This window comes from Tauraco erythrolophus, unplaced genomic scaffold (assembly GCF_009769465.1).
Source record: "Tauraco erythrolophus isolate bTauEry1 unplaced genomic scaffold, bTauEry1.pri scaffold_47_arrow_ctg1, whole genome shotgun sequence".
In the NCBI taxonomy this organism is placed as follows: domain Eukaryota; kingdom Metazoa; phylum Chordata; class Aves; order Musophagiformes; family Musophagidae; genus Tauraco; species Tauraco erythrolophus.
This window is the reverse complement of record NW_028238616.1, coordinates 386427-458515: the sequence shown is the minus strand read 5'-3', so window position 1 is coordinate 458515 and position 72089 is coordinate 386427. Positions and strand designations below refer to the sequence as shown.

Sequence of the window (72089 nt, the reverse complement as noted above, 5' to 3'; positions counted from 1 at the left end):
TGTGCCTATATTCCACAGGGACTTTATTTCCTTCTACAGTACGTAGAAGTTCTGATTGGGCAGGACCAGCTCGATTGGCAGATCCTCTAGTGTTGACTAACCAGGTGGCTTTTGCTAAATGCAAATATCCCAATGTTTGAAGGTTCCACCACCCATTGCTTTCAGTGTGGTTTTTAGCAATCCATTATATCGTTCAATCTTCCCAGAAGCTGGTGCATGATAGGGGATGTGATATACCCACTCGATGCCATGCTCTTTGGCCCAGGTGTCTATAAGATTGTTACGGAAATGAGTCCCGTTGTCCGACTCAATTCTTTCTGGGGTGCCATGCCGCCACAAGACTTGCTTTTCAAGGCCCAAGATCGTGTTCCGGGCGGTGGCATGGGGCACAGCACAGGTTTCCAGACATCCAGTGGTTGCTTCCACCATTGTGAGCACGTAACGCTTGCCACTGCGAGTTTGTGGAAGTGTGACATAGTGAATTTGCCAAGCCTCCCCATACATATATTTCAACCAACGCCCTTCATACCAAAGAGGTTTTAACCTCTTGGCTTGCTTGATTGCAGCACACGTTTCACATTCATGGATCACCTCTGCAATAGTGTCCGTAGTTAGGTCCACCCCTCGATCACGAGCCCATTTGTATGTGGCGTCCCTTCCTTGATGGCCTGAGGCATCATGGGCCCAACGAGCTAGAAATTTTTCACCTTTATGTTGCCAGTCCAGATCCACCTGAGCCACTTTAAACTTGGCGGCCCGATCCACCTGTTGATTGTTTTGATGTTCTTCCGTGGCCCGACTCTTGGGTACGTGGGCATCTACATGACGTACTTTAACAACCAGCTTCTCCACTCGAGCAGCAATGTCTTTCCACAACGGGGCAGCCCAGATGGGTTTACCTCTGCGTTGCCAGCTGCTCTGCTTCCATTGCCGTAGCCATCCCCACAGGGCATTGCTACCATCCAAGAGTCGGTATAGAGATAGAGCATTGGCCACTTTTCTCGTTCAGCGATGTCTAAAGCCAGTTGGATGGCTTTCACCTCTGCGAACTGACTTGATTCGCCTTCTCCTTCGGTAGCTTCTGCGACCCGTCGAGTAGGGCTCCATACAGCAGCTTTCCATTTTCGATGTTTTCCTACAAGGCGACAGGATCTGTCGGTAAACAGAGCGTATTTCTTCTCATTGTCTGATAGTTCATTATAAGGTGGAGCCTCCTCAGCACGGGTCACCTCCTCCTCCTCTGGTGACATTCCAAAGTCTTTACCTTCAGCCCAGTTAGTGATCACTTCCAAAATTCCTGGGCGATTGAGGTTTCCTGTCCGAGCTCTTTGTGTGATCAGTGCGATCCACTTGCTCCATGTGGCATCAGTTGCGTGGTGTGTAGACGGGACGCTCCCTTTGACCATCCAGCCGAGCACTGGCAATCGGGGTGCCAGGAGCAACTGTGCTTCTGTACCAATCACTTCAGAAGCAGCTCGGACTCCTTCATATGCTGCCAGTATCTCTTTTTCAGTTGGAGTATAGTTGGCTTCGGATCCTTTGTATCCTCGACTCCAAAACCCAAGAGGTCGACCTCGCGTCTCCCCTGGCGCTTTTTGCCAGAGACTCCAGGTAGGACCATTCTCCCCGGCTGCAGTGTAGAGCACGTTTTTGACATCTTGTCCTGTCCGGGCTGGTCCCAGGGCTACTGCATGGACTATTTCTTGTTTAATTTGTTCAAAGGCTTGTTTTTGCTCTGGGCCCCATTCAAAACTGTTCTTCTTTCGGGTTATTTGGTAGAGGGGTTTTACAATCTGGCTGTAGTCGGGAATATGCATTCGCCAGAAACCCACAATGCCTAAGAAAGTTTGAGCTTCCTTGTTGTTGGTTGGTGGGGACATAGCTGTTATTTTATTAATCACGTCCATCGGAATCTGACGATGCCCATCTTGCCATTTTATTCCCAAAAACTGAATCTCCTGGGCAGGTCCCTTGACTTTACTCTGTTTTATGGCAAAGCCTGCTTTCAGAAGGATTTGGATTATCTTTTCACCTTTCTCAAAAACTTCTTCTGCTGTGTTGCCCCATACAATGATGTCATCAATGTATTGCAAATGTTCTGGGGCATCACCCTGTTCCAGTGTGGTCTGGATCAGTCCATGGCGAATAGTGGGGCTGTGTTTCCACCCCTGGGGCAGTCGATTCCAGGTATACTGGATGCCCCTCCAAGTGAAAGCAAACTGTGGCCTGCATTCCGGTGCCAAAGGAATGGAGAAAAACGCATTAGCGATATCAATTGTAGCGTACCACCTGGCTGCCTTTGACTCCAGTTCATACTGAAGTTCCAGCATATCTGGCACGGCAGCACTCAATGGTGGTGTAACTTCATTCAAGCCACGATAGCCTAACCGTCAGCCTCCACTCGCCATTGGACTTACGTACAGGCCATATGGGGCTGTTAAAAGGTGAGCGGGTCTTTGTGATGACTCCTTGACTCTCCAGTTGACGAATCAGCTTATGGATAGGAATTACAGCATGTCGGTTGGTACGATATTGCCGTCGGTGCACTGTTGTAGTAGCAATTGGCACCTGTTGTTCTTCGACCCTCAGTAACTCCACAGCAGAAGGGCCCGTTGAGAGACCAGGCAAAGCAGACAGCTGTCTGCCTTCTTCTGTCTCTATTGCAGCTATGCCAAAAGCCCACCGATACCCTTTTGGGTCCTTAACATACCCTCTCTTAAGATAATCTATGCCAAGGATGCACGGTGCTTCTGGGCCAGTTACAATAGGGTGTTTTTGCTACCGCTCTCCAGTTAGACTCACTTCAGCCTCTAACACAGTCAGCTGTTGAGACCCCCCCTGTCACTCCAGAAATACAGATGGATTCTGCCCCTCTAAAGTTCGACGGTATCAAGGTCCATTGGGCACCAGTATCCACTAGAGCCTTATACTTTCTGGGGTATGATGTGCCAGGCCACCGAATCCATACAGTCCAGTAAACTCGATTATCCCTGTCCTCCACCTGGCTGGAGGCAGGGCCCCTCTAATGCCTGTTATCATATTCATCAGAGGAATCAGCAGGATTAGAGTCAGGGTGGCTAGGAGGATCAGCCCTCCCATTTTGACTAGTGGACTGCTCACTGTAGACTGGGGCAACAGCTGTCCTGGAGGAACTGGAGAAAATTCTATTTCTGTTGGTTCTTCCTCCCAACTGGCGTACCCTGGCCTCTAAAGCAGACGTGGGTTTTCCATCCCACCTTCTCATGTCTTCTCCATGATCAGGGAGGTAGAACCACAGCTCACCCCGTGATCTGTACCGTCTCTCTTGTCTCTCTCGAGGAGGGTAACGCCTGGTTCTAACAGCTGAAATTCTAGAACGTTCAGATGATGGGAAATCTACTTTTTCTCTTAATTCTCGGACCTCCTCAGACAGCTTTTCCACAGGTGCAACATGGGTTCTTATAGAAGTAGTATCATCATATCGTCGGAGGTAGGTGACCAGATTACCTACGGATAGTGGTGCTTCATCACCTCCGAAGTCCATTATTGCCAATGAGGTGGAATATGCTGCTGGCGCACTCCATATAATCTTCTCCACACTGGTCGTGTGCACCGGACATCATCTGGATCTTCGAGTCTTGGTCCGCTTCTCGAGTCAAGATAAATCAACTCTCGCACAGCCAGTTCTCTCAGATACTGAATAGCTTTTTCTATGTTGGTCCACTTGCTTACATTACATGGCACCTCGCCCTTGTAGGGGTACCTTTCCTTTATAGCTGCCAGGAGCCGTCTCCAGAGGCTGCGAACTTGTGTCTGTCTTCCAGTTGCTTTATCAATGCCTCCATCCATGGCAAGGGCTCCCAGCTGCCTGGCTTCATTACCATCTAACTCCAGACTATTGGCTCCCATGTCCCAGCATCTGAGCAACCAAGTGACAATGGGCTCACCTCTAAGACGGCCATAATCTTTTTGAATATCTCACAGCTCGCTCATTTTTAGAGATCTGGTGGTTATCGTCTCATCTATGATGTCATTCCTCCTCCATTGAGATTTTCTCTGGGGCGAAACAGAACGCTCCCGCTTTATTTCTCGTGATGGCCCTGGTTGCTCTTCATCATCATCATCCTCTCCTCTGCATTCTGACTTTCGCACACATTTCCTCGTTTGCTCTTCCTCCAATTGTTGTGATGGCCCTGGTTGCTCTTCTTTGTCTGGTTGTTCTGATGGCCCTGATTGCTCTTCTTCATCTTCTAACTTTTGTATACATTTTCTTTTCCTTACGGGGGCAACTGATACCATTGTAGTCTGAGTAGCTATAGTGCTTGTCATGGGAGTCGAGATGGCAAGCACAATAACCCAAGAAATAAATTGATATACACCCCTAAATGGCCGATTGACTTTGAATATATGTATAATTAAACATATATTCAGGAGACCTTGCAGGACAATCAAACCCGTTAAATTATTCCAACGATGTTCGGCGTTATCAAAATCAATGTAAGCTTTTGTGAATGAAAAGTCACCGGTATAATTGGCGATGATATCCGCCAGGCGATGCTCAAAATTAATAAACGAGCTCCACATCACCATCCCCCTCTGCACTGCCGAATACAAAGACTGAGCCGGTCCCAGCACCGATGATCTTATCAGAGTTACACCGTACAGTATAGCAAGACCCTTCATTACCGATAACGTACTTTTCATGCCGGTCCAACACCCAGAGCCAGAAAACTGCATAAACATTCCGCCTAACATCATATAGGGTAAATAAGGCAATAAATTATGAATGTCCGGTAACATGTATGCCAGCATAACAAACAGCGTTCCAGCCAGCAACATCGTTATCTCAACGCCTTCGGGCCCCACGTTGGGCGCCAGTTAAGACTGTTGTGGGTTAGGCTGAACCCCCACACACAGCCAGTCACTCACCCTCCCCCAGGCCCAGGGATGAGAGAGAGAATTAAAGGAGAAAGGGGAAACCCGTGGGTTGAGATGAGAACAATTTAATACAGATGATTTAATACACAGGGTAGGTGCTCACCACCCCCTCTTATTCGCAGCCCGTCTCGTCCTGAAGCTGCAATCCCGGACGAACGCGAGGCCCCGAAATAGAGAGGGGCAGAGAGAGAGAGAGAGTACTCCGAGAGTGGGAGTGCTGGGAGAGAAAAAAAAACACAATAGAGCAAAAGCGCAGCAAGCGCAAAAGAGCAAAAGCGGCGAAAGAGCCAAAGTGCCAAAGCCCTTCTGTCCGGCTGCCCCTCACTTTTATACTGGGCATGGCGCTGCATGATATGGAATACTGATTGGCCAGTTTGGCCTCAATCTTAAGTTCCACCACAAATCACAAGGGGAATCGTGTCCCCCTTGTCCCATCTATGCCCCCCCCTTATCCCGCCGTGCTTCTGCATTCCGGCACACTGAAAAGTCCTTGGAGTCTCACGTCCAACCACAAACATCAACTTGCTATCAGCATTCTTCTCAGAGCGAGCCTCTGAGTAAAACCAAAACACGGACCTCTTCCAGCTGCTAAAAAGAAGAGCTGACTCTGTCCCAGCTAAAACCAGGACAATGATTCTGTGACATGATCTAAAGGTTATACTAGTTCAAAACTCTTCTCTTCAGCTCCTTTTCAGAGGCCTTAAATATCCTGCAGGAACCTGGAAGCTCTGAGATCCCTCCATCTCCCTCTCTTTTAACAATTAAGCTGATTGTGCCCAAGTCAGTTTCTTTCAATTCTCCGTACGGGCTAAAGCACCCCATGGTCTGGAGATTTGCCAGGGAACGTGCAAACAACCCACTCTTCTGCAGAAGAAGGTGGATGGTCCCAGGACTCTCAGGAGGAATGGTGTGCCGATGGCTCTGTTTATGCAGCTGGTCAAATGCCTGGTCTGTAATGGTGGCCTACATGCCTGGTTCAGGTGTAAACTCTCTCTGTGGATGCTGACATCTACTGAATCACCTGGTCTGACCTCAGATCTGGCCCTGCGTGGAGCTGGGCAGTGGACTTCAGGCCACCTGAGCTCTATTCCCCCCTGAATTTTCCTATGAGCATATGATGTAGAGACCCTCACCTCCATCTTTTTGTCTTCTTGTACTGCTTGTGGCAAGGCACAGGTTCCTAGAAGGGCTGGTGGGAAAGAGACTGTTGGGAGTGGGGAGGGGTGAGAGAATGCCCAGAGGAAGTCTGCAGATGTCCTGTACTTCAGGCCTCAAACCCCATCTTTGCCAAACTCTTCCATTCCAACACAATCCCAGGAACTTCCTGACCCTGGAGAACAAAATTGCCCTCCAGACAGCTCCAGATTCCCCTCCCAGAGGATAGGTGTCTTCAGTGTCACCTGTGTGAAAGCCCTGGGAGTGTCCCACAGTTTAGCTTTTTAGCTGTGACCAGACACCAACTGGTGACTCCTAAATCCAGTCCAATGTCTCTAAAAGGGCACAAAGGACAGTTTAGTCCTGAACACATAAAGGAAGAGGAACTTCAGGGGTGCAGTTCCTCAGGGGTCTTTGGAGAAAGTGCCCAGCATGAAATCACTGCACTGAGAAAATCCCATTCTATTATGGATATGCCATGAAAGAGCCCAGTTGTGAGCCAGTGTTAGACACACTTTCATAAGGGAACCAGGTGGCACAAAGTAGGTACATGTCCAAGGTGTAGTGAAAGGAATGCAAACATTTGTTTAGGAATATAACAATGAACGACAATAACAACAGCAATAATGACAAATATAATGACTAAAACTATTTAAAAAAAAAGAAAAACACTGAATCGGATACTGTGAGAGTCATCTAAGGAGAGAGGTGGTAAATTTCTCACTCTTGAAAAATGTCCAATGTTTCCTAATGGCACCCTTGAGCTCCTGGTTCCTCATGCTGTAGATGAGGGGGGGTTCACTGCTGGAGGCACCACCGAGTGCAGCACAGTAACCACTGAATCTACAGCTGAGGAGGAGACGGAGCAGGGTTTCAGGTGGGCAAACAAAGCAGTGTTGAGAAACAGGGAGACCACAGCCAGGTGAGGGAGGCACGTGGAAAAGGCTTTGTGCCGTCCCTGCTCAGAGAGGATCCTCAGCACGGCCCTGAAGATCTGCACATAGGACACCACAATGAACACAAAACACCCCAAATCTAAACACGCACCAACCACAATAAGCCCAACTCTTCTCAGAAGTTCAGCCCTGTACATCTGTGGCTGCACACCCGCCTTCACACCCCAGTAGCCAGCTGGGGAGATTGCAGCCATCATGTCTTGTCCTTTTGATGATGTGGTAGGGCTTCCCTGCTCTGGAGCACATCTTTATAGACATCAAAGGATCCTTGAGATCCTTCCTGACAGACCATATTAGACATGGGCTGTGCCAGCTTCAGGAGGCTGCTCCTGGAGACACATGCACTCAGACACATCATGCCCTGTTGCTCTGATGGTGCAGCAGGGAAGCCCTGCTTCACAAGTTGTCCTTCTCCTCTACGCTAGAGAAACTGTGAGAGCTGTACTTACAGATCTCGCAGGCTGTGAGTTGCGCCAGCTTTTGGAGATCCCTCCAGCACCTGCATATTCAATGTCCTGCAACCACAGAATTATCGTGTCAACGGCTGTTAAGATTTCCCACAGTCAGAACTCAGCATCCTCCACTCACGACTAATATTAACATCTCACTTCTCTTGCAAGCCCTTGGCTCCTGCAAGGCAGTGCCTTGCCTCTCACTTGCTATGAGCTCCCTCAATCCCAGGTGCCCAGCCCACGTCAGTAGCAGAGGACCAGCCCAAGGGCGGCACTTTGTTTCTCCACTCTGGGCTCCCTCCTGGTGTCCCTGAGGCCACAGCTGGAGTGCTTCAGCCCAAATGTGCTGCAATACTCCCAGGCACAGGCAGAGAGAAAGAGCTGTAGCTCTTATTGTTGGAGACAGAGCTGTGACACTGGTGGAATGAACTGCCAATGCGAGGTGGAAGTGCTCAGTACAGCTGCTGTTCAAGGACGGCATCCTCCAAGCACACCAATACTCCAGACTGAAAGTCAGTTGAAACTTGAAAGGCAATTCAAGGACACCATAGTGCGTACTTCCTACTTTGGGAACAGTTCAAGAAGACACAAAGACAATGTGTGGCCACTGCTGAATTTGAGAGCAGGTATAGATAGATCTGGGGAGGAGAACAACCAGTGGTGAACGGGGATCAAGTCAGGGGTCACTTGAGCAAATACAATCCTTTACCAGTCTGTGGGATAGGAGGGGCAACATCCAAGGAGCTGAGAGAGCAGCCTGATGTCACAGTGAGGCCACTCTCCATCATCTTGGAGAGGTTATGGAGACAAAAGGTTCTCCCTCATTACTGGCAGCACCCACATGTTCAATGCAACTTTAAATAACAACCAACAGATGAGCAGGGGAATGAAAGGCTGTGCCCCAGAGCGTGTCCACTCACATCCCATTTCTGGGTGTCTGAAAGAGCAGGTGACTGGATTTACCCAGGGTACATTGTGGCCATCCTCTTTGCTTTCTGTGCTGGACTCAGGAGAGCAGTGGTGGTCTTCTATCTGAAAGTCATCAAGGCTTTAGAAATCATCCGCTCAAATTTTCTAGTGTCCAAGCTAGGACACTAGATGGATGGACATTATGGTCTTCATTGGTGGTAACTGGATAGTTAAAAACCAAGTGGATTCTCAAGATCAGAGGGATGTAGTTAATCGTAGAATCATAGGCTGGTTTGGGTTGGAAAAGACCTTAAAGATCATCTAGTTCCAAACCCCTGCCATGGGCAGGGACACTTTCCACTAGACCAAGTTGCTCAAAGTGTCATCCAATCTGGCCTTGAACACTTCCAGGGATGAGGCATACAGAACGTCTCTGGGCAACCTGTGCCAGTGTCTCACAATCCTCAGAGTGGAGAATTTCTTCCTTATATGTAATCGGAATCTCCCCTCTTTCAGTTTAAAGTCGTTATCCTTTGTACTCTCACTACATGCCCTTGAAAAAAGTCCCTCTCCAGCTTTCCTGTAGGCCCCCTTTAGGTACTTGGAGGCTGCTGGAAGGTTTCCCCGGAGCCTACTCTTCTCCAGGCTGAACTCTCTCAGCCTGTCTTCATAGGAGAGGTGCTCCAGCTCTCTGATCATCTTTGTGCCTCTCCTCTGGACTCGCTCCAACTTGTCCACCAGCCAACATTGTTCTTGTTTCAATTGCAAGTGCAGCGGGCCAGGACCATGTGGCACTTTCTAGTCTCATTTACTGGAGCAGTGAGTTGAAACAGTCTGGTACCTGTCTGTCCCAGGTACGAGTACAGTGAGTTGGGATAGCTAGACACTCCCTAACTGCAACTGTTTCCCTGTAGCGTGGCAAACATACCTGGAACCCCTTATATCTGGACTGCAGCCCATCCTGGAAGTTGTCAAGGATTACCTAACATGAATTGTGACTGAAATGGGAAAGTACCTGACAAAAGTCAGTTATCTCAGACCCTGTAAATAGTCATTCTAAGCAAGACCTTTTGAGCTCTCCTAGATCACAGCAGCATCTCCCTTAGGCTGGGATGCCTCTTACGTGCTGTGATAGTTTGATGTGGGGGGGGGTGTTCTGGTGGCAGGGGAGGGGATTTGCTCCCTGTGCCACCAGAACACCCCCCCCACATCAAACTATCACACGTGATAACTCCATGGATCATCTGCTGACAAAAACGCTGGAAGGGCGAGGTGAAGTATCCTCAAGTCTCCATAATCGCCGTTGAGGAATGCCAATGCTTTGTGAGTATTTACTCTAAACTCGAGAGGGAAACTTACCTATAGGCCAGCCTCCTCCATCCACCTCTCTGCCTACTTGTGTGTTTGAATATGCACATTTGCCTTCATGAGTGTGCATGTCTATATTTCACTGGGTGCAAATATTTCTGTCCGTGTGCTTTATGTTTTATACATACGTACATACATATATTTTGGTTTAGGATACCTTGTAGTAAGTTAGTGTGAATGTTGTCATTTCAAATCTGTAATTAAGTTGCAGTTTTAATTATAACACATCCTACTGTCTTGTTAATCTCTAGATTGGTTAATCATCAAGTGTTGCTAAAGTTTAACCTCATGAGGTTGATTTACTTCATACCATTGACAAATCTTGAATTGTTGCTAAATCATAACTGTGTTAAAATGTTCAATGCACAACAAATTGGTGCAGTTGGCACGACGACAAGCAATATCACTGAATATTTATAAAAACACAGTATCCAACCAAATCCCAGCTTGCCAGAATGTTTGGGAAGTGGTAGAAAAAGTTAACTGATGCTGAAGGTACAAATAAAGACGGAAATGATATAGGAACAATTTGTAAAACGAAGGAAGTTAACCCCATCCCAGCCAAACCCAGCGCACTTGAACAGAGTACAGGTGTTACGATCAGTGAGACGATTGTCTGTCTCCCTCACTCTTTTGCTGAGGCTTCTCTTTATACTCTCCAGGACACTGCTGGTTGCCTTTGCTACCAAGTCACATGGCGGGATCATGTTTTGGCTTCAGGCTCCCAGTACCACCAGGACCGCTTTTGTAGAGCTGCTCCCCAGGACCTGCAAATGCAGGGTGTCAGCCTATCCCAGTTGAACAATCGTGCCTTCGTTCTGCTTGTATCTCATGAAATTCCTGACAGGAAGGAGGCCCAAACCCTCGTTTAGAGGGTCCAAAGTGTCTTTTGTGGTACCCAGCCCATCCTTTTGAGTGTCCAAAGCCCCATTTTTAAGGCCAAACCCCTGATTTTGAGGGTCCCAACCTGTCTTTTATGACCCATAGCCTTTTTTTAGAGTCCACCGGTTCATTTTCAGAGTCTAAACCCTTATTTTTGGGTTCAAAATCCTCGTTTTGGGGGTTCAAACCTGTCTTTTATGAGCTGCAGCCTTTCTGTAAGGTCCAGAGTTTCACTTTTAGAGTCTAAACTCTCATTTTGGGGGACAAAATCCTTGTTTTGTGAGTCCCATACTGTCTTTTCTTATCCACAGCCTTCATTTTAAGGACCCACAGTTCACTTTTAGGGTCTAAACCTTCACTTTTTGGGCAAAAAGCCTCTTTTGAGGCTCCAAATCTCAGTTTACAGTGTCCAAAGCCTCATTTTGCCTTTCCAAACTCTTAGGGTTTGCTTCCAAAGTCTCATTTTAGGCTCCAAAACCTCGTTTGTAGGGTGAAAAGGCTCAGTTGTAGTTTTAGAATTCTTTTTCAACTTTAAAGGTGCATTTTTAGTGTCCAAAGCTTCATTTTCAAGGTCCAAAGCTCCGTTTTTACAATCCAGCCAGTGGGTTTTAGGCTCTAGAATGCATCTTGAGGGTCCAAACCCTCGTTTTGATGCTCCAGACAACTTTTAGGGCCAAAAGCCTCATTTTCAGGTCCCGAAGCCTCTGTTTTAGAGTCCAAAGCTTTGATTCTGCAGTTGAAAACCACCTTTTTAGGATCCAAAGTCTCATTTTTAGGGTCCAAGCCCTCATTCGTAAGTTCCAAGCCCTGCTTTTAAGGTCTGAAGACTCATATTAAGGGCCCGTGTGACATTTTTAAGGCCCAAAGTCTAAGTCTGAAGGTCCAAAGCTTTATTTGTAGAGTCCAAAGCCTTGAATCCAGGGTCCAAAGGCTCATTTTTGTGTCCAAGGCTCATTTTTTGGCCCAAAGCCTCATTTTTAGCATCCAAAGCCTCATTTTCAGCATCCAAAGTCCCATTTCAGGACCCAAAGATGCCTTTTGAGGATTTGGCCTGCAATTGCGAGGGCCCAAAGCCTCACTTTGAGCCTCCAAGGACCTGTTTTTGGGGTGCAAAGCCTTAGTTTTTGGTACTGAAGCATCACTTGAGGGCACAAAACCTAATTTCAGAGTTCAAAACCTCATTTTCATTTCCAAAGCCCCATTTTGGGGGTCCAAGGCTCCATTTGGAGGCTCAAACCCTCATCCTGAGGGTCCAAAGCGTCATTTGTGGCACCCAGCCCATCCTTTTGAGTGTCCAAAGCCCCATTTTTAGGGCCAAAATCCTGATTTTGAGGGTCCCAACCTGTCTTTTATGACCCATAGCCTTTTTTTAGAGTCCACCAGTTCATTTTCAGATTTTAAACCCTTATTTTTGGGTCCAAAATCCTCCTCTTGGGGGTTCAAACCTGTCTTTTATGAGCTGCAGCCTTTCTGTAAGGCCCGAAGTTTCACTTTTAGAGTCTAAACCCTTATTTTTGGGTCCAAAATTCTAATTTTGAGGGTCATGGCGTGTTTTTTTTATGACTCGTACCCTTTCTTTAAGGCTTGCTTATATCTTGCTATCCTGCAAATAGGAAGACTACATTCACTTCCTCTCCCTCAGCTGCCACTACCGTGCCACTAGTACCACCTGTCTTTTGCTGCTAACCCACCTGCTCTCTCCCCTGTGCTCTCCTTCCACGTCCCCAGGCCCTGAGCATTCGTGTACAGACATTTGAGGCAGGTGCCTCTTGTCTGTCTCCATCATTCTTGAGGTCCTTCTTGTTTCCACCACCTCCTCCCCTGACTGAGTGTCCTAACCCCCCCGCCTCGGCCATTCCTACCCTAAATCTCTTCTCAGCATTTCGTGAGATGTTGTCTAAAACGCTACGTCCTACTAACCTCTCCATGTCCCCTCCTCCTTCATTTAGGTAGGACAATGTCAGAGGACATTCCGGAGCATCAACAGGTTCAAAGGGAAGCACATCTTCGGTGTCTTTGCTCCACGATGTCGTCACCCCGACCATGGTGAGAAGAACGATGTCATCCTCGTGGCCATCAAAGCCGTGAGGGACTCCAGCACCTACAACAAGCAGGTGGCCAGGAGGGTCATCAGGCACCTGAAGCCATTTTGAGCCACCAGAGAGGGAGGGCGAGTTTCCGTGGTGGCAGCTGAGGAAATGGCTGCACTCCAGTGGCAGCACCATCTTCACGTGTGTCCTCTCCAGGTGCATCCATGAAAGTCTGGAACCTGCCAGCGCAACGTGAGCCTGGACGCCCTACTTGTCCTATCCCAGGCAACTGGTCTTTGCCATGTTGATCAACATTCCGCTACGTGACAGGTCCCCAAGGGCTTGTCGCATGTGGGGAGAGGGGCCCAGAGTCTCTCTGGCTGCCAGACCCATGGAAAACTGCAGGACAGCCCCGAGGAGCGGGGCTCTCCCTCCCACCACGCTTCCTAGCCCTAGTGAGTCATCCAGGCCCACGGCAGCCAAAGTTGGCCAAACCTGCCCAGACCCACCACACTCTTCCCTACTCCATGGAGAACACCACCTCAGCGCTCTGCTGCTTGCCCCTGAGACAGCCCGTAACTGGCCCCGCTGGGCTGGGCACACCGCCATGTGGCCGAGGCAGCCATGCTGGAGCTGGTGCTCTTCCAGAACAAGAAACCAACCAGGTTCCCAACTGAGCTGATGGAGATCGTTGCTTTGCGATGATGGCGGCACTGCAAGCTGCTCAACACCACTCCAGGGGTACCTGAGGTGTCCAAACCTAGAGCTTCACTCGCTGGTGCTTCTGGGTCTCATGACCTCCTCGGAGATACCTGAGACGGTGAGTGAGGTGTTGAGCAGAGCCATGTTGGCCAACATGGTGGCTTGGGTGATGGCTCCCAACGCCTTCCCTGCCATGGACGGAGCCAGTGGGTGCCTGGGGGAGCTTTCCAGGCCTGAAGGGTTAGCAACCCATTGTCTCCTTTGAGCTGGTCGAAAAAGGGGTGACTAAGCAACCAGGGAGTCTTTGCTCTTGTGTGCAGGATCTGACCCCTGAGCAGCTTCCCTCCCATCAGCCGTGTTAATGCCCTCACTCATCATGTCCTGCCCTCCTGTCCTCCTCCCTACCAGGACTGCAGACAGCTGCGAGAGCTCTCCTTCCTCCTCTTCAAAGACCCGATGAAGGCTGTGGTGTCTAGGGAGAAGAAGAAAGTGTGGAGAGTGCTGGTCTCGCTCTTCTTCCGCATGAGCGACCAGACCCAGAACGTGGCCAAGGTGCAGATTTCAAAGCTGGCCGGTGATATGGGGAAGGGCCCAATGGCATCACGGCGGTGTCCTGAGCATCATGAGCAAGGGCTGCTGGCAGCAGGCACAGACATTTCCCAGACCTGCCCTACCTGATCCTGCAAGTCTCAGCAGCAGCAGCCACGTGTTCCACTGGGGGATGCCATGGGAGGGTGCTACTGGCTCCATTCTGCCCTGGTGCTTCTTGACACTGTGGCCCTCACTGCCTATAGCCACGGGCCCATGGTTCTTGAGAACCTCTTCTGCTGGCTGGCAGCATGAGATACTTCTGGGGCTGTCTGGGAATGGCTGGTAGCCTGGTTAAGAGGGGAGGGATGCCAGGTCCGTGGTGCCATCTCCCATCCTCTGCTGCTCTGCAGTTATCTAGGGAAGGCCTCCTCGCCATGGCAGAGATGCTGAAGTGGGAACAGCTCAAGCACATGATCCAGATCCACCAGTGGAGGATTGTCTGGTGTTTGGTGAGGACAACCCCCAAGCCGCAGGGCCCGTAGCCTGGAGCTGCGTCGTCCTTCCCCGCCCTCCAGCACAAAGGCCCCAAGGGCTCTTCTCCAGGGCCTTCTCCCCTCTTCGCTCCCAAGGGTGTTGAAGAAGACCTCAGCCCATCTGGACCCTGGCAGGCAGACAGAGGGGTCTCAGGACCCCCAGACCACACTCTGGACCTCAGCCACTCCACAAGGGCTCTAGCTGAGAGATGGGAATGGCCTGAGTGGGATGGGGATTACTGGGAGGAGGGACTGGCATGGCTGACTCTCCAGTCACATGTCCTTGTGCTCTCTCCAGATGGTGAAGGACAGCAGAAGGGTTGAAGAGCACCTGGATCAGAGCAGGGTCTGGTGGGGTGGGGAACAGAGCTAGGACGGGTGCTGCTGTGCCTTGCCCTGCACCAGGGAAATGCTTCCTGAGGGGCGGAGGAACATCTCAGGACCTTCTGACACATTCCTGATGAGCAGCTTCCAGCTCATCTGTTAGTCCCACACTTGACCCCTCACCATACTTTGGGTCAGAGTGACTAAGGAGCAACAGACCTCAAGGCGTGTGGTCAACCTGTGAGCTGGAAAGCTCCTGGCTTATGTACGAGGGAGCGAAGATGCCTTGGAAAAATATTCCAAAAGGTGGTTTTGAAAACTTGAAATGCCAGAGAACCAAGTACGGAACAGGACAGCAGAGCTACAAGGAAGACGTCCATCTTGTAGATGAGCAGCCAACGCTTTCCCTCCATAAATACCACCATCAGGATGGGCCCGATGGGAGCTCTCCTTGAACTGCAGCTGGACTGCATGCTAAGTGACTCTCCTCTTGAGCAGGGAAGTCTCTCAAGGTTGGAGCTTCCTGATCTGAGACCGAGAGAACCTTCCTCGCCCAAGGCGGAGAGATCCCTTAGTCACAACAGATCCTGAGGAAGGGACTGATGGGGCGCTGAATTAATGCTAATGAAACACTCTAGCTACTCAATCGTGATAAGCATTGTGTAGATGACTTCATTAGAGAGAAACCCTTGTCCAAGGCAGAGACAAGGATTGGAGCTGGCCACACCTTGCCTCCATCAGGAGTTTAGAAAGCAAGCACTCTGAACCTGGTGACTCAACCAGAGGGTGTTCCTTACCCTTTACGTCTCCAGAGTGAGTCCAAAAGAGGGTCACAAAGATGATGCGAGGACTGGAGCACCTCTGCTATGGAGACAGGCTGAGAGTTGGGGCTGTTCAGCCTGGAGAAGAGAAGGCTCTGGGGAGACCTTCTAGCAGCCTTCCAGTACCTAAAGGGACTACAGGAAAGCTGAAGAGGGGCTTTGGACAAGGGCGAGTAGTGATAAGAGAAGAAGCAATGGCTTTTTAAACTGAAATTTGAACTGATTTTGATCAAATCAAAGGAAGGAATTTTTTTACATTGAGCGTGGTGAGGCACTGGAATAGGTTGCCCAGAGGAGTTGTGGCTGCCCCATCCCTGGAAGTGTTTCAAGGCCAGGTTGGATGAGTCTTTGGGCAACCTGGTGTAGTGGAGGGTGTCCCTGCCCATGGCAGGGGGGGTTGGAACAAGATAATCTTTGAGGTCCCTTCCAACGCAAACCATTCTGTGATTCTGTGATCCATTCTACCCTCAAATAGAGGGGATATTTTGTTTAATTTTATCCAGATTACATTATGCAGTATGATGAACTAATTCAGTGGTCTAAGAAATACACGTGGAAGTCTATTGGCTTTGAAAGACGCAAAAAAGCATCGAGCTGTTAATTACTCATTATATTAATTACTCTGTTAAGGCCACAAAAAAAGAAAATACAAAGAAGACACTTAGAAGAGCACGTAAATTCAAATGTAGAATATATTGAGAAAGGAACATTTTCATAGCACTACAGAGACCTTCCACTGAAGAGCAAAAATAGTTCTTTCTGAACACAAATTTCCAAATGCGAGCTACATACCAGACAGTAAAGTTTCCTTTTCTCAGTTAATCACGTCAAAATTTTCAACATTATATGTAAGCAAGTACCTCTTATACAATCAGAAAGCAAAAAGATTCATGAATTATTTGGGATCTAAATCTTCTCAGGATTCAGATGGGCTTTTCGGATGTGTTTGACAATGTTAAATTCTGCACCTCGAGCAGCATTACGAGTTCTTCTGTGGGATTTTGATTGTGACAGTCTTAACTTCTGTGTATTCCTGAAGGCCATATTCTCCCCTAGATAAAAGAGAACAGAGAGCAATATTTACGCTGATGCTTTTTATATGAGTTATGTCCCAGATGGGATTTTCAGTGGTGCTGTGCAGTTGGCCAGATGTGCAACAAGGACACTGAACTTATTCAGAAGACGTCTGTGCAGCTAGACTGCTGCTGGAAGCCTTTCGAAAAGCTACAGCAACTGTCTCCCGAGAAAAGTAGGAGAGGGAGCAATTTCCTTTCTGGGCAAAAGAATGATTTTTAATCAATTTAGCGCATTCCGAAACTGAGTTTCTGTGCAGCAGATCAGGCACATGATAGATCTTCACGAGCACGCTCTACAAGTTATTTGCAATGGCTTTCCTCTCATGTCAGTTTTCTCCGGAGTCAAAGAATAGATGCTTCATATCAAGTAAACGGGGGATATAACTAATATAGTGTGGTATCTCCCAGACACGGAAAAAGCCTTAAATCTTACTGACGTGTTATTAGCACGAGTCCACCTGTACATTTTACATGATGAAGCTCGTGTGCCTGGATGTTTGACACCTGACACAAACTATTTAGACATAATTGATTGTTTTATAGAACAAGGGTTTTCTACAGTATAATGTTATCCTGTTCTCACCAACATCTTACTAGACACATGTATGCAAAACAGCTCTCGTGCCGTGGGAAAATGTTTCCTGATTGTCTTAATTTCTGAAGAGGCATTCTGTTAGTACATGACATTCCGTAGTGTAACTCATAATGGTACTATCATTCCAAGAATTATACAGGGATTTTTTTTTGTTGTAACCTTTCACTGAGCTGGAACGTACTGTAAAAACATTGTTGTCACGAGACTTTTAAAATAAAAACTCTTGTTTGAATCAAGGATTTTGAAATGTATTTTAAAAACCCAGCACTAAAAGGGGATTCCACAAAGACACACATCTATATCTTCATACAAATGACACTTTCTATATTTATGCAAAAACTGTAAACTGTAAACACAACGATCAGTTTTTCATATCAGTAGTCTTCAAGCTACTTAAAATGGTCATTTTGAAAAAGTCTATATCTAAGTAATTTTCTTATTTGTGTTCTAGCAGGATTCTTTGCTTGACATTGTCTCTTGCAACACAGAGTTTTTAAATATTATATAGCCTAATTTGACGAAGTCTCAAACTGTGCATCCTAGTTAGGAATATTTAAAGTTGGGGTTTGGAATTTAATTTTGTAGTTCCTGTGCATCGACATATTTAAGAGCATTTACTTACAATTCTCGTCCATTTCCTGACATCTTAAATCCTCCAAAGGGACACTGAGGAGACACTGCACTATAACAGTTAACCCTGGAAGAACAGGAAAATTAGCTTTAACGGTGCCAAACAACTTTTCACTTCTGAAAAATCAGTGGTTTTATGTAGACTGTAAAAAAACATATGGTGATTTCACAAACTGCATCTGAGTAATTTATTTGCAAAAATACACATAGTTCAGTGTTCTGACACTTGTGAAGGGTCTTCAGGTAATGTTATAGTCACATCTTTCTCTGATAGTTATGATAAAACTCCGTCCTAACTAGTGCATAAGCTCTCGAACCAAAGACTAGTCACAGCTCCGTCTTCTGCAGGTACATTCCCAATAGATAAATTCAGGATCACTTCAGCATATTCAGATGACGAATTTGGTGGCCTTCTATGATGAGGTTACAGCATTGATGGATAGGGGAAGAGCAACTGACATTTTCTACCTGGACTTATTCAAAGCATTTGACACTGTCCCACACGACATCCTTGTCTCTAAACTGGAAAGACGTGGTTTTGATGGATGGACCACTCGTTGGATAAGGAATTGGCTGGATGGTCGCACTCAAAGAGTTGTGGTCAACGGTTCAATGTCCACGTGGAGGCCAGTGAGGAGTGGTGTTCCTCAGGGGTCATACTGGGGCCAGTGCTGTTTAACATCTTTGTTGGAGACATGGACAGGTGGATCGAGTGCACCCTCAGCAAATCTGCAGATGACACCAAGTCGTGTGGTGTTGTGGACACGCTGGAGGGAAGGGATGCCATCCAGAGGGACCTTGACAGGCTGGAGAGGTGGGCCTGTGTGAACCTCATGAAGTTCAACAAGGCCAAGTGCAAGGTCCTGCACGTGGGTCAGGGCAATCCCAAGCACAAGGACAGGCTGGGCGGAGAATGGATTGAGAGCAGCCCTGAGGAAGAAGGACTTGGGAGTTCTGGTGGGTGAGAAGAAGCTCAACATGAGCCAGCACCGTGCGCTGGCAGCCCAGAAAGCCAACTGTGTCCTGGGCTGCACCCAGAGCAGCGTGGGCAGCAGGGCAAGGGAGGGGATTCTGCCCCTCTACTCTGCTCTCACAAGACCCCACCTGGAATACTGCGTTCAGCTCCAGAGTCCCCAACACAAGAAAGACATGGAGCTGCTGGAGCGGGTCCAGAGGAGGCCACGAAGATGATCCAAGGGCCAGAGCACCTCTCCTATGAAGAGAGACTGAGAGAGTTGGTGCTGTTCAGCCTGGAGAAGAGAAGGCTCCGGGGTGATCTTATAGCAGCCCTCCAGTACTTAAAGGGGGCTACAGGAAAGCTGGAGAGGGACTTTTTACAAGGGCGTGTAGTGATAGGACAAGGGGCAATGGATTTAAACTGAAAGAGGGGAGATTTAGATTAGATATAAGGAAGAAATTTTTCACTCAGAGGGTGTTGAGGCAGTGGAACAGGTTGCCCAGTGAAGTTGTGGATGCCCCATCCCTGGCAGTGTTCCAGGCCAGGTTGGATGAGGCTTTGGGCAACCTGGTGTAGTGGAGGGTGTCCCTGTCCATGTCAGGGGGTTGGAACTGGATGATCTTTGAGGTCCCTTCCAACCCTAACCATTCTATCATTCTATGATTCTATATATTTAGGAAGCTTTGTTTGGTTCTACTCAATGTTAAACCATAATCTGTAATGTGGTGGAGAACAAAAATACAATAATGAGTAAGAAAGGAGTTTTACAGGGGAATCTGTAGTATGAAGAGTTTTGGCAGGGTGTGCACCCTGCTCCCTGAGAAGCTCTTTTTGTCTTGCGACACTATCAAATCAGATATTCTCTATTTGCATATCTTATAATTTCTGCTGCTGCCAGTCTACTGGTTTCAACAAAAGTGGTTCTGCTCATAGTTAAGGATTCCTAGACAGAACAGCAATCACATAAGAGTAAAAATCAGATTCTGCTTATCTTTTAATCTTTCTTCTATTTAAAGTACATCAACTCCTGGGTCAAAATCGTTAACTCATTTTTAAAAAGTATGTGTTTTCAGGTCACAGGACTTGGGCACACTTTTGTGCTAGTTGCAAGTTCTTTCAGATAAAATGTCAATGAAACACACAGGTTTTGTGTTCAAGTGAAACTGGTTGTTCTCTTTCTGCTGCATTGAGATAACTGTAGTGAAATGCAGGTGTCTGTCAGGGACAGTCATTAGACTCTGCAGTTCCTCTGAGCTTTCACTCCTGTGTCTCTCAGCCTTTGCCTTTCCGGCTCCATGTAGGTTCCCTCTTGTAGCCGTTCTCCCCGATTTGTGTTTCCTTCCTTTTTCAACTTCTTTTTATCAGTCTTTTCCATTACATGTAGATGTTCTTCCCAGGTAAATGGCCACAAAACTTCAGATAATTAATATCTTTAGACAGGACAGAAAACGATCCCTGCAAATTAAGTGTGTGTTGTGCTATCCCCAGATCTTCAATGGAAAGGAAAGTGTCACTCCTACTGTATTTCCTTTTTGTCTCCTTTCCTTTGTAGCAAGTCGATTCCCTTTTCCAGACTAAGTTTACAGGACAATTGTGAAGACTTACAGTAAGTATTTATTTAATAACATACATAAACATGGAAAGGTGAGGGGAAGAGAGGTACAGGAGGATGACATCAATCCACCTCTCTAAAAATGACAAGGAATTGAACTATAAAAATGCATCACTCGAAATGTTGAAATGTCTTTCAATTAATGCCGTTGGCACTCGCAGTTCTGATGGAAGAATCAAAAAAGCCGTTACTTACCACACTGATCCAGCCTGAAGAGCAGCTGCAAATGTCAGCACTTTATCAATGTCTTTGGTAAAAACTGCTGCTGCTAAGCCATAGGTAGTATTATTTGCTCTCTTGATAACTTCATCTATGGTTTTAAACTTCATAATTTGTTGAACAGGTCCAAATATCTGTTTCAGACACAGATAAACGTATGAAGTGGACTAGTATAGCTCACTATTGTAAATAATTTCTATTTTTAAAATTCATTTCTGTCACATGGCCTTATTCCTGAGTTCATTCAGTCAAGAGTGTCCGTCCATCTCAGAACAGAGTTCTAATAAGGACCATAAATCCACATAAATACAAGATTTTTTTGTAGTATGAAGTAAATCAAGATAGCTATCTTAAAACGATTAATAAAACAATAAATAAATACATGAAATAATAGATGATGAAAACAAATACATAAAGATGAAAAGACACCCACCATAAAATCAATTAGTGTGGAGTCACAGTGTTACATATCTATACTGGTTACCAAGGAACTGGTATTTTATTGGTCAGCTCCAGTTTTAGAGTTAAGACATTCAACTTGTCCTTCCCCTGAACTTTCTGTTAGACTTTTATCTCTGCAGACAGCCACACAATGAGGCAACAACCAATTCTGCTTTCTCTGTGAGTGTTATGTGAGATAATCATCCCTCAGGCTTGGCTTTCGCGTCACCCCCACTCTGTGCTCTCAGCCAGAGGTGCCCATGCCCACTACACAGTGCCAAGGCTGTGCAGGGCAGGAGGGCATCACCTCTCAATTCTCACCTTCCCATAGATCACCAGCTTTCCACTTGATTTTCCTGGAAAGTGTTTAGTGTTGGTTTCTAACTAGAGTTACAGGAATGGATTTATATAGATCAGAAAACCACTGAACGTTCCTCCACTGTTCAAGCTGTGAGCTTCAGAACCTGGATATTCCTTAAATTGCCCTGGCTCTCTGAGGTGTCATTATTCAATACACTCCAAATAGTGTACTTGTACTGCTGACCCAAAGGAACCAACAAATCCTTGAAGAAAGAGAACTCTGCAGTTTCCTAACTGCCTCCCAGACCAGCAGAAACAATCCACATTATTTCTCATACAGCTCTCTCCTGTTTCACAGCTCTCTGCTGCTTTATCACTGCCACCTTACTTCGGTCAATAAAAGCTCCTTCAACATTATGTAGACACATCTGCAAACTCATCTGGGTTCAATTACCCTGTGGAGGTAAAACTGCTTTGCTGGAATTGCCACCGACAACACGCCTGTGGAAACACAGTCCAACTAATTTATCGCAAAGTAGCTGCTAGGTGCGCGTCTTGTCCAAACTCTAAGTGGCTCCTTAGGCAGTGCAAAGAGTTCACAAGCTGTGTCTTCAAGGTTTACTTCTCTGTTACAGGTTACTGCAACTCCAATATGTGAGACATGGACAGGACAGGGTGATGTAAACAACCTGAAACTCAGCATTTCTTCTCTACTGCTTGCTTAAGCTGGAGCTTTTGTTGGCTGGCCAACCTCATACTCCTTTCACCTCCACTGAGTTGGTAAATGGACATCAGAAACCAAGAAAAGCATTGTAAATACCACCAGAAAGGAATGACAGATTTACTGAAAGCATTTTTATGTAGCCACTTGACCTTCTAAATGGGTATTTTGTACAGAAATTTAAACTAACAATCTCCAGTGAGAGCACAGAGTGCCAAGAATTTGTTCACCTCTTCTTTGGCGATGCGCATATCATCTGTGACGTTGGAAAAAACCGTGGGCTGGATGAAGTAACCTTTGTTTCCCCATCGACCTCCTCCACATTCCAGTTGGGCTCCTTCTTTTTTCCCACTCTCAATGAGATCCAGGATTTTTTGAAACTGCTCCTGATCGATCTAAATTAAAAGATACTACAGGGATGAAACAGCACACACTGATAACAACTGTTCTTCTAACTCATTAACCAAACCCTAACGATATTGCAGCTTTGTTCAACTGCGTGTGCCGAAGTGGAGGTGCTGGAGAGCCCTGCATAATAGCTCTGCCAATAAAGTGTATATCCTGCAGTACAAGTTCATACGGGAATAAGACTCCAGATGAAAACTAATTTAACAGTGCTCTAATGTGATCCACTGAATCCACAGCATTGTGACAGCACTGCTTTTTAATGTTGCATTTTAGCATTCGTTTAATGGGGAAACTCTTGACATAACTTTTTAACATAAGCAGAAAAAAAATACGAAATGATGTATTTTAATTGTGCAATATTCTAAAACTGAAAGTGATATAATGAAACATCAACACCTTGAAAAAGGAGAAAAAGACACTATTAAATCTTATTTTCTCAAGCTACTCTCTTACAGTAGCACTATTTGAATATAATGTGGATAGAATTTGTAGAATTTAGCAATCTTCAGTGCAGGTGATCGTACTTGCACTTTTACAGCTTGTGCATTGGAGCTTACTCAAAGCATTTCAGTTCTATGTAATTGTTTCCATTCCATCATAAAAGAAACTGTGAAAGAGAGAGAAACCTCACCCTTAAGCCTATGACAGTGGCACAACCAACCATCACTCCAGCTTCTTCCTCCTGGTCGTTCAGACTAAGCACTAGACAACTGTACCTTGTCTTGAAACTAATGCAACAGCTTTAGAAGTACATTAAACTGTGCTGTCGTGTCACAATTATATGGGAAAAGTGTAAAATTACTTACCTGAGGGCCTTGCTGCACACCAGGCAACAGAGGGTTCCCAAGAGTGTACTTCTTTGCTCGTTCAATGCTCCGTCGAACAAATTCATCATAAATAGGCTCTTCCACAAATATTCTAGATCCTGCTGCACAGCACTGTCCCTGGTGGTAGAACAGACCAAGATGTGCCGATTCCACAGCGGTGTCCACTGCAAAGAAACGCAGAGTTCATCAGATCGTAAACTTGAATGGTCGTATCATCAATTCTTTACAAACTTTTGTCTCATCATCTCATTTCCCTTTTTAGCACTTTTGGGTTTTATGGCCCTTTAAAACACAAATATTCATCCATTTACTTATGTCCAACACTACTCTTACCAAGAGAAGCACAGCACACCCAGACAATCCAGCTGTTCTATGTCAAATATTGTTTCAACATTATTTGCCCTATCAGCAGTACGAAGAGGGGTATTCAGCTAGAAAAGTTAATAATCCTAATGGTTCACACCCATTCAAGAGCCAACAATTTTTGATGGCAATCTAACCTAAAACTGTGGTGTGAGCAGAAAACATTTAAAGTTGCTCCTTCATTAAACAGATACAAATAATGTATAGACAAAGAAAAAAAAAGAAGATGGGAATTGAAAAAGTAGTAGATTTGTATAAGAAAAATGCTACTTACAGTCTGCATCTGCAAATATAATGTTAGGACTTTTTCCTCCAAGTTCCAAAGTAACTCTCTTCAGATTGCTCTTGCCTGCTGCTTCTTTAATCAGTTTTCCAACCTAAAAGGTAAGGAGAGGACGCCTTAATCCCAAAAAGGTTATTATGACATCAATAATACTTCTCTGAGTTCCTGAAAACTAAAAATCACTTCTCAGCTGTCTACTATTCCAGTAATTGCAGAAATGAAAAATAAAGTTAAAAAAAAACACTAATTGAAAAGAAGAGTCAGGGTGCAGGTGACTTTGGTCTACCAACCAGGAGTGCTTTCCCTGGACACACTCATTTAACTGCCAAAGATGTCTGGTGCTTTTCTGGTTACCACCACTCTACTTGCTTGTATCTGTAATTGAAAGTGGGCACTGATTTCTGCTCTGCCAGTTACTCCCGTTAGGTTGGAATTCCTCTGTTTTATACATGGCAAAGCCCTTTGATGCACAAAATGTGTGACAGAACAAGCAGCTGTCCGCACTGCCTGCTCAACTCTTCCTTGTTCCAGTTTCTCCCTTAGGAGAGAGGCAAAACCCCCACCCTGCTTCTTTCCATTGATTGCAGAATTAAAGGAGCTGCTTAAAATGGATTGTCCTGGAAAAACGGTGAAGGGCAAACATGCTTGTAGCCCTTGTGCTCGTGGTCTGTAACTGCTGGTGTGTAGCGACCATCAGAGAGCTTCCTTCCTCTGGCAGCTCTCCTGCCTTCATTTCTCGCTGATAACTTACACTGTCAGAAGAGGACAGTCACCAAAACCTACAGATACACCCTCTGGTCCACCTGCCTTTGGAGGGATGTGGGGCTCTGGGAATTGTAGTTGTTAGTGTCCATTGGGAACATCTGTGGGTTATTTCTCAGATGTGGGGGTTTTGGGTTGTTTTCCCATTAGTTGAGAGCTAAAGGTTTCTAACAGTCGGCATCACTCCTGTACCCAGTGTATACTGATCCTTTACACGAGGCAAGGATAGTTATCTTTGGAGTGTATGTCCAAGCAGTTAAGAGACCAGTTGGTAGCTCTTCCACGTGGTGTGCATATAGACAGATAATACAATGTCCTGTGTTAAGGATATAGTCATACAATGCCTGCATTGAGAAATCTTTGATCATATCGCTCACGTTTCTTTAGAGTGACAGGTAGGGAAAATTAAGAGTGACCTTCCTCTCAATTATTAAACTGATATACATTCAGATACACTTCTAATACCACACAGATGATCTTCAGTATCCTTCAAATACCAAAAAGCCATCACCTGACCTAAGTGTGTGCAGAACCAGGAATGAAATTTCTGAAGTACCTTTCTACCATCATGTTGTTATTAAAAAGAATGAAGCACAGACTGTTTCACCATTTGCATTTTTAAAAATAATTATTCTTAAAAAAAGAAGCCAACAAACAGTTATGAAAATGTTTTCTTTTTAAAGAACAGGACTTAAAAATAGCCTTGGTATGCTAGAACTTATTGTCTCTCATGGAGTGCCTTTGTTTGAAGGGCTTTCCTGCAATATAAACATTGTTTAAATATGTTTAAAGTTAACAATAACCAACAAATCATTAAACAGCAGCCAAAAGAAAAAAAAAACTAAAACAGTTACATAAAACAAGTTAGACATTAAATCATTATTGAGAATCAGAGGGGCACATTTCCTGCTTATGTTTTCATGCCTTCATTATAGTACCTCTGTAGAGCCTGTAAAAGCCACTTTGTCTACATCCATGTGGTGAGAAATTGCTGCTCCAGCAGTGGGGCCGAAGCCTGGCACGATGTTCACAACTCCAGGTGGAAATCCTGCCTGAATTGGAAGAGAGAACCTGGTAAATCTGAGGAAGGACAATGACTCGAAGAACGTGTCTCACAGTCTTACTTCCCTTTTCAGTTCTCCAGCCACCTTTTCTCAGTCATACAGTTATTCTCAGCCCTCGAGCCCCAACGTGTTCATTCTCACATGATTTATATCCTCTTTCCCTCACGTGTCTTTTAAACTATTGAATTGGCTCTTTTTTAAAAAAAAAAAAGTGAACATTTTATTTTAGTTCCTTTTACGTGCCATTACCAAGGAATGAATTTATTTTTTCTTTTCTCCTCTGTCAAATATGTAAAGAAAATATTGCTTACTTTCATGTCTTCTTCACTAAAGCTATTTGAGTCATCATCCTGTGTGCTTGCTGACTTTTGCTCATTATCCCTCACACTAGATGGAATTTAATTAATGATCTGGTGACTTACACTGAAATTCTATTAAGAAAAAGGATGGGAGTAGTACTTTAAACTCAATGTCTTTGCTTCTGACTGTGGACGTGGATTGAAAGTAGAAAATGGATAAGATGAGAGCTTACAGCACAGAAGAGGCAAATGGGCCACCAAGAAGTAAAAGTTGACTACCTGAGATAGGCACAGTTCCAGCATCTTGAAGATATTCTATTTAAAGAGGCTTTTCCTTTGGGCCAACTCAAACCTATCGTTTCCCACCAATTCTGTATTAATTGTGTTCCATTCACAGGCAGATAAGTTAATTTCTTCCACCAGCTTGTCAGGCAAACTCCCACAGACTGGTGAGGTGTGACTGGATTTCCTGATGGCTTATGAAGCAGCTATGGGGCCTCAGAGCAAGCATAGAATTAAAAGACCAAAAAAATGCATCTCTTGTGTTATGACTTTAATGAGCCTCTTCTTAGCATTAAAGAGGACTTTGGAGTTACATGCAAAGGTTCCGTTTACATTTGGAAAATGGTGAATTTCAGCTGGTGTCACAACTCCTAAACCTCTATGTCCTGTGTAATGGGCACTAGACAATTACTTTTCTTCAATTAACTTTGCTTCCTTACAGGTTCATGCTCAGACACAGTCTATGCTCACCTCATATTCCAGATTAACATTTGCCCTGGAATTGATGAGACAATGAGGTTCCTTCCTTTGGCTTAGCATTGTGTTTCATACTTAATTTGTAGAGAAAAGTGAGAAGAATATTTTTTATGGCACTAATTCACACTGTCTCACTTTGGGCACTTAATTTCCACGTCTGTATTAGAAGCTCTTCTCTACATATTAGCAAAGGAGTCTTGTGGAGACTATGAAGAAAGACAGTGAGGATTACCAAAAGTAACTATATTTTTTTAAAATGTGGACACTTGAGAAGTAGAGACTGAAATTAGATAATCAGATCATTTCACAACAAGTCTAAAGCAGCTACTGAAGTGATCACTGAGGTTTTAATCACTCAGGGATTTGGGCTCTGACTTTATTTGGGTAATGTGGGTGTAAATTAAAACTCCACTGTGTTTGGGTGAACAAATCTTTAAAGACATTTGTCTTTTTTAAAGATCCACAGTATCTACCAGACAATACATAAAAGACATTTAACAATTCTATACTTGAGCTTCTCATCCAGTTGAACACTGAACGAACGGGTAAAATGAGAATCATCTTGTCTTTTACTGAAAATACTCTGGTGTTACACCAGTCATTATCACTCTGTACATGTTTTAAGTGTGCATACAAAATGGACCACTGGTCCCATTCCCACTTATGAGCCCTCCTTTCAGGAAATCAGAATAGATATTTCATTAGATTCTGAGCAGATCTGAGGTACTTCCACTATAAAGTTGCTTTTTCAGAGAAACATACTTTCTGGTAATTGTTAAAAATTAACAACTCCTCCCCAGTATTATCTAATAGCATTTACCATGTGATGCAATAATAGCAGGACTTTGCTCCTTCCAGATAGCCGTTTAGTTTCTGTGAAATATTAATTCATAACCGGTCAGCACGCTCAGTATGAGTCATAGTTTTGATGCGGAATAACAAAATGTGCCGAGTCATTGCCATTAACACTCTGCACTGGTGATTATTGACCTCTGTGCCGACCAATGTGAGATTACATTTGTTGATTTTATTGGGAAGCAAGATAGTGAAACTATTTAACCGTCCTTTGTGTGTTTGCTGTGTTGGGCACGACGGCCCATAGAACTTTGGGAACACTGGAGAAATGACTGTTCAAAAGCACAAAGTGCGTCCTCCCAGTCTCTGCATGAAGAGAGCTCACGAGTTTGGCAGCAGCTACCAGTTCAATTTTACAGCTCCCTGTTAATGATAAATGCAGCTGGGTGAAAAGTTTGTTCAATTGAAAAATAATAATTAACTGTACAAACGGGTCCTTTTCTGTCATAACTATATTAATAAAGCCATTGCCACCCACCTCTAAGTACTCTGCTCTTGACTCCTTGTTTGCTTTTGACTTTGAAATGTGCTGTGCTTTTGTAATACAAACACGTTTGTCAAGGAATGGGGGGTACTAAACTGCTATTGTGCATTTTTGCGTATGTGAAGTAGGCTGAACAATAGGGATGCTTTTGCCCTGGATTTGCTTCACTGATATACAGTAAGGTAATTTCCATAGTACAAGGCTGGACATGCAATGAGAAGTCCTTGCAGAGGACAGCCTGGCTTATATTACCTCTGCGGCACTTCTGCCGCAGCACACTCTTACATTTCTGAGAGGGGAAAAAAACTGTTGTAGACGACTCACCTCTTTAACTAAGGATCCCATGTGAAGGGCAGTCAGTGGAGTCTGTTCTGCTGGCTTGACAACCACCGTGTTTCCACAACAAAGGGCAGGGGCTACCTTCCAGGCAAACATAATCAACGGGAAGTTCCACTGAAAGACAGAAGAGAAGGTGTATCCTATTTCTAAAACATCACCAAAATGCCTTTGTTTTTTCTATGGTAATAGCGCATATTGTCGACTGGGTGGCAGAACTCTTCGTTGAACTCTTTTCAGAATGAAGATATTTTGACAAAGCAACTGGCAAAGCCATGTCATAGAAAGATCAGTGATTTTGGTATATGTGAATCCAGGGGACCCAAGGTTTTAGTTAAAACCTAAAGAGAACATAATGCACTTCTCTAACAAAGCCTTATAGAAAGTTGCTGGATAGTGGTGAAATTGGGAGTTTTCTTCACTGAAATGTTCACATCCATCATCAATTCAGGTTTCTAAGGGAGACAAGACAGTAACGTGATGCTGCCCCTGCCCTCTTCCCTGGAGGTTTCACCGGCAGCTCTCTGTTGAGGTCAGTGGAGCCATACTGCAGAGCAACGGACTCCTTTGGACCCCAGATTCAGCAGTATGAGGGGCAATGTTGCTGGGGGAAAAATGAGCTGCCCCTTTGAGGCTATTTCTAAAAGTTTTGGAAGCATTGAGATCATGAACCTCAGCAGAAAAGACGCAGCGTGCCTTAATCTTTATGAAAGTGGGGAAAAAGGCAGTTAACAGTTACCTATGACACCAGAAAGGCTTGGAGGAGTATACATGCAACTGTTCTTTATCTTCCTCCTTATCTCATTTCAGACTCACCCCACCCCCAAAAATAACAGGAGCACAAACAACACAAAGTGAGGGATCATGGAATTATCTTCATCATTAAAGTCGAACTGTGTGAGCAGAAGGGAAGTGGTGAGTCAGCAAAAACTGTCGCAGCACTCACAGAGTCCTCAAAGTTTTTGGTTTATGTAAAAACCTCCACCTCAGTGTGTTCACATTTCAATGGAGAGAAAACAAGGACATACTCAGAAGTTGTTAAACATTTTTTAAGGGAAGCCAGTATTTTTACTAACTGCTTATACTTCCAGGATGGAATTTTATTTAAAAGTGGCCATATAGTGTGTTTCTATTTCTTTAGTGTATCTCAATTCTGAGTGCTTTACTTGAAATACCTTGTGCCTGACCTACAAGAGAATCTCAACCAGCAGATTCCCAAGCTCTCCTGGAGGCTGGATCCAAACATATTCCAGTGATGTTCCCTAAATCGATGTGGTGGTCTGAAGAGATAGCAAATCTGCAAGCTCAGCTGAAAGACATCAGGAACCTCTCTGGGATCCACATGTCTGAGTAACCCTCACAGACAAGCTGCCTGTTTCAGAATCTGGAAAGCTGTTGAGCAGGTCAGGTCAGGCTGCTCATACCTACCATGTGCAAAGAGGTGGGTGGATGAGGAGCATATTGTGCACATAAACATTTTCAAAACAACCCACTGAAGCTGTGTAGACCTCACTAGTAAGTTTAAAAGTTAAGTTCCTCAGTGATGTGGATGTTCAGACTCAGGCAGGCCTTTTGAATCTTCACTTAAAGAAAGTGACTTCAAAACTGGGAATTTAGACACTCCTAACAGGAGCTTGGGAACATACAGCTCAGTGTCACTGTGCTTACTGGACACATTCTTTGTGTTGTTACTTGTACCATCAACACGGTGAATGAATCTCAGTTATAAATCAAGATCCAGCTGTCTGGATGCTGGATGTACAGAGCAGAACAGATATTCCGGGGCCTCAAGAGCTTATTGCTTATAGGCTGTAAATATCACCCTCTTCTATTTGTTTATCTCCAATTCTTTCAGTTCCAACAAAACACAATTCTGTCTTTCAAACTAATCCGTCGGTCAATCTTTTGAGATTTATTTTCCCTACATATATAAGGAGGAGAGAGACAAGGCTGGACCAGACTGACTCATCAAACACTCCATGTTGCAGAATTGGATGAGTACTCAGGATGGTCTCTGTCTTTCAGGACCTGAAAGTTTCTGATTGGTAATGCTTCACTTGCACTTGCATAGATAAAATCTGAAAAGCATTTTCATTTGTAACAGGAATATTTGTTTTACATAAATGGCTCCAACTTACAGGAATAATTTGGCCACACACACCAATAGGCTCATGTCTTGTAAAGGTAAAAAGTTTCCATCTAGGGGAAGAAGAAATAAATTAAACATTCAGACAAAGTATTTGTCAGAAAGAGTTAAACCAGAAAGAAGATAAAGTTGGATATCAAACTTAACTGGGTATAACTTTACTTATATTTGCAAAATCTTAACTATGCAAAAAAAGACCACAAAGTACATCTGGATTCAATATCTACTTTCTTCATAGCCCCAAGGTTTGATTCTGCCAGTCAGACTATTTTTGCAGTGATAACTCTGCTTCTCAATATAGTATGCACAGCACACCAATGAGTTCCTCAGGTCTGTTTTTTTAATCACCTTTGTTTTGGAAAGTGTTCTTTTAAAAGCTACTTGCAATCCTAGGTACGTATCAGACATTTTTTTTAATATTAGATCTTAGCTCAAATCAAATCCATTAAGTATAAAATTCTCTTTGATTCAAATAAACATGTTCAGTTAAACCTCGTATAGAGATATACATGATGCAAAGAAGCTGGAAGTATTTATCACTCTAGTTTTCCTTAATTCCTTCTTTATTACCGTTCTTTTCTTTGTCCTTCTGAAAGAAGGCAGCTGTAAACAATGTTTTCATAGAGCTGCTTAACAGGAGAGGGAATGAAATAAAATTTCATGGAATTACATGAAAATAAAAGAATGTTCCCTCATTCCTATCAGTTAGCACTCTTCCTAACACATTATACAACAACAGAAACAAATATTCATTTGTGCTAATCTCAGCTTTATTAAGCAAATACCTGGTTTTCATTACTGTACCATTACATAAACTATATATTGCTATGCAAAAGTATCCTACCAGATTTCTTAGATGTTCATACAGGCTAGAATCTTTTGGTTAATAAATAACACTTTTTAGTGGTGTATAGAACAAAAATTAAATGTGAATAAACGCATCAAATGTTTAAAACGAACACTACCATAAATCTTATATAACCTATATTACGAACTATCTAAAATATTTTCTATTTAAGATGTTTTTTGTGAAAAAACGTTTAGAATAGAAGTTGCACAACTTTTAGAATAAGGAATGTTTTTACAGATCACATTGGCTTAGTTCTGTACTTTTGTTATCTCAAAACTACTCACCCATTGGAATAGTACGCCCATGGATTTTATCAGCCCAGCCTGCAAAGTAGCGTAATGTTTGGACACAGGCACCTAAATCCATTAGGTAGGCATTGGAAAAAAGCTTCCCACCATCAATGGCTTCCATGGTCTGTAGACAACAGCAATTACAAAGTTAATATCAAATATTGATAATGGTTCTCATGCTTGTACTATATCATTTAGCTTTTGTTTGTTAGGTTCAAAAGTTTTCATCTATAGTACAAACAATTCCTTTCTGAAGTATACTTAACATTTGAAAAATTCAAGGTAGAAATTTACAAATGAGAAATTGTCATGATGGTTTATTCATAGTGAGCTACGGAGATTAGGTGATCACAGTACATTTATAATGGTGAGATGTTCTGAAAAAACAATACCATTTCTCCCATCTGAATTATTGGCATTGTTGTGGTTTATCTTAAATATTCTACAAGTGTGAAAAGATCAGCAAAGAGTCTGTGCAAATATTCATTCAACATCTATAACTTTCCAGCTGACCAATTTTGTTCCACCCATGGTACTTTAATGATCCCACAGAGACACCAGCACTAACAGGGTTGATTTCCAGTCAAATCTAGGGAGTGTGATTTGGATTATTTTGATATCTCTAATGTTGGAACATCTAGTTGATGTGCCGATCTAAAACAACGTCAACATCTTCTTGACACTCTCAGAGGTTTTCTTAAGAGTTCCAGCGCAGAGACACTGAAGACCTTCAGCTTTGCGAACAATTCTGTTAGGATACTTCATAGGAAAACCCCAAACTCTAATTTGAAGGTGTAGTCAGATCTTACAAATATTGTTGGGTTTTTCCTAAATTTGTTATTTTGTCTGTCTGAGGCTCTTTAGCCTTTAAGGCTGAGTCTACGTACAGACTGATCCTGCGAGTACAATGTTTGTGTGAGTCTGCAGTTTCAGTTAACTGGACACATTGCAAATATCACACTTGGGAAGAGAACAGAACAAACAGAGAAGCCGGCAGTGCTCGATGGCTTTGAGCAAAAAGGAACCGACGATATGAAATATGTCCTTGGCCGAAACTTATTCTGTTTGGACATGGGAGAAAATTCTTCCCTGGCGTCAAACTTATGGACTTTAAAGCTTTAAGCATCACTACAAAATTCTCAGTGACTCCATCAGTATCCTGCTTTGACTTATTCTTCCAGTAGCCTACATCTAGGGCTGTTGAGTGACTACAGCTTCAGGAGAGGCATCTTATCATCATATGAAACATTGAAATGGAATAATTTTGATCCTGGCAAGATGCACAAACACAGAAAAATGCCTTTGCGATGAGCTTTGGGGGTCTGTTTTGACCTCTAGTGTTTACAAGTCTATTTGCTATTCTATAGGACAATTTCTACAGTCTGGATAAGCTGTAAGTGGAGAAAATCTCTTCATTTTGACAAAGTCTGAAAAGCACTTCATTCAAACGCACCCCATCTAAAAGGGAAAAGTAGTTAATAATGTGAGGAAGGTGTAGGAAATAAAAACAGTCAGTAAAATAGAAAATTGGGAGGCACTCCAGAGAAAACCAGTACTTTCATATCACGAAAACAGCAAGTGGGAACAAAAACTAACTTAATGTTTCAGCTTTCCTGTGGGAAAAAGATGATTTCTCCATCCTCTTTGCCTGTGTAATGCCTTAGGCTGTATTATAAAGAAGCAAAGTCCAGCTCATCCAGTATTTAACTGACAAGGGAGGACACTTTTCCTGTTAAAAACTCTCTTAAAATTTTGCTTCTCAACTCCTACAAATCTGGCGTTGTTAAGGACACAATTTCTATCTAACCAAGTTTTCTCCTGAGAAATTAAGTGCTTTTCAGTCCCTGTCACAGTGACAAGATCCATTGAGAGAAATAACTTGGTTGAAGAAAAGTGTAAATTTGACACTTGCAGACTTTAGAGCTTGAGGAAATAGCCACAGTTGTGTTGAATTTTCATTTTTCCTCTAAAACCCTGTTTGGGACATGTGCAAGTGTCTTCCTACACTACATCCATAAGGATAATATAATGGGCAATAGATTCTTTGCAGGTTTTACGTATTTTGAAGGTTTAAACTTTGTAACATCAACGGTGTGGTCTGTAGCTAACGGCTAAATCAAATTGTGACTCTGTCTGTCTGAGTGATGATTCTGAATGTTGGATTCTGCTCCTGATCTCTTAAATTTTTGATACAGTTGAGCGGCAACCAGAGTTCATCTTCAGGGCAGCGCAAACAATTATCCTGCCTAAATGTTAGTTCCAGAAGGTGCTTGAAATATCAAAGAGGTCATCTTCATGATAGCGTTGTGAGAAATTAGGGACTATGGTATTGTTTATTAAGATTTATGTTAAGCCTAATATAAAGGTTAGAAAAGATAACCGTAATTGCTTACACAACTAAACCAGACACCACCTGCGCAAGCTAAAACTATCTGCAGGAGGATCTAAAGAACTGAGACTCTTGCAAAACAATAGAAGACCATCTAAAGGTAATCAAGGAAGACTTCAAGCCTTCAGCCTCAACGATCACCAGGAGGCAGAAAAAGACCCCCTAAGGACAACTAGAACGTGCGCAGAATATTCCACTTAAGACACGATTGCGGAACTGGAGGACTGATAAAAAGAGACTGTTTTGAATCCGAGGTACGGCAGTTGGCGGAGCGCAGACTCCCCTGTCGTCCAGCGCTGTTTTTGCTCATATTCTACTTGCTACAATTAATAAAATCATAATTGAATTATGATCCGTTGTGGTCCCAATTTATAACAATTCTGGTGCCGTGACTCGGATAAGGAACGGTGGGCATCTGTCCTCCAGGGAGGCGCCCCGCGGTAATCCGCGGCCCCGCGACTGATAGTCTACCTCAACCTTACCGACGAACCTAAATTCTAGAATAATGAGCAAAGGAAAAACCGGTAAAATCCCATAAAATTCTGTGCACGGAAGTCCAGACGAAGACGCAGGACGCGTAAGTATATTGCGGATTTTTTCGCGGGTTTGCCGTCCGGACGGGATTGGGTTACCTGGATTATAACGACTGAGAGGTTCGATATACTGAACCAAGTGAGTGCGGACCCTTAAGTACTGCGTTTCCCATCTCCCGCGAGGGACTGGGCCAGGAACAAGGGGAGCGAGTGAGTGTGTGTTTGGAGATAATCCAGAAGATGGGAGCGAAGGGCAGCAAGCCTTCGACTCCCATGGGGAGGGCCCCCATTGTGCCTAAAAAAACCCCTTTAGCATATATTTTAGACAACTGGAAAAACTTCCCTGGGACTCTAGGGAAGGATAAGCAAAAAATGATAGAATACTGTAGTAAGATATGGGGAGGGAAAGAGATTTCTAAGAGTATCTTTTGGCCGGTATATGGGTCAGAAGAAGATTGGGTAAGACAGCAATTAAACCTCTGGGTTAACAATAAAAAACCCCTTAACCCAGAGGAGAGTCAATATGCAGAGATATGGCTCGAGAAACCAAGAGCCAGATTATACCCACTACATGAAATAAAAACTAAACAAAAAAAAAAAAAAAAAAGGGAAGAGCTAGACGAAACTCTTCTAACCCCCCCTCCTTATGCTCCACCGCCTGCTCCCGTAGCCCCTCCCGAGGTCCCTAGAGCACCCACTCCCCCACCAGAATCAGAACAGGGATCACCCCTGCCTCCGAGACGAGTGACTAGAAGTCAAAAGGGCGCAGTTCAAATGTATCCCTTAAGGGAAATGCCCATGGGGGGACCTCAGCCTGTGATTGGATATATTTTTGTACCCCTAAGCTCGGCAGACCTACGAGATTTTAAAAGGACCGAGATGGGGAACCTAATTGAAGACCCACTCGGAGTGGCAGAGAGATTAGATCAATTTTTAGGACCAAACCTTTATACTTGGGATGAAATGCAGTCTATCCTCGGTCAGTTATTTACGACTGAGGAAAGAGATATGATTAGGCGAGCAGGAATGAGACTGTGGGATGCTCAACATGCCCAGGGACCCCAAGCAGATATTAAATGGCCACTCCAAAGACCTAATTGGGATAATCAGGATCCGGTGCATAGAACTCATATGCAGGACCTGAGAACTATAGTAATTCAGGGAATTAGAGAAGCAGTACCCCGTGGCCAAAATATCAATAAAGCATTTAATGAAATGCAAAAGAAAGATGAAAGCCCTACTGAGTGGCTGGAACGACTGAGGAAAGCCCTTCAGCTGTATTCTGGGGTAAATCCAGACGACCCTTTAGGGCAAGCGCTCCTCAAAACCCAGTTTGTGGCAAAATCATGGGAAGATATTAGAAGAAAAATTGAAAAATTAGAAGACTGGCAAAATAGAGGATTAGATGAATTATTGAGGGAGGCTCAGAAAGTTTATGTAAGAAGGGAAGAGGAAAGTAATAAACGACAAATAAAAATGATGGTAGCAGCGGTCAGAGAGGATCGCAAAGGGCAGACTGGTAAACACAGATCTGCTGGAACAAAACAAGGAAACGTGATAGTAAAAAAAGGAACAGAGATGTTGTTTTACTGTGGAAAGAAGGGACATATAAAGAAGAATTGCAGAGAAAGGATCAAGGATGAGGAAATATTGAAAACGGAATAGGAAAGTCAGGGGCTCTATATTTTAGGGGACCAGAGTCATCATGAGCCCTTGATAAAATTAAAAATAGGTCCCCATAAACAAGAATTCACCTTTTTAGTAGACACTGAAGCTGAAAAATCAACCATTAAGCAAGTACCTGAGGGATGTAAAATTTCCCCTGAAAAGGTACAAGTAATTGGGGCAAAAGGAGAACCCTTTAAAGTAAACAAAATCAAAAATGTAGTATTCGAAACTGAAAATAAATTTGGAATAGGTGAACTCTTGCTCGTCCCTGAAGCAGAATTTAATCTGTTAGGACGAGATTTAATTGTTGAATTGCAATTAGAAATTAAAGTGAAAAATCAAGAGCTAACAGTGTCTGCTTATCCTTTGACCGTGGATGATCAAAAACAAATTAACCCCGATGTCTGGTACTCTCCGGACACAATTAGCAGGCTGGAAATCCCACCAATTAAAATCCAAATTTCCGAACCCCATATACCTGTGAGGGTAAGACAATATCCCATATCCCTAGAAGGATGGAGGGGATTAAAACCGGAAATTGATCGATTGTTAGCACAAGGAATCTTAGAGCCTTGTATGTCACCTCATAATAAACCCATCCTCCCCGTAAAGAAACCGGATGGGTCATATAGAATGGTACAAGACCTGAGAGCTGTAAATCAGCAAACAATCACTAAATTGCCCAAGGTGGGAAAAACAAAATATTTGTTAATAATAGTAAATCATTTAACACGGTGGGTAGAAGCTCACCCTGTAGCACGAGCTACAGCACAAATGGTGGTAAAAATTTTGTTAGAGCACTTGATACCTCAATATGGGATAATCCAGTACATCGATTCTGATCAGGGCACACATTTCACTTCTAAAATAACGGAATTGTTTTGCCAATCGTTAGGTATTTGACGGGAGTACCACACTCCGTGGCATCCACAAAGTTCGGGAAAGGTGGAAAGAATGAATCAAACAATAAAACAACAATTGGCTAAATTAATGATTAAAACTCAAATGCCTTGGACAAAGTGCTTACCTTTGGCACTTTTAAATATAAGAACAAAACCACACAGTGAGACTGGATTATCACCATATGAAATGTTATACAGTATGCCTTATTCCCGAGGAGTGCCCTTGGGAAATAATGTAATTGAAGATGATAATATCCAAAAATATATAATCACTATTGGAAAAAGATTGAAAGAGCTCAGAGAAATTGGAATGATAGCTCAAACACCTTTAGGGTTTGCAATTCACTAAATAAAACCGGGAGATAAAGTTTTGATAAGAGCATGAAAGGGAGAAACCTTATCTCCCCTCGGGGAAGGACCTTTTCTTGTTTTGTTAACTACAGAGATAGCTGTAAGAACTGCTGAGCGTGGATGGACTCATGCCAACCGCATTAAAGGCCCAGTGACGGAACCCCACTGGAAAGTAATCAGTACTCCAGGTGACACCAAGATAACCCTGAAGAGATAACATGATGATAAATACTTTATTTGATTATTTTACCATATTATCTTTTGGAGTGAAGTATGTATTATCGTTTATACTTGCAATAGTTGGTTCTTTGCTTGTTTATTATATATGGAAACATACTAAGTGTGCTAGAGGAAACTGTTAAACTTATGCAGCCTCACAATATTGAATATAGGAAATATTCTGATATAAAAGATACATGCATTTTAAATATACGAATTAGATGTAATGATTTGAACTGCAATTGTTATCCATTTGTTTGTTCCAAGTGTAAGGTATGCCGAGATAAATGGTGGACACACTGTGAATATGAATACCCTCCAATAGGAGTCTGTACACAGTGTTGGAAAATTCAAAGAACTCTCACGGAGTGGAAACTAAAACAATTAGAGTTTGAACAAGCAATCATTCGAGAATCACGGGAGTGGTGGGAAATTTTTGCTAAAGGGATAAACCCTCAATATTATTGTTACCACTCCAATGAACCAGTTCCCTTTGTAACTGAAATCCTGACTATAAAGTGTAGACGGGAAGTACTAACTGTGTCTTGCTTTGTCCCACAAGTTAAAGCTGCAAAGTGGAGCACCCACATAAACAGGCAGAAAATCCAAAGCAGCTATTCTCCTGAAGAATTCCCTTGCTGCCGAGAAGATGGTACACCTCGTGGCTCGAAGCAACCGAGTCGACGGGCGAGGCAGAGGAGGAATAAACTGTGGAGAAAAGAACCAGCGCAATGGGACGCAGAAAAAGCAATGGCTGAACTTCCCCAAGATTGGTAAAAATATACTGGAATTAACGGAGGTAACAAACACCCTTTTTCTTGGTATACCGCTAGTGTTATTATTGATAGTGGCACAAACAAATGGAAATCCTCATGAACCGACACTTTGGAAACTCTATAATTTACAGGAATCAAAATTAATACAAAATCAAACTGGTCCAGGAAATAATTGGAATTTTACTGTACATTTATATTCAATGATACCTTTTGAACATGGTGGGTGCTACGGACACACGTGTCCACAAATAAGTCGATCAGCAGCCCAATGTAAAGCATATTATGTATGCCCAGCCTCAAATCCTGGAAAAAGTTATTGTAACTATCCTGGACATTTTTACTGTGGCTATTGGGGATGTGAAACTTTAGCATCAGATTGGAGAGCTGGAGGAGATGATTATCTAGAGATCAGATGGGGACCTCCTAATTGTACCCCACCAAAACATGGATATGACGGAGGAGTACAAGGACCATGTGGTCCACCACACACATGTTGGAGACTAGAAATTAAGATAAAGAAACCAGGGGATGAATCATGGTTGATAGGTCGAACTTGGGGAATTAGGTATTGGGAACCCGGAACAGATAGAGGAAGTATGTTTAAAATAATAAAAGAAAGACTTCCTTATGATCCTTTACCAATAGGACCAAATCAAGTCCTAAATCCACCCGATTCCTCTGAAGAAAAGGTTGCCCCCACAAGCGTCACAACCATTTCTCCAAACTCCCTTTCGACAACAACCAAAGACACTGTAACTGAATTCTCCTTATCCAGGGATTTAGAGTTGTCAGAACCCAAAGACCCCTTACGGAATCTAATGCAAGCCTCTTATCGTGAACTACGGGGTCTGAGGCAAAATATAAGAGTGTATCTATCAATGAAGAAGAAGATTGTTGTGAATGTGTTATGCCACGAAAAAGCTATGATTGTAATTGTGAGGTATTACCTTGTGAGTGTTATGATAAATGTTGGGATTGTGGAAAAAGGTTAGTTTGCAGTACCGAGAATGAAAGTAGCGTCTAATAAACAATAATAGGATAAAAAGAAAAAGGGGGGATTGTGAGAAATTAGGGACTATGGTATTGTTTATTAAGATTTATGTTAAGCCTAATATAAAGGTTAGAAAAGATAACCGTAATTGCTTACACAACTAAACCAGACACCACCTGCGCAAGCTAAAACTATCTGCAGGAGGATCTAAAGAACTGAGACTCTTGCAAAACAATAGAAGACCATCTAAAGGTAATCAAGGAAGACTTCAAGCCTTCAGCCTCAACGATCACCAGGAGGCAGAAAAAGACCCCCTAAGGACAACTAGAACGTGCGCAGAATATTCCACTTAAGACACGATTGCGGAACTGGAGGACTGATAAAAGAGACTGTTTTGAATGCGAGGTACGGCAGTTGGCGGAGCGCAGACTCCCCTGTCGTCCAGCGCTGTTTTTGCTCATATTCTACTTGCTACAATTAATAAAATCATAATTGAATTATGATCCGTTGTGGTCCCAATTTATAACAGCGTCATAGATGGGGTTTAAAACAAGAGGGGTGGGGACAACACTTTGTCAAATCGGTGATGCGCTTCTATTTTAAACATTCTTTCACGGTGATGCTGCAAATTATGTGTCTGCTGTTAAGACTGGTAAAATAGCCAATACATAGGAGTTGGTAAAGACAGAACATCATTCCCCACTCACCACATTCTTCCTATTAATAAGTAATTCAGTGCTGCCTTTGGTTCTGGTTGAGGTTTTTCACTCATTGCTGGTTGCAAGCTGGAGTTAACGAAGGACCAGTGATAACACAATATATAGCCATGAAATTCAACATTTCTCCCAGTTCTGACTTTTATCATCTGTAAGTTCTGAGCCAGGCTTTGAGTTTAGACCTTGACTCAGGCCTTGATTTAGGCACACGGTCTATGTTAGTGTGTCTTTAAGAATCAACAATTTAAATTGCATCTATTATAGGTGGCTTAAGTATCATCTTAAAACCAATCAAACCCTCAAGTACTTTGTGGACGTGAGGTGTTCATGGACCAGAGTCGAGTCAGTCTAATTAGGTCCATTTGCAACACAGATGAAAAGCAAATACTGAGCCAGTCTGGATTTCCAAGTGTTTAGCATGTTACACTTTGCTTTTATCTTTCCTTAAAAACCAGTACATGGGCTTTTTTCCCAGTCTTTTTCTTCACACGTCATACTCACAGCTAAAATCAGCCGGTCCCTTTCGACTAAGTCAGCCAGTTTACTCAAGAGCCTTCCTCGCTCTGAAGCGTCCATTGTACGCCAGGGTGATCCCAGCTCAAAAGCTTTTCTGGCGGCTTTAACAGCCTTGTCTACATCTGCCTGTGGGAGAAACAGAGAAACTTTTGTCATCAATAATCAATTCTGTCATCCGTCTTGTCAGTTGTCACACATGCAAGGTGTTTTGCCAGATAAGTAAGAAACACCAACCCAAATTTAAACAGAATCAGTACGGTAATTTTAGAGATGGGTTATTTTCTTTCAAACGTTTCTGCTATCGTTTCAGTAACGTGAAGTCGTATAAGAAACTGATGGGTTCTCAAAGCTTCTAAACTAAAAACATATTAAGGAACTCTATTTTTAAAATCTAAATTTTCAAACCCTCTGCCTTCTGGTGTATGTAATTGGGGTTACATCCACCAATTACACTGCTGATGCAATTTAATCTCTTTTACTTACAAAGAGGTGCCCAAATCTCTAAGTTAAATATTTAAGTACTCACCATCTAATAATCTAAAATTACCTGTGATAAAGACCAGGTTAGAAAAATATGTTCCTTACAATGTATCATAAAATGAACACAAATTTATTATTAAGGAAGATAAATCAATGCATTCAGTTTTGAAAATTTTAAGGAACATTTGTATTTCAAATAATTTTAACAATTGACTTGACCAAGTTTAAAATGTTAGGCCTAAATATTCTGAAGTCTAAACATTGTCTTTACATTAAGCAAACGAATTTGTCAGTCCATTAATGTTTCTTACAGCATAATTTATTTATCATTTGGCTTTCGCTGTAGCAGGAATATTTACAATGAATTATATAAAACTCTTTTCTGTGCAACGATGTTCTGGGGTATTGAAAACTTAACTAAAAATCTCTTCAAAGTGGGTTTTTAGTACTTGGAATTTTTCTACATTTCACAATTCTTGCAAAAGTTTTCCCAGAAAAATAATGACGTAAGAAAGGAGTTTATTCGAGATTTTTGTTAGAAATTAAAAACAAATTTCAAGGAAAAAAAAAGAGGAATCTATGCATGGCACATTTCCCTGAGCAATTTGCATGCAAATTCGTTTTTCGTACTGCTGATTACTCAAGTCATCTCTGGGGAAATCACTATGACGGTTGACTAAGTCAGCGAAGTTGACTACGCCAACACCTGAGTTAATTGTTCTAAATGTGAACCAGATCTTGAAACTTTCACTGATGTTTGTAGTCAATAACTAATTTTTAAAAGCTGGGAGTGAGGTGGATAAGTGGCTTTTGGAAAGCCCGGCACAGACCTTCTAAGCAGGAGCCTCACAGAACTTCTCAAAGTTCTTTCCAGGAAGTTTAGGAAAAGATAGGGAGGATCTCTACAAATACCACAATCATTACGATAGGGTAATACTGACAAGTCACCTATGTCAGGTAGCTGAAATCTACCGGATTAAAAAGAATTGCTTTTCTTCAGAATCTGTCAGAATATTGTCAAATGCTTCGTCACTTATCTGTGACCCAGAAAACTGCATTCAATGAAGATTTCATTCATTCCACTTTTGTCTCATCTCTATCATAAATATTCTATAGCTTTGCAATAAGACTTTGGCTTTCTGGAAGAAGAACAAAGGGAAACCATAAGTCGTACTTGTAGGAATAATTTAAATTAGAATTAAATATAGTGCTATGTGTTCTTTCTACTGCAAGTGCAGAAATAATTAAAATAACAAAAAAAAAAAAGCTGACATAGGGCTGTGAACGAAAAGTCAGCAAAAAAGATATTCTTCAACTGTGTGAAATGTACTTTAGGTACATAAATCTACCCCATGAGTATAAAGACTGAGAGCTCCTTTCAGAACTCGTTTAGACTTTTTACAGAAACACATTTCCTTCGCATCCCACTGTGTTTGTTGAGCTGCATTATTATTACTGGGGAACATTAGGATTAGTGAATACAGGTTGAAAGGGCCGTAAAAACTGAAAGGAAAAGAGTCCCCACCCACATATATGTCTGTGCTTTGTAATTTATACTTGTTCTCTTAAAATAGTACTGCAAGGCAGTGGACAGCCCTTTGTCAACCCCATTGTACACACAAATTAAATTCCTAAAATCTCTTGGCTCATTATCTAAAGACGAGGCTCTAGAACATTAGGTTCTAGTTTACTGAGTAATTAAATCTAAATTACTGATTTACTAGATTTGTACCTTTCACTGGGCAATTTAGTTAATAGCAGTTGTCATTACACATGTGTTTGCAAAATTATTGGAGAGAAAGCAAACTTGTGCATCCAAGAGTATTATCTCTTTATTTAACGAGTGATTAGATTGTTTGTAAGGAACGAAAGCTACAAAAATTCTGAAGAGTAAGTGAACAGTTGCAGGTCATGAATGATTTAATTTGAGGATGATCAAATATCAGCCCAACCTGATTTGCAATGTAATTTAGTTTTTAAACACTGAACGTAGAAGAGGCAGAAGTAGCAGCATTTTACACCAAAAGTATGTGTAGTGGGATATGATTCAGATGTTAACAGCTGATGAAATTCTTTGGCTGAGGTTAAAAAGAGACTCAGATAATCTCAGTGACTCTGAGCACTACATACAGGTAACTGGGACTGAAGAAAAACAAGAAAAAAGTGTTTGAAAAACTCATGATCAGATAGATGAAATCATCAAAACCCAGATTCATGAAGACTTTCTCAGTCATCTTTGTCCAACAAAGATTTAAAACCTGTCTTCAATGTGACCTTAATAATAGAATTATATACATCTTATTAAATAATATAATGATACAGGGTCACTATTGTTCATGTGCTGGACAGACAGCATTTGAGCCAAATTTTATCAGGAGATTCATGGTGAAATTACAGGAAAGAGTAACTGAGATTCACTGACCACAGGAGATTGAATGAACTGGGTTTCTATGTATTTCTCAAAAGAGCATTTCATTTCAGTGAACTTTTGTACAGAAGATTAAAATATTCTGAAAAAGATTGTGCTGATTATATTGGCAGTAAATTCTTGGTAACCTTATCACACAGATAAATGGCTTATAAGTTTTATAGCAGTTCTCATGGATAAAAAGATGTTTAATGGACACTGCTGCTAAATTTAAAACATTTGTTATAAAAATCATTACAGATACACATATTTCTTGACTGCAATGAACACCAGATGTCATTTTGTGAGAAATAGGAGAAAATTGCCTCACTTTTGGATGTAAAAATTTTACTTTGAAGGGAAAATTTAGAAAATGAAATAAACATTTGCAAGAACCAAACCAGTAATTACAAAACCAATTTTCTTTTCAGTCATAATCATCACTTTTTGTATACCTGTGAACTGGAAATAGAATATTCCCGTCTCAAACTTAGTTTCTCAAGAGTCATGACTTCCTGGGTCATCAGTTTTAAAGCATTTTAAGCAACATTGTCTGTTCTATTTAAAAAACTACCTCCCCCACCCTTGGTAACTTACATTTAAACTATATGGTAGCACTGGGCAAATCCCTTTCAGCAGGAAAATACATAATAGAATAAAAATACAGAGCTGCTTATCTGAGGACTTATATTTTTGTTATATCTTTGATTACATGGCATCTATCTGTAATTTTCCACTAAGAAATTGCATAAATACATTAAAAAAAAAAGGTTTGCATACAGGTGTTAGCAAACTTTTTAGTCTGCTTAAATTCATCAATTCAACATGCAGTAAGGAAACCAGTTTTGGAGGAATTAGTGTCTATTTTAACAGGTTATCTTTAGCTTCAGAGCATTTTTTAGGACTATGTTCCAGTACACTTTTCACAAAACCAAATATTTGAAGAAGGCAGTACTGAGAACACACATTCGTAGCTAAAAATGCTGATGGCAATGATCACCTTCACAGACTCTTCGCAGGTTTTGTCTGTGTCATCTATAACGAAAAGCCTTTTGTATAAACGTGTAATGAACAGATTACATCACTGTGTGAGGAAGAACCAGGAAAAAATAACAAAAACATCCCAATCAAATTATTAGATGTCACTGATCAAAGATAACAAAAAGAATCATTATTAGCAAAAAAAAAATTAGCAAGAACTATTTCATCAGAACTTTCCTCATATCTGCAAGACACTAAGAGGAAAGCAGTTTTTCAGCGTCTGTTTACAAACACTATTAATGCTCAGTAAAAATCTAAGGATTGTGTTTGCCAAAGGTATGTGGGATGAAGTAGGTACATCTCTGAGGTGATGTTTACATCAGTGCAGACAGACGCCTTCCTGATTTAAGACGCAGAACTGAATTCAGAGCCAGGGTTAAGAGCATGAGAGAAAACCCCACCTTGTCACCTTCTTCAACCTCACAGATTTTCTCTTCAGTTGCGGGGTTAAAGACGCCAAATTTTTCCCACTGACCGAATGGTGCCACTCGTTATTGATAAATATCTGCAGAGGAAGAAATAGCGAAACAATATTACTAACATATACATCATCTGTTATCATCTGTTATCTGTTTTAATGAATAAATCCATCTTTCACAGCTGAAAGCTGCCTGGTTGATAGGTACCCACATTAAAAATGGAATAGCTGTCTCCTTGTTATTCTGAAGAGATGAGTCATCACATACATGCTTCACCAGGAACACATTTTAAAATTATTTTCCTTCGGAGAGGTAAACTTTCTCTCTCTACATAATATTGCCATTTTGTTTTTACATCATAAAAACATGCTGTCACAAAAGGTTTAGTATATATAGTACACATAGTATCTCGGAGAACATTATTTCATTTAGCTTAGCTTTGCTTTCTCTTCACTCTCTGTTGCCAAAAAAAGAAAATCCCAACAAAAAATAACCTATAGCACATTTTTCTGAAATTAAAGTCAAGACTAAAAAAACCCACCACAGTCAATCGAATAAAACAGAGAAAGAATCAACCCAAACATTTTCCCATCCCAATGCTGTTATTTCCTAGGAGTCACGCTGCGGGTGCCAGAAGTGAGGTTGTGCCATATGACCGTAATCCTGCACTCAGCACATGAATATAAACGTACAAACATTCAGCAAATGCAAGAGCTGGCAGTGACTCTGTTCTGCATCTACTCTGATTTTCATGAGCAGACACCACCACTCTGGATTCTCCGTCCTCCCAGACATCATTGAATCCCTTTTACTAGTCCATTGCCTTCCTATGGGAAGGGAAACGTACCAGGAAAACCAGTATGCATTCCTCATTTCACTGCTTTATCCTGACTTTTAATTGACAGGGAGTAGACAAAGTCTAACATTAAAATCAAGAAAATAAGCTAAAATTGTGCTTTCCTCTATCTTGCCAGACTATTCTGCCTCTTTATTTAATCTTTCTATTTCAATATTTTCATAGAGTGCCGAACATGTAGTTAGCAATTAGGAAGTGCAAAAGAACAACTGCACAGCAGTTGGCCTACACCGAAGTTAATCATAGCAGCTCACCCAGCACCAATGAAAGTGTTTCTTTAGTAAGTGTTGAGAATTGTGTTCCTACTCAAAGATTAAACTTTTGTATTATCTGGAAGCACATTATGTACTGAATTTATTTCACATGGCTGGAGTAAGTACCATCAACTCTCAATGGAAACATTACTGGTGCACTTAGAACGATACCTGAGCAAATCAAGGTGGGCATATTTGTTTCCCGCATTGCACTTTTATGATTGTCGTGGGTTAGGCTGATCCGGCCACTAAACCCCACACAGCTCTCCCACCCCAGTAAAATGGAGAGGAGAAAAATGTAATAAAAGAGCTGAGGGTCGAGACAGGAACAGAGCAGCACCCACCAACCACGGTCCCGGGCAAAAGAGGCTGTTTTCTTAAAGCAAAACTATTTATTAACAGCTACCTACAAAGAGAAAAGCAAACAAAAACGGTTACTCGAGAGGATAACAAGAAAACAAGGCCAGGTCTTAAAATCAACACCACTCCCCCCCCTTTGCCTCGTCTTCCCGGCTCTACCTCCCCCCCCCAGCGGCGCAGGGGCAGGGAATGGGGGGGTGCAGGTCAGTTCATTCCAAGTTGTTACTGCCGCTTCTCTTAAAGGAGCAGGAGCCCTTACACCATTGTCCCTTGCTCCAGTGGATCCCCTACTCACGGCGAAGGCGTGAATCCTGCCCGCTGGGAGGCAAATCCTTACCCCATCGGATTTGCCCCAAGTGCGGGCTTTACCAGCCCTGGGCTTTTAAGGAGCTGTGGCCACTCGCCCTGGCGTGGGCCATCACACAGACTGTAAATGCCTCCGGCGTGGGGCGGCACAGCGACCTGGAACGCGCCTCTGCACGGACTGAGATGCGCAAATGGCCTCGCCCTGTGCCCGGAAGTCACAGCAGGCTCCGGCTCGGGCATCTCCTTTAACCAAACCCCTCCCCATCGGCGGGGGCATCCCACGGGCTCCAGATGCACCGTGCTCAGGCTCTGGCATCTCTGCGCGACGTGGGTCATCCACGGGCTGCGAGTGGGTCTCTGCTTGCCCCACCGAGGGTTGGCTGCCTGGGGCTGCTGGCAAGGGGGGCTCAGCCGCGGCACACGTTGTTCCGTCCCATCTGCACTGACCTCTGATCTGTGCGGCCGTTTCTCCCAGATCTCAGCCCTTTCTGGGTGAACTCGGCCCGGTGGGCGCCCCGGCAGCGGGGCTCTCCCCGAGTTCCCCAAGCGGCTCCGCCGCCGCCAGCCTCGACGGAGCGGGCACCGGCCCGGCCGGGCGCCGGGAGCGGGGGCCGTGCCCCTCTCCCTTCTCCTTGCCCCTGGGCAAAGGCACACACCTTTCCGGTTCCTTTGTCCGACGTAAATAGGGCAATTCGCAGAGGCGCCGATTGGCTCAAGCCCCGAGGGGGATGGGAGTCCGGTCTGATGGGCAGCTTCTGCCACCCGGAGCTCCCCTCCCACTTCAAACCATAACAATGATCCATAACCTTTTGCAGTATAATAACCTCCGAAATTCAAACCTGGGTCATTTTGTGTGGCAACAAGTACTTGGCAAAGGTCCTGTTACAGCTGAAGGAATAATTAAAAGTTTGCAATCCTTATAAAGTCTTAATGACGTCAATATCATACAAGAACCCTTTCTCCAAAGACAGCACAAATTTTCAAACATATCTGCTTTACATTTACTATCAATTTTTTTATCCGTTTGGTATGGCATTTTCCTCTGTTTCAAGCTTTGTTGTCCTAATTTCAGTTGTGCCGTATGTCCCATAGAACTATATCTAAAGAGGGTTTCATGAGTGAGCAGTCCTGTATCTCTCCAGGTTTTTGGTTACTGCATATTAATAAGATCATGAATAAGGCTGATGAAATCTGTAGAAATTAGTCTCCTTTTCCATTAAAACAAACAATCAAACAAACAAGGAAATAAATGACTGCAATTTTTCCAGAAAAAATCAATATTTTTCTATTGTGTAGGGAAAATATGGCACTATACTCACTATTTTAAAAAAGCAAATGTTGTTGTCACAGATCCTGATTTAGAATCCTGACAGTTTCTCCAGTTTCTCACAAACTGAACGATTCAGATCATTTAAATAATCACCATCAAAGGGATTAGCAAAAGTGGTTTTAATACGATGTTGTGAAAGTGCAACTTTGCTAAGTTCGATGTTGAAGTTCACTCTATTAATTACAGAGGAAACATGCAAAAGAAAATTGAGTTAGACTCGAGTCAGAAGGCTTCACAGAGAGACTGAGAGCGGGTAAGGAAGAACCTCCTGCTGAGTCACAAGGTTCAGACTGGACCCCTTTGCTTTCTAAACTCCTCGTGGAGCTGAGGTGTGACTGGGTCCAAACTTAGTCTCCGACTTTGTCAATAGTTTATGTCAAATGAAAGAAATATACGGGCTAAGAGAGACCTTCCCGTTGAGTCACGAGGTTGAGACTGGATCCCCTTTGCTTTCTAAACTCTTTCTCAGAGAGGAGTTTAAATGCAGCTGGATCCAGCCTTAGTCCCAGACTTTGTCAAGGTTTTATATCTAAAAGATATACGCTTTGTAATGTTTCATGGACATCCATTCTGCATGCAATCAGTTACCATGACAAAATTAAAATTACCATACTGCAAAGTTATGCGCGGTATCATTCGCTTACCAAAGATCTGCCATTGGTAAAAGGTCTTTATGTCTTGAGGAGTAACTTTGAGAAGTATCCCAGCTAAAGGCTAGACCACTGCCATACAGCCATGCTACCTGGCAGGGAGAGCTCAAAGGGTCCCTTTGGCTGTCATATTTATGGATAAAGTGATTGGCTTGTAGTCAAAGCACATGGGATGCAAGAGGTGCACGTGAGGCTCCTCATATCCCTAACTTTCTTTTTACTTGATAAATGAGGCTTGGAAAAACAGTCCGCTATTCATGTGTAAATCACATGATCAGTGTTCTAAGCTCATATGTACCAATGCTGATGGTGCCACTCTGCTCCTTTGTGGGTTTTCAGATAACAGATTGAAACTAGAGGAGTTCTTGGCTACTGCTCAGGCCTTTAACTCTTCCCGAACCTGCACCAAACCACCACTGCCAGTCTCGTTGAGGGATTAAGTACACCTGTTACAGCCGTCTTCTTTTAAAAGAAATAGAATCATAGAATGGTTAGAGTTGGAAGGGACCTCAAAGATCATCTAGTTCCAACCCCCCTGCCATGGGCAGGGACACCCTCTACTACACCAGGTTGCCCAAAGCCTCATCCAGCCTGGCCTTGAACACTGCCAGGGATGGGGCATCTACAACTTCTCTGGGCAACCTGTTTCAGTACCTCACCACCCTCAGAGCTGGCATTTCTCAAAATAGTTGTTTTTCTTTGGAAAAATAAAAAAATCAAAGAGTACTGTAGTTTCTGGAACACCACTGTGACTGAGATACTAAAGTATCTTTTCTGAATTAAACTTTGTATTTCTTTAGTTGTTTGTTTGGGTTTTTTTTTATGTATTTTGGAAACAGGAAAGAGCTCTCATATAGCAGAACTACAGAGCTTTCATAGCTTGTTAAATATTTACAAAGTAAGGTCCTGTTTGATTTATTCAAGAAAGACACGCATTGAAATCTGGTCCGTTTTTTTCCATGAAAAAAAACAGGTTAGAATGGAATTCCAATGGACCATCTGGAAAATCGCTGAACACTTTGCTTTTAGAAAAGAAACTAAGCAGTGGGTCTAGAAAAAAAAAATTTCCATTGCAATGTTAATGAGAAAAATAATGAACAGTAACGGAGAAGTATCCAAAGAGAAAAGGTCCTTTCTGTTCAGTTGTTCTGCCTGAGCATTTCAGAGAGCAGAGTTTCAATTTTTTCTGCAAATAGTTGATTCAAAGTCCGTGCAGATATCTGCGTGCTATGACATAAAACAGGCAAAGGGTATCTTCGACCTGGAAACACGAGACTGGATTCATATCTCCTTTGTCTGTGCATTTCTAACTGCATATGGAAAGAATTTGCTATTACAGATATGGTAATATTGAGTAATTAGTGATGGTGCACTTCATATGTTTTTGTGACAGTTACTCATTTAAGCTGAAAAACAGGTTCATTATCTCTAAGAAAAACATGTGAGTGAATTTTATTTTATTTTCATTTTCAAACATCTCTTTCCACATCAGTTTATTTGGTATAATTATTTAAATCTGATTGTAATATGCTGACAATTTAATTCGTTCTCACTGTTCTGAAAAATAATATAAGAACAGAAACTTTTCCTTCTTTGTTCCATTTATACTTTGAGAAACTTCACTGCAGAAAGTTTGTTCTAGGAGAAAACCAACACCCACCCCAAGTGCAATATGAAATGATTCTATCACACTCACTCACTTCCTGAAATACTTTGGCTAAAAGGATCACCGAACATTAATTGTTAATGCTCATAATATCAGAAACAGATCAGAACAAACATTTTAAGCACTTTTAAACAACAAATTTAAGCAAATTTTTAAACCGATTTACAGTAGCATCCACGGTTCATAGAAGATTAAAACGAGCACAGCCTATTGTCTGAGCTGAAAGCATAAGAAAAATGAAGAAACACAAATGCTTCTCACCTTGGTGTACTTAATTTTCAGATCTTTGAGTGGTTCTGGCAGCATTGGCAGAACGGGAGCAGGATTGCTGTCCGAGCTTTGCTTCTTCATATTTTCAACTGAGAAGTTTGAGGATGTTTCTCAAACACAGGTGAAATGAGATCAAAGGGACTCACAGTGGTGTTGTCCTGACAGAGCTCTCAGCTTTATTTGTGCTTTTTTACCTGTACCAGCAGTGATATATTTGCATACAAGAACACGATTGGATGAAAGAATTCCTTGCAAAGAGAAAACGACACTGCAAGACCCAAAGCAACAGCCTTTTCACGGAGCCGAGACCTCAGTGAAGCAAACGCTGCTGAAACAACCCGCTGAGTCAGATACGATGAATATCTCACCGGGGAACACAGTTTGAGGCATCCTTGTCCCACCTGTAAAATCATTTTCTTTGGCAGGTGGATTCCCAGATTTTAAGTGAAGTTCTTCACGTACCTGAACGCAGCTCTGAAGGTAAAGACAGACTCATGAGTTGTGGAAACAAACTCAGCCCTTCTCACTGGAGAGCTGGCGAGAACGATTCCCAGAGTCGGAAAGTGTTCACTAAAATACAAACCGCTTTGGGTTACGCTTTAATATGTCCAGAGTACATCATAACTCCTGTAATTAGGACCTGCTTTATAGATCACAGATACAAGGATGAGTACAGTGATACAAAATCCTTCACAAGTTTTTCAAGAAATATGAAGTTAGGACATAATTGATCCATGCAGGAAAAATGTTCTGTGGGTAGAGCCAGACAAAATCTTTTTTTTTTCAGGCAGCACCACAATTTTAAGGACAAAATTTTTACTGTTGTGACCTTGGAAAAATTTGATTTTGTGCTTTTCAAAACAAATTATTTAATAGACAGGACTTTTCCACCCAGCCTGGAACCCACTAGTTCATGTATGTCCATGTCCTAGTTTTAGCTGGGACAGAGTTTTTAACAGCCAGAAGAGCTCCGTGTTTTGGTCTCACTCAGAGGCTCACTCTGAGAAGAATGTTGATAGCAAGCTGATGTTTGTGGTTGGAAGTGAAACTCCAAGGACTTTTCAGTGTGCCGGAGTGCAGGAACACGGCGTGATAAGGGGGGAGCATAGCTGGGACAAGGGGGACACGATTCCCCTTGTCATTTGTGGTGGAACTTGGAAGATTGAGGCCAAACTGGCCGATTAGTATTCCATATCATGCAGTGTCATGCCCAGTATAAAAGTGAGGGTCAGCCAGGAAGAGGGGCTTTTGCGCTTTGGCTCTTTTGCGCTTGCTGCGCTTTTGCTCTGCTGTTTTTCTTTCTTTTCTCTCTCTCTCTGCCCCTCTCTATTTCGGGGCCTCGCGTTCGTCCGGGATTGCAGCTTCAGGACGAGACGGGCTTCGCATACGAGGGGGTGGTGAGCACCTACACTGTATTAAATCATCTGTATAAAATCATTCTTATCTAAACCCACGTGTTTCCCGTTAATACTTTAATTCTCTCCCTCATTCCTGGAGGTGTGGGAGGGGGAGTGACCGGCTGGGGGGGCGGAGGGGGGGGGGTCAGCCTAATCCACGACAGTCTGGGTGTTGGACCGGCATGAAAAGTACGTTATCGGTAATTAAGGGCTTTGCTATACTGTACGGTGTAACTCTGATAAGATCATCGGTGCTGGGACCGGCTCAGTCTTTGTATTCGGTGGTGCAGAGGGGGATGGTGATGTGGAGCTCGTTTATTAATTTTGAGCATCGCCTGGCGGATATCATCGCCAATTATACCGGTGACTTTTCATTCACAAAAGCTTACGTTGATTTTGATAATGCCGAACATCGTTGGAATAATTTAACGGGTTTGATTGTCCTGCAAGTTCTCCTGAATATATGTTTAATTATCTATATATTCAAAGTCAACGGCCATTTAGGGGTGTATATCAATTTATTTCTCGGGTTATTGTGCTTGCCATCTCAACCCCCATGACAAGCACTATAGCTACTCAGACTACAACGGTATCAGTTGCCCCCGTAAGGAAAAGAAAATGTATACAAAAGTTAGAAGATGAAGAAGAGCAATCAGGGCCATCACAACAACCAAATGAGGAAGAGCAATCAGGGCCATCAGAGCAACCAGACAAAGGAGAGCAACCAGGGCCATCACAACGATTGGAGGAAGAGTAACCGAGGAAATGTGTGCGAAAGTCAGAACGCAGAGGAGAGGATGATGATGATGAAGAGCAACCAGGGCCATCACAAGAAATGAAGCGGGAGCGTTCTGTTTTGCCCCAGAGAAAATCTCAATGGAGGAGGAGTGGCATCATAGATGAGACGATAACCACCAGATCTCTAAAAATGAGCGAGCTGCGAGATATTCGAAAAGATTATGGCCGTCTTAGAGGTGAGCCCATTGTCACTTGGTTGCTCAGATGCTGGGACATAGGAGCCAATAGTCTGGAGTTAGATGGTAATGAAGCCAGGCAGCTGGGAGCCCTTGCCATGGATGGAGGCATTGATAAAGCAATTGGAAGGCAGACACAAGTCCGCAGCCTCTGGAGACGGCTCCTGGCAGCTATAAAAGAAAGGTATCCCTACAAGGACGAGGTGCCATGTAATGTAAGCAAGTGGACCAACATAGAAAAAGCTATTCAGTATCTGAGAGAACTGGCTGTGTGAGAGTTGATTTATCTTGACTCGAGAAGCGGACCAAGACTGGAAGATCCAGATGACGTCCGGTGCACATGACCAAAGTGGCAGAAGATTATACGGAGTGCGCCAGCAGCATATTCCACCTCATTGGCAATAATGGACTTCGGGGACAATGAAGCACCACTATCTGTAGGTAATCTGGTCACCTACCTCCGACGATATGATGATACTACTTCTATATGTACCTGTGTTGCGGCTGTGGAAAAGCTGTCTGAAGAGATCCCATAATTAAGAGAAAAAGTAGATTTCCTGCCACCTGAATGTTCTAGAATTTCAGCTGTTAGAACCAGGCGTTACCCTCCTCAAGAGAGACGGTACAGATCACGGGGTGAGCTGTGGTTCTACCTCCCTGATCATGGAGAAGACATGAGAAGGTGGGATGGAAAACCCACGTCTGCTTTAGAGGCCAGGGTACGCCAGTTGGGAGGAAGAACCAACAAGAACAGAACTTTCTCCAATTCCTCCAGGACAGCTGTTGCCCCAGTCTACAGTGAGCAGTCCACTAGTCAAAATGGGAGGGCTGATCCTCCTAGCCACCCTGACTCTAATCCTGCTGATTCCTCTGATGAATATGATAACAGGCATTAGAGGGGCCCTGCCTCCAGCCAGGTGGAGGACAGGGATAATCGAGTTTACTGGACTGTGTGGATTCGGTGGCCTGGCACATCATACCCCAGAAAGTATAAGGCTTTAGTGGATACTGGTGCCCAATGCACCTTGATACCGTCGAACTTTAGAGGGGCAGAATCCATCTGTATTTCTGGAGTGACGGGGGGGGTCTCAACAACTGACTGTGTTAGAGGCTGAAGTGAGCCTAACTGGACAGCAGTGGCAAAAACACCCTATTGTAACTGGCCCAGAAGCACCGTGCATCCTTGGCATAGATTATCTTAAGAGAGGGTATGTTAAGGACCCAAAAGGGTATCGGTGGGCTTTTGGCATAGCTGCAGTAGAGACAGAAGAAGGCAGGAGCCTGTCTACTTTGCCTGGTCTCTCAACGGACCCTTCTGCTGTGGAGTTACTGAGGATCGAGGAACAACAGGTGCCAATTGCTAATACAACAGTGCACCGACGGCAATATCGTACCAACCGACATGCTGTAATTCCTATCCATAAGTTGATTTGTCAACTGGAGAGTCAAGGAGTCATCATGAAGAACCGCTCACCTTTTAACAGCCCCATATGGTCTGTGCGTAAGTCCAATGGCGAGTGGAGGCTGACGGTAGGCTATCGTGGCTTGAATGAAGTTACACCACCATTGAGTGCTGCCGTGCCAGATATGCTGGAACTTCAGTATGAACTGGAGTCAAAGGCAGCCAGGTGGTACGCTACAATTGATATCGCTAATGCGTTTTTCTCAATTCCTTTGGCACTGGAATGCAGGCCACAGTTTGCTTTCACTTGGAGGGGCATCCAGTATACCTGGAATCGACTGCCCCAGGGGTGGAAACACAGCCCCACTATTCGCCATGGATTGATCCATACTGCAGTGGAACATGGTGAAGCCCCTGAACATTTGCAATATATTGATATCATTGTATGGGGCAACACAGCAGAAGAAGTTTTTGAGAAAGGTGAAAAGATAATCAATATACTTCTGAAAGCAGGTTTTGCCATAAAACAAAGTAAGGTCAAGGGACCTGCCCAGGAGATCCACTTTTTGGGAATAAAATGGCAAGATGGACGTCGTCAAATCCCAATGGATGTGATTAATAAAATAACAGCTATGTCCCCACCAACCAACGAAAAGGAAGCACAAGCTTTCTTAGGCATTGTGGGTTTCTGGCGAATGCATATTCCCGACTACAACCAGATTGTAAAACCCCTCTATCAAGTAACCCGGAAGAAGAACAATTTTGAATGGAGCCCAGAGCAAAAACAAGCCTTTGAACAAATTAAACAAGAAATAGTCCATGCGGTAGCCCTGGGACCAGTCCGGAGAGGACAAAAATGTCAAAAACGTGCTCTACACTGCAGCCGGGGAGAATGGCCCTACCTGGAGTCTCTGGCAAAAAGCGCCAGGGGAGACGCGAGGTCGACCTCTTGGGTTTTGGAGTCGAGGATACAAAGGATCCGAAGCCAACTATACTCCAACTGAAAAAGAGATACTGGCAGCATATGAAGGAGTCCGAGCTGCTTCTGAAGTGATTGGTGCGGAAGCACAGTTGCTCCTGGCACCCCGATTGCCAGTGCTCGGCTGGATGGTCAAAGGGAGCGTCCCGTCTACACACCACGCAACTGATGCCACATGGAGCAAGTGGATCGCACTGATCACACAAAGAGCTCGGACAGGAAACCTCAATCGCCCAGGAATTTTGGAAGTGATCACTAACTGGGCTGAAGGTAAAGACTTTGGAATGTCACCGGAGGAGGAGGAGCTGACACGTGCTGAGGAGGCTCCACCATATAATGAACTCTCAGACAATGAGAAGAAATATGCTCTGTTTACCGACGGATCCTGTCGCCTTGTAGGAAAACATCGAAAATGGAAAGCTGCTGTATGGAGCCCTACTCGACAGGACGCAGAAGCTACCAAAGGAGAAGGCGAATCAAGTCAGTTTGCGGAGATGAAAGCCATCCAACTGGCTTTAGACATCGCTGAACGAGAAAAGTGGCCAATGCTCTATCTCTATACCGACTCTTGGATGGTAGCAAATGCCCTGTGGGGATGGCTACGGCAATGGAAGCAGAGCAGCTGGCAACGCAGAGGTAAACCCATCTGGGCTGCCCCGTTGTGGAAAGACATTGCTGCTCGAGTGGAGAAGCTGGTTGTTAAAGTACGTCATGTAGATGCCCACGTACCCAAGAGTCGGGCCACGGAAGAACATCAAAACAATCAACAGGTGGATCGGGCCGCCAAGTTTAAAGTGGCTCAGGTGGATCTGGACTGGCAACATAAAGGTGAAAAATTTCTAGCTCGTTGGGCCCATGATGCCTCAGGCCATCAAGGAAGGGACGCCACATACAAATGGGCTCGTGATCGAGGGGTGGACCTAACTACGGACACTATTGCAGAGGTGATCCATGAATGTGAAACGTGTGCTGCAATCAAGCAAGCCAAGCGGTTAAAACCTCTTTGGTATGGAGGGCGTTGGTTGAAATATATGTATGGGGAGGCTTGGCAAATTCACTATGTCACACTTCCACAAACTCGCAGTGGCAAGCGTTACGTGCTCACAATGGTGGAAGCAACCACTGGATGTCTGGAAACCTATGCTGTGCCCCATGCCACCGCCCGGAACACGATCTTGGGCCTTGAAAAGCAAGTCTTGTGGCGGCATGGCACCCCAGAAAGAATTGAGTCAGACAACAGGACTCATTTCTGTAACAATCTTATAGACACCTGGGCCAAAGAGCATGGCATCGAGGGGGTGTATCACATCCCCTATCATGCACCAGCTTCTGGGAAGATTGAATGATATAATGGATTGCTAAAAACCACACTGAAAGCAATGGGTGATGAAACCTTTAAACATTGGGATACACATTTAGCAAAAGCCACCTGGTTAGTCAACACTAGAGGATCTGCCAATCGAGCTGGTCCTGCGCAATCAGAACTTCTACGTACTGTAGAAGGAGATAAAGTCCCTGTAGTGCACATGAGGAATATACTCGGGAAGACAGTTTGGGTTATTCCTGCCTCGGGTAAAGGTAAACCCATTCGTGGGATTGCTTTTGCTCAGGGACCTGGGTGCACTTGGTGGGTGATGCAGAAGGACGGGGAAGTCCGATGTGTACCTCAAGGGGATTTGATGTTGGGTGAAAATAGATGATAAAATGAATTGAATCGTGTGATATTAATTGCTGAACAACCTGTCCCTGCATACCATCATCGCTATGGTTGTCACATTGTACTAATGTCATTATATTAAGAATCATCCAGGTTAATGAAGAATGAACTTCGGCAGAATCCAAACACCCAGCAACTTCTTCGAGATCAACATCTTCAACCTGCAGACGGCGGCTGGATACACCAACTAGGAGCTCCAGGCGCCACACGCAACAAAGACAACATGTCATCCGTTCTACCGACTGAGCGAATTCCACGTCATCTTTCCTGCTACAACAGATGAAGACACATTTTGGAGGGATGACCCATGGCTAAGGAAATAGTATATACGTAAGGTTTGAGCACGACGTGCATGGTATGGAATAAGGGGTGGCTACTGTCCCAGTTTTAGCTGGGACCGGGTTAGCCCTTCTTTTTAACAGCTGGAAGAGCTCCATGTTTTGGTTTTACTCAGAGACTCGCTCTGAGAAGAATGCTGATAGCAAGTTGATGTTTGTGGTTGGACGTGAGACTCCAAGGACTTTTCAGTGTGCCGGAGTGTAGAAGCACGGTGAGATAAGGGGGGAGCATAGCCGGGACAAGGGGGACACAATTTTCCTTGTGATCTGTGGTGGAACTTAAGATTGAGGCCAAACTGGCCAATCGCTATTCCATATCATGCAGCGTCATGCCCAGTATAAAAGTGAGGGGCAGCCGGACAGAAGGGCTTTTGCGCTTTGGCTCTTTCGCCGCTTTTGCTCTTGCTGCGCTGTTGCTCTATTGTTTTTCTTTCTTTTTCTCTCTCTCCCAGCACTCCTACTCTCGGAGTACTCTCTCTCTGCCTCTCTCTATTTCGGGGCCTCACGTTTGTCCAGTATTGCAGTTCGGGATGAGACGGGCTTCGCATAAGAGGGGGTGGTGAGCATCTACCCTTTGTGTTAAATCATCTGTATTAATCATCTTCTGTATTCTTATCTCAACCCACAGGTTTCCCGTTTCTCCTTTAATTCTCTCCCTTATCCCTGGCGGTGGGGGAGGGGGAGTGACCAGCTGTGTGTGGGATTCGACCTAACCCACGAGAAATGTCAGTTGCTCTTCCCCTACCCATCAATGCTGAACCTCATCATGGAAGGCCACCAAATTAGTCAGGCAGGATTTGCCTTTAGTGAAGCCATGTTGGCTGTCACCAATCACCTCCTTATTTTCCATGTGCCTTAGCATAGTCGCCAGGAGTATCTGCTCCATGATCTTGCCGGGCACAGAGGTGAGACTGACTGGCCTGTCGTTCCCTGGGCCGTTTTTCCCCTTTTTAAAGATGGGGGCTGTATTTCCCCTTTTCCAGTCAGTGGGAACTTCACCAGACTTCCACAACTTCTGAAATATGATGGATAGTGGCTTAGCAACTTCATCTGCCAGTTTCCTCAGGACCCGCAGATGCACCTCGTCTGGTCCCATGGACTTGTCCACCTTCAGGCTCTTCAGATGGTCTCGAACCTGATCTTCTGGCAAAGACCAGTTGCCTGGGGTAGGGCAAATAGGGCGTCCAGGCTCTTCAGTTTTAGACTATCATGGATGCACGTGGAGAGGACACACGTGAGGATGGTGCTGCCACTGGAGTGTAGCCATGTCCTCAGCTGCCACCCCGGAAACTCCCCATCCCTCCCTGGTGGCTCAAAGCGGCTTCAGGTGCCTGATGACCCTCCCGGCCACCTGCTTGTCGTAGGGGCTGGAGTCCCTCATGGCTTCGATGCCTGCAAGAACGACGTCGTTCTTTTCACCATGATGACATTGTGGAGCAAAGACGCCAAAGATGTGCTTTCAGCTTCCAGTTCCCTTTGGACCTGTTGATGCTCTGGGTTGTCCTCTGACAGCGTTCTACCTAAATGGGGGAGGGGGGCCCTTAAAATGAAGGCTGTAGTAAGAAAAGATGGTTTGGGACTCCCAAAACAAGGATTTTGGCCCCCACAATGAGATTTTAGGCTCTAAAAGTGAAACTCTGGTTCGCACAGAAAGGTTGTGTGTCACAAAAGACAGGTTTGGATCCCCAAAATGAGGATTTTGAACCCAAAAACAAGGTTTAATACTTTGAAAATTAAACTGAGGGTCCTAAAGAAAGGCTATGGGTCATAAAAAAACACATTGCGATCCTCAAAATTAGGATTTTGGACCCAAAAATAAGGGTTTAGACTCTGAAAATGAACTGGTGGACTCTAAAAATAAGCTATGGGTCATTAAAGACAGGTCAGGACCCTCAAAATGAGGATTTTGGCCCTAAAAATGAAGCTTTGGAAATGAAAATGATGTTTTGAACTCTGAAATTAGGTTTTGTGCTCTCAAGTGATGCTTTGGCACCAAAAACTAAGGCTTTGCAGCCGAAAAATATTTTATTGGAGTGTCAAAATGAGGTTTTTGGGCACCTTCGCAGCATGCAGCTGTCCCTGGGAGATAGTAGCTCTTGTGACTTACCCTGTTCGGGCTGTGAAGACTTTTCTCCAGTTGAGCTCTCCTCTGCCCTCCTCTCCCCAGATGCCTTTAGCCAGGACGTGCCATGAGCTCATCCATCCCGGTCCCGCTCAGCAGCAGAGGACCCACCCGGGGCATTTCAATGACATCTCTGTGTGTTTCCTGCTGACTTCATCAACCTCAGACAGCCAGAGGCACTTGAAGTCAGCTGGAACTCCCTCTGGGTGACTCGTCACACCGCAGCACTGCCCTTCCAGTGACTTTTTCCTCGTGCCCTGTGCGGACCTCCCCAGCTGTGCGTTGTGCCATTACAGAAGCACAGAGAAGACGAGAAGCTCAATATGAGCCGGCAATGTGCTCTTGCGGCCCAGAAGGCCAACTGCATCCTGGGCTGCATCAAGAGGATCGTGGCCAGCAGGTCGAGGGAGGTGATTCTCCCCCTCTACTCTGCCCTCGTGAGACCTCACCTGGAGTACTGCATCCAGTTCTGGAGCCCCCAACATAAGAAGGACATGGACCAGTTGGAGAGGGTCCAGAGGAGGGCCACGAAGATGATAAGAGGGCTGGAGCACCTTTCCCATGAGGACAGGCTGAAAGAGTTGGGGCTGTTCAGCCTGGAGAAGAGGCGGCTCCGGGGTGACCTTATAGCGGTCTTCCAGTACCTCAAGGAGCCCTACAAGAAAGATGGGGAGAGGCTGTTCAGGAGCGCCAGTTGTGATAGGACAAGGGGTAATGGTTTTAAAATAGAGGGAGGTAGATTCAGGTTGGATATTAGGAAAAAATGTTTTACCATGAGAGTTGTAGAACACTGGAACAGGTTGCCCAGAGAGGTGGTGGATGCTCCATCCCTGGAGACGTTCAAGGCCAGGTTGGACGAGGCCCTGAGCAACCTGCTCTAGTTGGAGATATCCCTGTTCCTTGCAGGGGGGTTGGACTAGATGACCTTTGAAGGTCCCTTCCTGCCCTAACTATTATATGATTCTATAATTATTTCTTTCTCGTGCTGCTTCTTACTCTGAAGAAATCCTTCATCGTCTCTGAAAATGGGACACACCCATTTGTGCGGTGCAACACCAGTGCTGAGTCTAGGGGGATGATAACTCAGGTTGTTTGGGTGGCCCACGCTCCTCCTAATGCAGCCCCATATGCAACTGCCTTTGCTCATAGTGTCCACACTCTACTGACTCGTAGGGCATCCCTCGTAGTGCCCAGGACCTTCTCCTCAGTCATTGCTCTACCAGACAAGTCCCAGACTGTCCTGATGCATGAGGTTATTCTCCCCCTACACCCCTCTGCCCACCAATGGAGGACTGGTCACTTCTCATTGTAAAACTTCAGATGACTTACTTTGGCCAAATCCCAGATTTTCTCAAGGTCCCCATGGACTGAAGCACCATTTCCTCAGCTTTTCACGTTTCCATGCAGCTGATTCCTCTTTGTTGAGCTGTCTGACGCAAGAGAAGAGCATGAGGAACTGCAAAGCACTACAAACACCCCCTGCTAGAGAAACTGGAGGGTCTTGGGGGTCTAGTAGTGACACAGCCATAGGTCTGACCAAGCGGAGAAGTTGCCCTTTATGGGAGAGAACAGCAGGAACCCATGAAGCTCTGCCTGGGGATGGACAATGAGTCAGCTGAGAGCTGAAGGGCAGCAGGAGAGGGCAGAACAACGTGGGCAATGCTGCGGTGGGTGGATGTCGGCTGTGGAACCCACTGCCCTGTGGGGCATCATGCTTACAGACAAGGAAGATCTGCTCAGGGGTGTCACCATCAGGGATGAGAAGGGAAAGTTGAGGCTCCTGAAAGAAGCAAACCCATAGGGTTTTCCTTTGGTTTATTCGCCTTTTCTGTGTTGATTTTAAATATTTTATTTTTCCCTCTGACAGCTGGAACGTTCTATGAAAACTCTCTTTCAGCAGGAAAGTTGTCAGTGACTGAGGAGGAATCTGTTTGCAAAACTTTCTGATCTATCTGGAAAAGTTCAAGCGTGGATGGAAAGACAGTCCTAAAACAGAACAGTTTTAACAGACAGGATATTTGCCTTTTCCTCTGGTGTTCCCTGAAAGCAAAGCCTTTCCCAGGGAATAAAACGTCTCTCTCCTCTAACTGTCCTGCTTACCTTCACTTCCCACACGCCTCTTCGATTATCACCATCCTCATGCCGCTTTCTCTCTGTTTCTCTCCTAATCAAAAGGTCAAAGCCACTTTGCTGAGCTGTTTTAGCTGTGAAGAGAACACATTTTAGACCAACTACAAGATATGTTTAAATAGCCTGGAGTAAGAACCTGGGGAAACACCCATTTCTTCTCCCTTGAATATAAAGAGACTCTTGGGTAAAGAGCTCAAGTACAACAACTTCCATTTTGTTTATTGTGGATTCCTACCCCAACCCCACACTGTTTGCTCTTAGTGCATAAAATGATGTCTCTTTGCTCCCTTGTTCTGCTGATGGGCAGCAAAGCCATTTTCTACCCAGAATGCTCAACTCAGGGCTACTTCTACTCCCTTCTGGGCTACGTTGACTTTGTCCTTCTGAGTGTCACGTTCTGTGACCATTACATGGCCACGTGCCAGCCTCTACAGGACCTCATGCTCATGAACACTCAGCTTGGCCTTCAGCATATGTTGGGCTTATGGACTACAGGATCCCTGGCAAACGTTGTCTCCACTGTCCTGGTTGCCAGGATGCCCTTCTGCAATACCAATCGTTTTAGAATCATAGAATGGTTAGGGCTGGAAGGGACCTTCAAAGGTCATCTAGTCCAACCCCCCTGCAAGGAACAGGGATATCTCCAACTAGAGCAGGTTGCTCAGGGCCTCGTCCAACCTGGCCTTGAACGTCTCCAGGGATGGAGCATCCACCACCTCTCTGGGCAACCTGTTCCAGTGTTCTACAACTCTCATGGTAAAACATTTTTCCTAATATCCAACCTGAATCTACCTCCCTCTATTTTAAAACCATTACCCCTTGTCCTATCACAACTGGCGCTCCTGAACAGCCTCTCCCCATCTTTCTTGTAGGGCTCCTTGAGGTACTGGAAGACCGCTGTAAGGTCACCCCGGAGCCTCCTCTTCTCCAGGCTGAACAGCCCCAACTCTTTCAGCCTGTCCTCATAGGAAAGGTGCTCCAGCCCTCTTATCATCTTCGTGGCCCTCCTCTGGACCCTCTCCAACTCGTCCATGTCCACAGAAATTTTGACCACTTCTTCTGTGGCAAAGTGCTTTTGATCAAGTTGTCCTGGGCAGAAACACAGATTGTTGAGCTCTTCATCTCCATGGCCTTGTCCATCATTCTCCTGGGTTCACTGGGCATCACAGTAATGTCCTCGTACATCGTTAACACCATACTTAGCTTGTCCTCTGTTCCCTCATAGCACAAGACATTCTCTACATGCTCTTCTCACTTCACCATTGTCATCTTGGTCTATGGTAGCTGCATCTTCCTGTATGTCCTGATGTTCCTGTTGGCACTGAGACCGCAAGGACTTTCCAGCTGCCGTGTTCTCGCCACTGTGCAGGAGCACAACAGAATAAGCGGGGAGCATGGCCGGGACAGAGGGTCCACAACTCCCCTTATGATTTGAATTATACTTAGGATTGAGGGCTAAATTAACCAATGAAGTATTCCATATCATGGAATGAAGTATTCTATATCATGCAGGGTTGTGCTCAGTATAAAGATGAGTGTTAACTGGAAAGAAGGGCCTTTGCTCTTCCAGATGTGCTCTCTCTCTCTTTCGGGCCTCTCACTCATCCAGGATTGCAGGGTCAGGACTTATCTGTTTTGGGATAGTTAGTCTGGGGTGAGACAGATCTTTGCCACCGGCTGGTGAGCAATTACACTGTGCATCACTTGTTTGTATATATTATTATACATATGGATGTATTTATAGTTTAGTAGCAGTAGTATTAAATTGTTCTTGTCTCTGGCCTCTTTCCCTTTTCCCCTTTCCACACTCCCCCACTCCAGGAAATGGGGAAGAGAATGTGCAGGGAAGGATCTTGTGTCCTGGAGGACAAGAATCTGAGCAAGAATCTGCAGTAAACCCTTGCGGCAAAACCCAACAGCCTCCTGGGCTGAGTTATGAAAAACATTGTTGTCAGATGGCGGGGAGTGACCCTTCCCTTCTCCTCAGCACTGGTGAGGACACAGCTGGAGTGTTGTGTCCAGTGCTGGGCTCCCCAGTGCCAGAAAGCTGTTGACCTGTTAAATGAAATCCAGCAAAGGACCACAAAAGCAATTGTAGGACTGCAGCGTCTTCCATAGGAGGAAAGTCTGAGAGATCTGGGACTGCTCAGTCTGGGGCAAAAAATGCTCAGGAGGACCTTATCCGAGCCTCGGAGGAGGACGTAGGTGACCATGCAGCAAAGATCCCTCATCAGGGTTGGGGTGTACGGTCAGAGACGGAAATGGCTGGTGTGTGGGACTGGCCTGGTGGGGCAGCTGAAATGCACGGACTCCGGAGAGAGAGAGACCTTTATTTACAGTTACAAGCAGTCTTTATAGACTATTCTTCCAGCCACGATGTGTCCAGCGCCCTTTGCTTGGTTATGCTGGGTTACAACCAGTAGTGCACGCGCCTGTTTTAGCTTTGCTACTGGCTGTGTCTAAAAACCATTATTTTCTGTCTGCTAAGCTGAATGTCAGCTTCTCACACTGCCCATGCCAGCTGCTCACACTCCCCACACCAGTTGCTTACACTTCCTTTTCTTTTTTATCGGCCTTTCCCAAGTCGTCAAGAACACAGACTTAAACCATCAAGGTCAGACCCCAACTGTAACTGTGTATGATTCCACAGCCTGGGACAATTTTGCTGGGGCAGCTTCCCCAGGATGCCCGGGGAACATGGCAGAGACCGGACCCCTCTTCTGCACCTTTGCTGCCTTGCTTCCTTCACCGTGACGCCTGGCTCTGAACTGTGAGCACACTGCTGTGTGCCCCGACCCTGCACACTCGCATAGCTTGGCTCCAGAGGAGTCAGTCCTGCCTTACAGCAAGAGGTAAACAGGAACATGGAGTGATCAAATCCACTCCTGGCATCAAAGAGGTAGTCGGCGTCATCACTCCCAACTCCCCCGCTGCGGAGCAGACGTGGGAGGATTTGGGTTTGTGTGTTTTGTTCTAGGTGCCTCCTCACACGTGAAGACTGTTCTAAGGCAGAAAGCCTTGGTGTTTCTGCTGCTCTCGAAGTGACATTCTGTGGGTCCTGAGAGGCATAGGGCCTGTCCCTTAGTGCAGGAGGACAGCTGGTCTGTCCATCAGTCCTGGTCTCAGTTGCCCTGTGCTGGCACCTCTTTCAGACGGAGGATAATCACACTCAGGGTATTCCTCTGAAAAGAAACTGGACACTGCTGAAGGCAAAGGAATCCAGTTTCCATGTGCAAATCTCCACACCCCTCATGCTGTCTCATCACACATGAGAACGAGCTCAGCTCTCCTCTGCCAGCCAGGGACACACGAGGCCCAATGTATCTGCCCACAAACAGCCACTCAGCAGCATTTCTGTGGCCATAGCAATGAGATGTCTTCTCCATGGGGCTCTTGGAGAAGACAGAGATGCCATGGGAGAGCTGTGCCCTTCTGGAGGGCAGCCTGCAGCACAGCAGGAGCCCCCAAGGAAAGAATCCAACGGCTTCAAGATGAGGTGGCCGGAAGGGGAGTCGTCTCTCTCCCACCTCTGCAAAATGCATTGCCCAGAGCTCCTAATTTAGGTGGCATGGACACGACGAGAAACACGGATAAATGCCCCAATGCTCTTGTCAACGGAGGCAGGAGAGACAGGTGGGTACTCAAGAGTTTCTCAACATTAAGGGCTGGGCGGCCAAGAAGGGGCTCAGCCTGAAATCCCACAGCCTCTGAGGAAAGCGCTCTGCTGCATGGGAGGTTTCTTGCAGAACTATCACCCTCACAGTGCCATGCTTTGGAAGTCTCGGTGTCTGGTCCAAATCCAATGCCTCCATTACCCTTTCCCTGTTCCCTCTCCTCTCCTCCAGTGAAGAATGTGAACTGAGGCTCAGGAAAGCAGCATTTGTCTGCAAGAGTGACTTCATTGAATTTCCTGTGCCACAGTCTCCTCTGGAAGTAGCCACCTGGTGAGCTAGACCTGGAATCTCTTAGTGTAGCAGCTAAGGTGTCTCAGAGCGCTGTCCACACCTGACACATCCATTTCCACTCTCATCCATCCAAATAGTGTAATCCTTAACGCAAAGTGCACGGACCGAAGAAAGAAACCCTCACCTTGATTAACATCTTTGAAAGAACCTCTCAAAAATGTCTCAAGGGGGACGTGGAGCTCTGAGCAGCCCTGACCCATGCAGCACTCTCTTGAACAGCAAGAAGGAGTAATTCTGAGTTTCTGAGGTTCTCCCCACAATCCCGTGGGCGGCTCCTCGGGCAGCTGAGTGCTGACCCTGGCAGGCGGCAGTCCCTGCCCCAGCACGCAGCCCCATGGGAAGGACAGCCCTGGGCACCCCTGGTTGCACAACCTTGATCAGCCTTGAAAAGAGAAGACTTCGAGGGGGACCTAATAGCTGCCTTCCAATACCTGAAGGGAACCTACAGGAAGGCTGGGGAGGAAATTTTTACAAGAGTGTCCACTGATAGGACGGGGGAAATGGTTTTAAGTTGAAGGAGAACAGATTTAGATTAGGTTTTAGGAAGGAATTCTTCAGTACGACGGTGGTAAGACTGTGGAATAAATTGCCCAGAGAAGTGGTGGATGCCCCCTCCCTGGAGGTGTTCAAGGCCAGGTTGGACGGAGCCTTGGGTATCCTGGTCTAGTTGAGAGGCGTCCCTGCCCATGACAGGGAGATTGGATTAGATGATATCTGAGATCCCTTCCAGCCTGTGCCATTCTATGATTCTATGAATCACACCCTGCAGCCATCCCTGGGAGAAGGCAGCTGTCATGCCCTGTCCTTCTGAAGGTGCAGCAGGGAAGCCCTGCTTCTCCTCTAGCCTAGCGATCAGTGATATCCTCCTCAGCTGGGGACAGACACTTCTATTCCAACTTTTCCCTGCTCAGAGACAGAGTTAGGACTAAATATCACCTTTCCTTCTCCCATCATTAGGCAGAAAACCCAGAGAGTGAAAGTGAGGTATTTCCTTTACCACTTCTGAGGGAAGGGATTCAAAAGAGTCAATGGAGGCATCTCATCTGGGCTTTGTGGCCCTGAGGCTACAAGGGGACTCAGCTCCCTTCCAAGACTGCCACAAACCCACAGGAGGTGGGAATCCTCTGGCCTCTCTTCAGGTGTGCAAAAACCAGGAATTTACAGATGAGCTCTTTACCTCACTTCCTCTGGTAATTAACAGAGATGCACGGCAGGAGTGAGTTCTTCAGATGCAAATATCTGGGGACATCTGAGGTGCCACAGGTGGTGATAGAAAAAATCCTCCCTCCTCACAAGGTGTTCCTCACAAGTAGTCACCTCCATTTCTCTTCTCTCTTTGATCTTTCGGGGAGTATATGGTAAAACAATAAACAATCATAGAATCACAGAATGGTTTGGGTTGGAAGGGACCTCCAAGATCATCCAGTTCCAACCCCCCGCCATGGACAGGGACACCCTCCACTGCACCACGTTGCTCCAAGCCTTATCCAACCTGGCCTGGAAGACTTCCTGGAATGGGGCATCTACAGCTTCTTTGGGAAGCCTATTACACAGCCTCACCACACTCAGAGGGAAAAATTTCTTCCTTATATCCAATCTAAATCTCCCCTCTTTCAGTTTAAAGCCATTGTCCCCTAACTTGTCTCTACACACCCTTGTAAAAAGTCCTCTCCAGCTTTCCTGTAGGACCCCTTCAGGTACTGGAAGGCTGCTGTAAGATCACCCCGGAGCCTTCTCTTCTCCTGGCTGAACAGCCCCTACTCTGTCAGCCTGTCTCCATACAGAGGTTTTACCGCCCTTGGATCATCTCTGTGGCTGCCTCTGGACTTGCTCCAGCAGCACTATGTCCTTCTTTTTTTGGGGACTCCAGAGCTGAAAGCAGTACTCCAGTCGGGGTCTCACAAGAGCAGAGGGGCAGAATCCCCCCTGCCCTGCTGCCCACGCTGCTCTGGATGAAGCCCAGGACACGGGTGGCTCTCTGGGCTGCCAGCGCACGGTGCCGGCTCACGGTGAGCTTCTCACCCACCAGCACTCCCAAGTCCTTCTCCTCAGGGCTGCTCAATGTCTGAAGTATATCCAATATCATTTAATCAAGGATGCATATTTTTCTTCGTTAGTGGAAGTTGGCCCTGCCTGAGGAAGAAGTACACAACTATGTCTTGAGTTGAACAAATAACTTATAAGGAAAAAATGAGGAAGATGTAACTACCCAGAAGACCCTCAAGAGACCACCAGAAGAACTGATGCAAGCACAGTAAATTCTGAAACAAAGCCAAGAAAAATGACTTATCACTGTGAGGTAATCAGTTAGGCTAGATTTTGTGTAAAACTTGTATAAATATTGCAGCTTCTCTCCTGATTGGGGTGCTTGATCTGTGGAAAATCCACCGAGCACCCAGGCCTGAAGAAATACAGTGTCTCTCCAGAGTGTATGGAATTAGTTCATTGCACGCTGGACACAAATCCTCTTTTAGGACAACAGTGGCCCAAAGTGTGTGCGGGAAACTCCAGGCTGTGGTAGAGCAACTCTTAGTGCCAGGGCAGTATCTGGGGCTTCATCTTGGAGGCTGTTGGGAAATTCCTTTGGCAAACTGGAACGACAGCAGATGCCCACATTTAGAGCAATGAAACCTGTCCCTACTCCATGTGTTCAGGGCAGCCCAGAGAGGTATCCGTCTGCCCCAATGGTGTTATTTCGCACAGAGTCCGTCCCTTTCTCTTCTCCATCACCTGAATTTATTAGATTTCCCTTGACTACAATGTCTCATGGTCTCCTGGCAGGACTGTCCGGGCCAGTCCTTCTTCCCTCTGGATTTAGTGCGAGGGGAGTTTGCTCTCTCTGTGGGCACCTCATGCCATCTTTCTCATCATCTGCATATACATCTACATCTCATATTGTCTTTTACGTCACCAACGGCAGTCCTTCCCGAGCACATCTCTGCTATGAAGCAAAGCCTCTACATTTGGGGTCTTGGCACTTGATACCAGTTTTCTTGCTGACAAGCCTGAGGTTGACACCACTGTCAAAGCTGAGGTGCTCAGCCCAAATGTACACCAAAGCCCACAGCCTGGGGCACAGGCAGGAGGAGCTGGAGCCCCACGTGTGATTGCAGAGTGTGACATTGATGGAATAACTGCCGAGGTGTGGTGGGACAGCTTGCACAAGTTGGAGGATGTGCAGGATAGACACAGGCTCTTCAGGAGACCCTCGTCATCTTCTGTTAGAGCTGCTGGGAAGTATGGAGCTCCAATATGGAACGGACTTGATGTTGGCTGAATGCTTGGAGTGAGGGTGAGGAGAGGCCATTTAGAGTGATACGGTGGCAGGACATAAGGACACTGCAGTCAGGGCAAAGAAGTGGACAAAATCTTCTTTTGAAGATGAGGATTCCTCTGGATCAATGACAGTGAGTCCTACCAGGAACTTAAATGACCATGATATTCACTGGATGGGGAAGATAGTCCAGGAGGTCTCTGGAGGTTTCTGGGAAAACTCCTCCTCACAGCTGCCAGGTGGCCTGCAAACTTCATGCTCACTGGAGTCTGGTCCTCGCAAATATGGAAGAGCTGGTCAGGTTTTTGGTAGTGACCATGAAATAGGGTTGGGTCCCAGCTCCTGAACAGAGTGTTAAAAGGATCGTAATAAGTGCAGACACAAGACGTCAGAGAGGGAGGCTGTAGCCTGTTCTGGGGGCTTTCAGATGGGGATATTATGGGCAGGAGTGCTGAAGGGCAGAGCGCTGAGCAGGGCAGAGTAGACCTGAAGGGCAGAGCACAAGTCCTGAACACTGGGCAGAGCTCAGTATAGCTGATCTTTAAGCACCATCCAGCAATGGCCCGTGGGGATATTCAGTTGACTCTCTCAAGGGAATTCAGTGGTGCCCAGATGAACTGTTACTGCTGAAGTCAGAGCGAAAGAAGAAACAAAGCAATGGCAGGGGGCACTGCAGAACTTAGCAAGAGCAGGTGTAAACAGGTCTGGGATCCTCTGTGTTGTCTTTGACTCAGTCTTTATCAGCAAGGTCTCCCAGGCCTTTCTGCCTTGAGGCAGAACTGATGGAGAGCAAACACCAGTGGATGGGGATCAACTCAGGGCTCACTAGAACAAACTCAACCCTTAAGAGTCCATGAGATGGGAGGGGCTTCATCCAAGGACACTGAGAAAGCAGGCCAAAGTCACAGTGACGCTGCTCTATGTCGTATTTGACAAGTCATCAGATTAGCAGAAGCAACTCAGCTGGTAAACGCCAGAGGATTTGCTGTTGGTCCTGCCCAAACAAGGCCTATATACTGTGATATATAGGTGTATAGATTATATATAAAATCTATAATATAATATACCTATATTATATGTAGGTATATAGATTCCGTGTACCCGAGGAGGTCTAACCTTGAGGGAAATTAATCCATGACGTGAGTTTGTATGTTCCTAGAAGCAAGGCAGCAGGAACCACTCGAACCAACAGAGAGCAATCTTCACAAGGGGTGGTGTGAGCGCAACGGTGATCGAGTCCCATCTGGTCTTGGCACCCAAGGATCCAGCACGCTACTTCACCTGTCCTAAGTGATCACGTTGGCAGATGGGGCCCAAGTCATTGGCTGTTCTTATGGACACTTACAGGGGTGGGGCCTGGAACAGGGAAATAGTGTGTCAAGGAACAGGGGATAGTGATTAATGGGGATGTATAAACCTGACTGTTGGAAGTAAAGGTGATTTAAGTAAGTATGTTGTACAAGTCGTAAGTATTGGTAAGAGGGGATTTGGGGAATGAGAGAGAATGGAAAGGTCTGAGTAGAGTGTAGAAAAGCAATGAGATAGAAACGGGGAATATGTGTATATATTGCATGTGTACACTCAGGTGTATCAGCCGACGTGGGTCCTGAGCATGGCAGAAATTCTATGGAATAAGGGTAGAGATTGCATTGGGTCTGGTTGGATGGGGTTAACCTTCCTCAGAGCAGCTCATCTGGTGCTTTGCCTTGGTGACCAAACGAGCGTTGATAACACTGTCGTGGTTTAGCTGTTGCTGAGCAGTCGAGACCTTCTCTGTTTCTCGCTTTCCCTACAAGTTGGGATTTCTTGGTGATGGAATAGCAGAGGTTGTGGTATAGACCTTTTTGCTCTATGTTGGTGTCTGTGTCCACGTTTTTGCTAGCGGACAGACCGCAGAGATCCCTGTGAGAAAAAGCAATGGGTTATCCCATGCCATACACAGCTTTAAGTCCAGCCAGCTCTGCAACAGACCTACTGTTGGCAAAAGCTAAGCCCATCAGTAAAGCTGGTGGCACCTCTGTAAAAGCGCATTTAAGAAAGAGCACAAATGCCAGAGTGGGACAGGAGTAAGGAAAAAAAAAGCAGTGTAAGACAAAGTCCTATAGGCACCATGGTAAATGAAGAAGAAGGAGGGGGAAAAGAAGCTCCAGATGCTGCAGAAGATCTTCCTCTGCAGCCCGTGGAGGAACCACAGTGAAGCACGTATTTCTCTGCAGCCTCTGGAGGATCAAATGTCAGAGCAGTTGGATATTTGCATTCACCTCTGGGACATCCAACACAAGAAGGACATGGAGCTGTTAGAGCGGGTCCAGAAGAGGGCCATGAAGATGATGCGAGAACTGGAGCACCTCTGCTATGCGGACAGGCTGAGAGAGATGGGGCTGCTCAGCTTGGAGAAGAGAAGGCTCCAGGGAGACCTTCCAGCACCTAAAGGGGCTAAAGGAAAGCTGTAGAGACACATTCGACAAGTGCATGTGTTGACAGGAAAAAGGGTAATGGTTTTAAATTGAAAGAGGGGAGATTTTGATTTGATCTAAGAAAGAAATATTCTTCACTCTGAGGGGGGTGAGGCACTGGAAAAGGTTGGCCAGAGAAGCTGTGGATTGGAACAGGAGGATCGTCAATGTCCTTCCAACCCAAACAAATCTATGATTCCAAGATTTTCAGGAAGACCTGTAGCCTGTGGGAAGGATGCCACAGGAAAAGCATAAGGAGGGAACAGCAGAGGTGAACCATTATGACCTGTCCGTAATCCCCATTCCTCATTCCCCTTTTACTACTCACGGGGAAGAGACGGAGGAGTTAGCAATGAAGGAATAAAATTGAGCCTGGA

At 44.6% G+C, this 72089-nt stretch overlaps 1 protein-coding gene across 1 annotated transcript; it reads right to left on the bottom strand.

The window, feature by feature from the left end:
* Positions 1-16559: 16559 nt before the first annotated feature.
* Positions 16560-51039, bottom strand: LOC104370442 (aldehyde dehydrogenase 1A1). Its single transcript, XM_086630716.1, has 13 exons — positions 50950-51039; positions 45249-45352; positions 40905-41045; positions 31849-31982; positions 30711-30771; positions 28561-28689; positions 25714-25827; positions 24005-24107; positions 23347-23531; positions 22363-22527; positions 20647-20804; positions 17874-17948; positions 16560-16632 (listed from the first exon to the last, which is right to left on the bottom strand). The coding sequence occupies exons 3-13, from the start codon at positions 40977-40979 to the stop codon at positions 16560-16562; spliced, it is 1272 nt and encodes a 423-aa protein (XP_086486842.1). The 5' UTR covers positions 40980-41045; positions 45249-45352; positions 50950-51039.
* Between the last annotated feature and the right edge of the window lie 21050 nt (positions 51040-72089).

What these genes read in the sequence shown, in the direction of transcription:
- LOC104370442 (XM_086630716.1), bottom strand. Translation starts at nt 40,979, where the DNA reads ATGGACGCTTCAGAGCGAGGAAGGCTCTTGAGTAAACTGGCTGACTTA. An exon ending in GGGACCGGCTGATTTTAGCT is followed by an intron (nt 31,983 to 40,904) that starts GTGAGTATGACG and finishes TGTTGTCTACAG; the next exon opens with ACCATGGAAGCCATTGATGG. An exon ending in TGGGATCCTTAGTTAAAGAG is followed by an intron (nt 25,828 to 28,560) that starts GTGAGTCGTCTA and finishes CTTCCAATTCAG; the next exon opens with GCAGGATTTCCACCTGGAGT.